Source organism: Scylla paramamosain, chromosome 34, assembly GCF_035594125.1.
Source record: "Scylla paramamosain isolate STU-SP2022 chromosome 34, ASM3559412v1, whole genome shotgun sequence".
NCBI classification, from domain to species: Eukaryota; Metazoa; Arthropoda; class Malacostraca; order Decapoda; family Portunidae; genus Scylla; species Scylla paramamosain.
This window is the reverse complement of record NC_087184.1, coordinates 6,043,128-6,115,216: the sequence shown is the minus strand read 5'-3', so window position 1 is coordinate 6,115,216 and position 72,089 is coordinate 6,043,128. Positions and strand designations below refer to the sequence as shown.

General features: G+C 32.0%; 2 protein-coding genes across 8 annotated transcripts; both read right to left on the bottom strand.

Annotated features, from left to right (window-relative positions):
• Positions 1-23,715: 23,715 nt before the first annotated feature.
• On the bottom strand, positions 23,716-30,743 carry LOC135090069 (uncharacterized). Of its 4 annotated transcripts, none has more exons than XM_063986350.1 (4): positions 30,666-30,743; positions 30,483-30,549; positions 30,273-30,367; positions 23,716-30,051 (listed from the first exon to the last, which is right to left on the bottom strand). In XM_063986350.1, exon 4 carries the CDS (start codon positions 28,539-28,541, stop codon positions 24,699-24,701), a length of 3,843 nt encoding a protein of 1,280 aa, XP_063842420.1. In that variant the 5' UTR covers positions 28,542-30,051; positions 30,273-30,367; positions 30,483-30,549; positions 30,666-30,743; the 3' UTR covers positions 23,716-24,698. The 4 variants fall into 4 exon arrangements, 3 of the variants coding, with proteins under 3 accessions (XP_063842420.1, XP_063842419.1, XP_063842417.1); XM_063986349.1 differs by having other exon boundaries at positions 30,273-30,363; positions 30,666-30,714; XR_010261753.1 differs by lacking the exons at positions 30,483-30,549; positions 30,666-30,743 and having other exon boundaries at positions 23,716-24,066; positions 24,182-30,051; positions 30,273-30,412.
• Positions 30,744-39,992: 9,249 nt separating this feature from the next.
• Positions 39,993-46,826, bottom strand: LOC135090068 (uncharacterized). 4 transcript variants are annotated; one of them, XM_063986346.1, is made up of 4 exons: positions 46,749-46,826; positions 46,566-46,632; positions 46,356-46,450; positions 39,993-46,134 (listed from the first exon to the last, which is right to left on the bottom strand). In XM_063986346.1, the coding sequence occupies exon 4, from the start codon at positions 44,622-44,624 to the stop codon at positions 40,782-40,784; it is 3,843 nt and encodes a 1,280-aa protein (XP_063842416.1). In that variant the 5' UTR covers positions 44,625-46,134; positions 46,356-46,450; positions 46,566-46,632; positions 46,749-46,826; the 3' UTR covers positions 39,993-40,781. The 4 variants fall into 4 exon arrangements, 3 of the variants coding, with proteins under 3 accessions (XP_063842416.1, XP_063842415.1, XP_063842414.1); XM_063986345.1 differs by having other exon boundaries at positions 46,356-46,446; positions 46,749-46,799; XR_010261752.1 differs by lacking the exons at positions 46,566-46,632; positions 46,749-46,826 and having other exon boundaries at positions 39,993-40,149; positions 40,265-46,134; positions 46,356-46,494.
• Between the last annotated feature and the right edge of the window lie 25,263 nt (positions 46,827-72,089).

The following is a 72,089-nucleotide window of genomic DNA, read 5'->3' as shown; positions in this document are numbered from 1 at the left end:
TATCAGTGTGCTAGACACAAAAACGTTAAAAAGCATGAAGAAGCACCCTATATGAGAGAGCAAAAATAACATTACCAAAAAGGTTTCTTTTTAGCTTTTTTAGCTAAGTACGTACGAAAACGCTAAAACGCCTGGAAAGTACACTTTATGCAGAAACATGATGATATTACCCCCAAAATTTTTTTTTATTGTTTTGAGCTTGTTACGTAGAAAACGCAGCAATGCTTGGAAAGTAAACGAAAAAAACTTAACAAGAAACGTATATTATTACTGTTTTTTAGCTTCTTTATTACCAAAATTCTAAAACCCATAACTCTATATGGAGAAACAGATCAACATTACCAAAAACTTGTATTTTGTGTGAATTCCTCAATGATAGATAGCAAACCCTACATGTTGAAGGGAAACGAGATTTCCAGGAACGTGTGTTTTTTTGTGTTTATGAGCGTACTAAGCACCAAAACAATGAAAAGTATGAAAAACACCCTATGTGAGAAAACAAAACATTACCAAAAACGTCTCTTTTCAGAGTTTTTGAACTGTTTACGTACCAAAACTCTAAAACGCATGCAAAACACCTTTTATGAAGAAACAGAAAGACATTACGTAAAAGAAATATTTTGAGTGTTTCGGATCTTCTTAGGTACTTTCCATACATTTTGGCTTAAGAGAACGCCAGAATGTATGGAGAAACGAAAATACACTACGAGAAACATGTATTATGAGTATTTTTGAACTTCTTAGGAATCAAAACGCTAAAACGTATGAATAGATCTCTATATGGAGGAACAGAATATTACCAAAAAAAAAAAAAAAAAAAATTTAAGTGTTTCCACGTTATTAGGTGCAAAAAGGCCAAAATGCATGCAAATCCTACTTTATGGGAAAACGAAGAGACTTTGTAAGAAATTTGTCTTTTGAGTGTTTTTGAGAATCTTAAGCACAAAAAGCTAAAAAGCATTGAATTTACCCTAGAATTTGCCCAAAACAATATTACGAAAAAATTTGTTTTTTTTCACTGTTTTTTAAATTCTTATGTAACAAAACGCTAAATGGCATACAAAACACACTTAATAGAAAAATACAATAACATTATCAAAAACAATTATTTTTAGAGTTTTCACTTATTACGTACAAAATCGCTAAAATGCATGCGAAGTACCCTATATGGGAAAACGAAAAAGACATTACGAGAAACAAGGATTGCTCGTATGAGAGTTTTTGAGCTTCTTAGGTAACAAAACGCTAAAAGACATGAATAGTATGCTATACTGGGAAACAGAACCACATAACACAAAACGTGTATTTTCAGTATATTTAACGTTGTTAGGTATAAAAAATGCAAAATAAATATATGCAAAGCACCCTCTATGTGGAAAGGAAACTAGATTTCAAGAAACTAGTGTTTTGAGTGTTTATGAGCGTGTAAGGCACCAAAACGCTAAATAGCATCTAAAGCACCCTATTTGGAAAAGAAAAAAAAATTGTGATTTTTCAGTGTTTTGAACTACTCACGTACCAAACCGGTAAAGCGCATGCAAAATACTCTATATGGAGTAAGACAATAAACAGGTATTTTGTGTGTTTTTCAGCTTGTTATGTACAAAAAGACATTATAAAAACGTGCATTATGAGTGTTTCTGATCTTCCTAGGTACTAAAACACGAAAACGCATGAGAAGCAGTTTATATATAAGAAAAATAAAAAGGAAGGAAAACAGAACATCACAAGAACCGTGTATTTTAAGAGTATTTCACTATGTGAGATAACAAAATGCCAAAATTTATGCAAAGCATCCTATATTGGGTCAGAAAAAGAGATATAAAAAAAAATGTATCTTTTGAGTGTTAATGAGCGTGTTGGGCACCAAAATGCTGAAAAAACATAGAAAACACTCAATAAATGTAAAGAAATGTCTTTTAATTGTTTTTTTGATAGCATTACATACCAAAATGCTGAATATTATTAATGCATAGAAAGTACACTAGATGGGGCAACAAACACATATAAGAAACGTGTATTAAGAGTGTTTTAGAACTTCTTAGGTATCAAAAATGCTAAAACGCATGAATAACACTCTATAAGAAGAAACAGAACATGAACAAAAACGTGTACTTTGAGTGTTTTTCACATTATTAGATACCAAAATGACAAAATGCATGCAACGCCTACTATATGAGGAAAAAAAACGACATTACCAGATGTGTCTTTTGATTGTTTATGAGCGTGTTAGGCATCTAAAAGCTATAAAACATTAAGTTCACCCTATATGGGAATAGAAAACAAGATTAAAGGATTAACTTTTGAGTGTTTTGAACTTCATACATAACAAAAACACTAAAACGCATGTAAAACACATTTTATATAAAAACATAATAACATTAGTAAAAAGAAATATTTTCGAGTGATTCTGAGATTATTTTAGAAAACTCCAAAATACATAAAAAATTACCCCATAATTACGTTATAATGTATGCAAAGTCCCCTATATGAGGACACAAAAAGACATTTCGAAAGCGTATATTATGAGTGTTCTTGAGCTTTTTGGGTATCATATCACTAAAATGCATGAAAAAGAATTCTATATATAAGAAAACATTACATAAAACGTGTAATTTGAGTGTATTTTACTTTGGTAGTACTTAAACTTGAAAAATAACTCCAAACAGAAAAATAAATAAATAAATAAATAAAAACCCTCTTCCATTAGAAACACAATAACATTATCAAAATCAAGTAATTTGAGTGTCCAAAAACACCAAAATGCATTGAGAGTATATTTCTAAACAAAATTACTTTACAAGAAATATGTAATAGGAGTGTTTTTTGAGCTTCTTAGGAACAAATGCGCTAAAACTTATGAATACCATTTTATACGGAGAAACAGAACAACAATAACAAAAAAGGTGTATTTTTAATGTCTAATACATAGGTACTATAACTTGAAAATGCCTGAAAAGCCTCTAAAAGGGGAAATGAAACGAAATTACCAGAAACGTGTCTTTTATTTATTTGTTTTATTATTTGCCTCTTAGGCACTAAAACGCTAAATAGTCTGGAAATCAATCTTTATGGAAAAAAAATAATAATAATAATGCAAAAAATCATCTGAGTGTTTTAAACTTCTTACGTAGCAAAGCGCTAAAACGTACTCTATGAGGGAAAACGGAAAGACATTACGAGAAACTTGTATTATTTTTTTATTTTATTTATTTTTTTTTTACGTTCTTATTTACCAAAAACAACATAATAAGTGTTAATATCACTGCATGTGGGGAAACAGAACAACATTAACAAAAATGTGCATTTTGAGAGTTCTTACCTAAAACGCTAAAATGCCGGCAAAGCCTTTCATACAAGGAAACGAAACGACATTACAAGAGACATGTTTTTTAAATGTATTAGAACGTGTTAGGCACCAAAGCATTAAGAAGCATGGAAATCATCCTCTATGGGAATACAAAACAGCAAAAACGCGTGCATTGAATGTTTTTGAACTTCTTATGTACCAAAATGCTAAAACGCATGAAAAAAATACGCTATGTAGAAACAGAATAATATTACCAAAAATAAGAATTTATAGTTTTCAGCTTTTTACGTAGAAAATGCAACAATGCATGCAAAGTACCCTTAATGCGGAAAAGAACACACATTACGAGAATCGTGTATTATGAGGGTTTTTGAGCTTTTTATTTTCCAAAACGTTAAAACACATGAATAGCACTCTATATGGAGAAACAAAATAACATTACCAAAAACGTATATTTTAAGATTATTTCACAGTAAGGTACCAAAACGCCAAAATGCATGCTATGCACCCTATATGGGAAAAGGAAACGAAATGCAAAAAAAAAAAAAAAGCATTTAAAATATCTTATCTGGGAATAGAAAAAAGCATTACCAAATATGTCATGATTATTTTCAGCTGCATATGTACGAAAACGCTAAAACGACTGCAAAACGCTCCTTATGGATAAAAAGAATAACATTACCAAAAATAAGTATTTTCAATGTTTTTTTTTTCACCATCTTACGTAGGAAAGCACCAAAAATGCATGCAAGCATGAAGAGAGGAAAGGACACTATGAGAGACTTGTATTGAGTGTTTTCTTTTTTTTTATGTACCTAAACAGTAAAGCGCATGAACAGCACTCTATACAGAAAAACAGAACATTACAAAAAAAAGTATATTTTGAGTGCATTTCTCATTATTAAGTACCAAAATCCCAAAATACATGCAAAACAACCTATATGATGATAAAAAAGACATATCCAGAAACTAGTCTTTACATTTTTTTATGAGCCTGATAGGCAAAAAGCATGAAAAGAATCATATATTAGAAAGAAAATATTACCAAAAACGTGCGTTTTCAGTGATTTTGAGCTACTTACGTACTAAATCGCTAAAACCCATAGAAAACCCATGTGTGTGTGTGTGTGTGTGTGTGTGTGTGTGTGTGTGTGTGTGTGTGTGTGTGTGTTTTAGCGTATGAGGCACCAAAACGATAAAAATCATAAAAAATCATTCTATTTGGGAACAAAAAAAAAAAAAAGCTTCCAAATAACGTGTTTTTTCAGTGTTTTGAACGTATAATGTACCAAAACGCTAAAATGCATGCCTTTTATAAAGAAGCAGAATAACCTCACGAAAAAAAAAGTGTTTTTAATGTTTTTGCTAAGCTTCTTACGAAGAAAAATACAAAATTCAGGAAATCTATCCTATATGGGAAAATTAAATAACATTACAAGAGAAGTGTATTAAGACCTTTTTTTTTTTTTTTTAGTTTCTTAAGTGCCAAAAAAGCTAAAACGCATGAATAGCACTCTGTGTGAAGAAACAAATTAATATTACTAAAAACGTTTATTTTCAGTATATTTCACACGGTTAGATATCAAAACACCAATATGCTTGCAAAGCACCATATATGTCGAAAAGAAACGACATTTCCAGAAACATATCTTTTTAGTGTTTATAAACGTGTTAGGCACAAAACGCACCAAAAGTACCCTACATGGAGAAACAAAGCACTTAATGGAGAGAGATAATACCATTAACAAAAATAAGTTGTATGTTTTTTTTCAGCTTCTTTTTCAAAAGCGGAAAAAAAAAAAATGTATGTATGTGTTTTGAGCTTTTTAGGTAACAAGACGCTATAAGGCATAAATAAAACTATATATGTAGAAAAAAAAAACATTACCAAAAACTTTATTTTGAGTATTTTTCACAATGTTCGATACCAAAACACCAAAATGCATACAAAGCACTTAATATGGAGAAATGAAACTACATTAACAAAAAGTTGTTTTGACCCCCAAAACGCTAAGATAAATAGAAGGCACCCCTATATTGGATACAAAATAATATTACGAAAAATGTTCCTTTTGAGTGTTTTGTATTTTTTAGCTAACGTACCAAAACGCTAAAAATAGCTGCAAAACAAAGAAAACGAGATAATATTACCAGAAAACGTTTATTTTCAATGTTTTGAGCTAATTACGTACAAAAATACCAAAATCCATGGAAAGTAGTGTATTTCAGAAAAAAAAGATATATAAAAAAAAAAAACGTGTTTTATATGTTCATGAGCTTCGTAAGTAGCAAAACACCGAATCGCATTAAAGAGAAAAAGAATAGCTTTTTTTTTTTTTTCTAAGAACTGTTTTCAGTGACTTTTGCATTGCTAAGTACCAAAAAAAGCTAAATGCTTGCAAAGCACTCTATATAGGAAAAAAAAAGAACATTACGAGAAACGTGTTTTTGAGATTCTTTATGTACCAAAACTCTAAAACGAGTGAATAGCACTACATATGAAAAAAGAGAACATTTCATATAATAACGACAAAATGCATGGAAAAACCCTATTTGAGGTAATGAAAGAACATTACTAGGATAAGTATTATGAGTGCTTTGGATCGTCTTAGTTACTAAAGTGATAAAACTCATGAATAATACTCTATCTCAGAAAGACAACAACATTATCAGCTGTTTTTTACATTCTTAAATATCAAAACGTCAAGATGCATGCAAAGCACCCTCAATTATGAATTCAAATTTCATGAACATAAACATGTCTTTTGCGTGTCCTTTAAAGGCACAAGAACACTAAAAGGAATGTAAAAAACTTAATATGGGAAAAAATACGAAAATGTGTGTTTTGAGTGTTTTTTAACTACTTACGTATCGAAACATTAAAACACTTCCAAAACAACTTTTTATATAGAAACTATAACAATATTAAAAAAAAAAAAACGTGCATTTTCTGTGTTTTTCATCTTGTTACAAAACTGCAAATATGTATTGAAAGTATATTTCATCGGAAAACGAAAGAGCATTACGAGAGGCGTATATTTTTAGTGTTTTTGAAGCTTCATAGGTACCAAAAACCTAAAACGCATGAATAACACTCTATATGGAGAAAAAGAATAGCAATACAATAAATGAAACGGGGGGAAATTTGGGAAATGAAAAAACATTACGATCATGTTTTAGGAGTATTTTTTTATTTTCTTAGATACAAAAAAGCAAAAAAGCTTTGAATTGCACTCCATATGAAGAAACAACAATATTACCAAAAATGTGTATTTTGAGAGTTTTTTATACAGTTAAGTATGAAAACGCCAAAATGCATGCATTGTGCCCTAAATGGGGGAAAAAAAAACACCATTTAGAGAAACATATCTTTTGAGTATTTTGTGTATGTTAGACAACAAAGCTTGGAAAGCACTACGAGTATACTGGAAAACAAAACAAGTCTTTAGTCATATTTTGAGCTATATACATGCCAAAATGCAAAAACGCACGCATAACACCCCTTATGGAGACAGAGTAACATTACCAAAAACAAGTTTTTTTTTTTTTCATTTTCTTTGAGCAAGTTACATAAACACAAAAAATGCATGTAAAGAAACCAATATGGGGAGAGAGAGAGAGAGAGAGAGAAAAAAAAAAAAAAAAAAACATTACGTGAAGCGTATATTAAAAATATTTTTGAGCTTCTCAAGTACCGAAACGCTAAAACGCATGAATAATTCTCTATTTGGAAAAAAATAAATAAATAAATAACAGTACCAAAAAATTGTATTTAAAGTGTATTTCACACTGTTAGGTACCAAGAAGCCAAAATGCATGTAAATCACCTTATATGGAGAAAGGAAACATTTTAAGTAACGTGATTGATGAGTGATTATGGACATGTTAGGCACCAAAACGCTAAAACTGAATGTTTTAACAGCACACTGAAACATTATCAAAAAAGAAGCAATTTGAGTGTTTTTTTAGCTTCTTACAAAAAAACGTCATAAAGCATGGAAAATACCTTATATAAGTAAATAAAAAAAAATCCGAGAAATGTGTATTATCAGTGTTTTTAAACATTTTAAGTACAAAAACTTGAAAGCGCTTGACTAGCACTCTATATGGAGAAACAGAACAATATTACCAAAAACGAGTATTTTGAGTGTATTTCACATTGCTGGGTGCCATAACGCCAAAATGTATGAGAGCACACTATATGGAAAAAAGACATATCCACAAACATCTATTTTGAGTCTTTATAAACGTATTATGCAGAAAAAGTAAAAAAATAAATAAATAAAAATAAAAACATTAAACACCTTATATACGAAAAGAAAAAAAAAAGACCAGAAATGTGTCTTGAGTGTGATCTACTTATGCAACAAAACATTAAAACGGATGAAAAACACTGTTTCTGGAAAAAAAAAAACATTAACATTACCAAAAACAAATATTTTAAATGTTTTTGACATTTTACGTACAAAAACGTCAAAAAGCAAAGAAAGTATCTATATGAAGGAAATCTATATGATGAAATAGAACAACATTACCAAAAACATGTATTTCGAGTGTATTTAACATTGTCAAGTTCTAAAATGTCAAAATGTACGTAAAGCTTCCTATATTGGGAAAGAAAAAATGAGATTTAAAAAAATGTGTCTTTTGAATGTTTATCAGTGTGCTAGACACAAAAACGTTAAAAAGCATGAAGAAGCACCCTATATGTGAGAGCAAAAATAACATTACCAAAAAGGTTTTTTTTTAGCTTTTTTAGCTAAGTACGTACGAAAACGCTAAAACGCCTGGAAAGTACACTTTATGCAGAAACATGATGATATTACCCCCAAAATTTTTTTTTATTGTTTTGAGCTTGTTACGTAGAAAACGCAGCAATGCTTGGAAAGTAAACGAAAAAAATTAACAAGAAACGTATATTATTACTGTTTTTTAGCTTCTTTATTACCAAAATTCTAAAACCCATAACTCTATATGGAGAAACAGATCAACATTACCAAAAACTTATATTTTGTGTGAATTCCTCAATGATAGATAACAAACCCTACATGTTGAAGGGAAACGAGATTTCCAGGAACGTGTGTTTTTTTGTTTATGAGCGTACTAAGCACCAAAACAATGAAAAGTATGAAAAACACCCTATGTGAGAAAACAAAACATTACCAAAAACGTCTCTTTTCAGAGTTTTTGAACTGTTTACGTACCAAAACTCTAAAACGCATGCAAAACACCTTTTATGAAGAAACAGAAAGACATTACGTAAAAGAGATATTTTGAGTGTTTCGGATCTTCTTAGGTACTTTCCATACATTTTGGCTTAAGAAAACGCCAGAATGTATGGAGAAACGAAAATACACTACGAGAAACATGTATTATGAGTATTTTTGAACTTCTTAGGAATCAAAACGCTAAAACGTATGAATAGCTCTCTATATGGAGGAACAGAATATTACCAAAAAAAAAAAAAAAGAATTTTAAGTGTTTCCACGTTATTAGGTGCAAAAAGGCCAAAATGCATGCAAATCCTACTTTATGGGAAAAGGAAGAGACTTTGTAAGAAATTTCTCTTTTGAGTGTTTTTGAGAATCTTAAACACAAAAAGCTAAAAAGCATTGAATTTACCCTAGAATTTACCCAAAACAATATTACGAAAAAATTTTTTTTTTCACTGTTTTTTAAATTCTTATGTAACAAAACGCTAAATGGCATACAAAACACACTTAATGGAAAAATACAATAACATTATCAAAAACAATTATTTTTAGAGTTTTCACTTATTACGTACAAAATCGCTAAAATGCATGCGAAGTACCCTATATGGGAAAACGAAAAAGACATTACGAGAAGCAAAGATTACTCGTATGAGAGTTTTTGAGCTTCTTAGGTAACAAAACGCTAAAAGACATGAATAGTATGCTATACTGGGAAACAGAACCACATAACACAAAACGTGTATTTTCAGTATATTTAACGTTGTTAGGTATAAAAAATGCAAAATAAATATATGCAAAGCACCCTCTATGTGGAAAGGAAACTAGATTTCAAGAAACTACTGTTTTGAGTGTTTATGAGCGTGTAAGGCACCAAAACGCTAAATAGCATCTAAAGCACCCTATTTGGAAAAGAAAAAAAAATTGTGATTTTTCAGTGTTTTGAACTACTCACGTACCAAACCATTAAAGCGCATGCAAAATACTCTATATGGAGTAAGACAATAAACAGGTATTTTGTGTGTTTTTCAGCTTGTTATGTACAAAAAGACATTATAAAAACGTGCATTATGAGTGTTTCTGATCTTCCTAGGTACTAAAACACGAAAACGCATGAGAAGCAGTTTATATATAAGAAAAATAAAAAAGGAAGGAAAACAGAACATCACAAGAACCGTGTATTTTAAGAGTATTTCACTATGTGAGATAACAAAATGCCAAAATGCATGCAAACCATCCTATATTGGGTCAGAAAAAGAAATATAAAAAAAATGTATCTTTTGAGTGTTAATGAGCGTGTTGGGCACCAAAATGCTGAAAAACATAGAAAACACTCAATAAATGTAAAGAAATGTCTTTTAATGTTTTTTTTGATCGCATTACATACCAAAATGCTGAATATTATTAATGCATAGAAAGTACACTAGATGGGGCAACGAACACATATAAGAAACGTGTATTAAGAGTGTTTTAGAACTTCTTAGGTATCAAAAATGCTAAAACGCATGAATAACACTCTATAAGAAGAAACAGAACATGAACAAAAACGTGTACTTTGAGTGTTTTTCACATTATTAGATACCAAAATGGCAAAATGCATGCAACGCCTACTATATGAGGAAAAAAAACGACATTACGAGATGTGTCTTTTGATTGTTTATGAGCGTGTTAGGCATCTAAAAGCTATAAAACATTAAGTTCACCCTATATGGGAATAGAAAACAAGATTAAAGGATTAACTTTTTAGTGTTTTGAACTTCATACATAACAAAAACACTAAAACGCATGTAAAACACACTTTATATAAAAACATAATAACATTAGTAAAAAGAAATATTTTCGAGTGATTCTGAGATTGTTTTAGAAAACTCCAAAATACATAAAAAATTACCCCATAATTACGTCATAATGTATGCAAAGTCCCCTATATGAGGACACAAAAAGACATTTCGAAAGCGTATATTATGAGTGTTCTTGAGCTTTTTGGGTATCATATCACTAAAATGCATGAAAAAGAATTCTATATATATGAAAACATTACATAAAACGTGTAATTTGAGTGTATTTTACTTTGGTAGTACTTAAACTTGAAAAATAACTCCAAACAGAAAAATAAATAAACACAATAACATTATCAAAATCAAGTAATTTGAGTGTCCAAAAACACCAAAATGCATTGAGAGTATATTTCTAAACAAAATGACTTTACAAGAAATATGTAATAGGAGTGTTTTTTGAGCTTCTTAGGTACAAATACGCTAAAACTTATGAATAACATTTTATACGGAGAAACAGAACAACATTAACAAAAAAGGTGTATTTTTAATGTCTAATACATAGGTACTATAACTTGAAAATGCCTGAAAAGCCTCTAAAAGGGGAAATGAAACGAAATTACCAGAAACGTGTCTTTTATTTATTTGTTTTATTATTTGCCTCTTAGGCACTAAAACGCTAAATAGTCTGGAAATCAATCTTTATGGAAAAAAATAAAATAATAATGCAAAAAATCATCTGAGTGTTTTAAACTTCTTACGTAGCAAAGCGCTAAAACGTACTCTATGAGGGAAAACGGAAAGACATTACGAGAAACTTGTATTATTTTTTTTTTTTTTTTTTTTTTTTTACGTTCTTATTTACCAAAAACAACATAATAAGTGTTAATATCACTGCATGTGGGGAAACAGAACAACATTAACAAAAATGTGCATTTTGAGAGTTCTTACCTAAAACGCTAAAATGCTGGCAAAGCCTTTCATACAAGGAAACGAAACGACATTACAAGAGACATGTTTTTTAAATGTATTAGAACGTGTTAGGCACCAAAGCATTAAGAAGCATGGAAATCATCCTCTATGGGAATACAAAACAGCAAAAACGCGTGCATTGAATGTTTTTGAACTTCTTATATACCAAAATGTTAAAACGCATGAAAAAAATACGCTATGTAGAAACAGAATAATATTACCAAAAATAAGAATTTATAGTTTTCAGCTTGTTACGTAGAAAATGCAACTATGCATGCAAAGTACCCTTAATGCGGAAAAGAACACACATTACGAGAATCGTGTATTATGAGGGTTTTTGAGCTTTTTATTTTCCAAAACGTTAAAACACATGAATAGCACTCTATATGGAGAAACAAAATAACATTACCAAAAACGTGTATTTTAAGAGTATTTCACAGTAAGGTACCAAAACGCCAAAATGCATGCTATGCACCCTATATGGGAAAAGGAAACGAAATTTCGAGAATCGTGTCTCTTGAGTATTTGTGAACGTGCTCGGCACCAAAATGCAAAAAAAAAAAAAAAGCATTTAAAATATCTTATCTGGGAATAGAAAAAAGCATTACCAAATATGTCATGATTATTTTCAGCTGCATATGTACGAAAACGCTAAAACGACTGCAAAACGCTCCTTATGGATAAAAAGAATAACATTACCAAAAATAAGTATTTTCAATGTTTTTTTTTTCACCATCTTACGTAGGAAAGCACCAAAAATGCATGCAAGCATGAAGAGAGGAAAGGACACTATGAGAGACTTGTATTAAGTGTTTTCTTTTTTTTTATGTACCTAAACAGTAAAGCGCATGAACAGCACTCTATACAGAAAAACAGAACATTACAAAAAAAAGTATATTTTGAGTGCATTTCTCATTATTAAGTACCAAAATCCCAAAATACATGCAAAACAACCTATATGATGATAAAAAAGACATATCCAGAAACTAGTCTTTACATTTTTTTATGAGCCTGATAGGCAAAAAGCATGAAAAGAATCATATATTAGAAAGAAAATATTACCAAAAACGTGCGTTTTCAGTGATTTTGAGCTACTTACGTACTAAATCGCTAAAACCCATAGAAAACCCATGTGTGTGTGTGTGTGTGTGTGTGTGTGTGTGTGTGTGTGTGTGTGTGTGCGTGTGTGTGTTTATGTGTGTGTGTGTGTGTGTGTGTGTGTGTGTGTGTGTGTGTGTGTGTGTGTGTGTTTTAGCGTATGAGGCACCAAAACGATAAAAATCATAAAAAATCATTCTATTTGGGAACAAAAAAAAAGCTTCCAAAAAACGTGTCTTTTCAGTGTTTTGAACGTATAATGTACCAAAACGCTAAAATGCATGCCTTTTATAAAGAAGCAGAATAACCTCACGAAAAAAAAAGTGTTTTTAATGTTTTTGCTAAGCTTCTTACGAAGAAAAATACAAAATTCAGGAAATCTATCCTATATGGGAAAATGAAATAACATTACAAGAGAAGTGTATTAAAACCTTTTTTTTTTTTTTTAGTTTCTTAGGTGCCAAAAAAGCTAAAACGCATGAATAGCACTCTGTGTGAAGAAACAAATTAATATTACTAAAAACGTTTATTTTCAGTATATTTCACACGGTTAGATATCAAAACACCAATATGCTTGCAAAGCACCATACATGTCGAAAAGAAACGACATTTCCAGAAACATGTCTTTTTAGTGTTTATAAACGTGTTAGGCACAAAACGCACCAAAAGTACCCTACATGGAGAAACAAAGCACTTAATGGAGAGAGATAATACCATTAACAAAAATAAGTTGTATGTTTTTTTTCAGCTTCTTTTTCAAAAGCGGAAAAAAAAAATGTATGTATGTGTTTTGAGCTTTTTAGGTAACAAGACGCTATAAGGCATAAATAAAACTATATATGTAGAAAAAAAAACATTACCAAAAAGTTTATTTTGAGTATTTTTCACAATGTTCGATACCAAAACACCAAAATGCATACAAAGCACTTAATATGGAGAAATGGAACTACATTAACAAAAAGTTGTTTTGACCCCCAAAACGCTAAGATAAATAGAAGGCACCCCTATATTGGATACAAAATAATATTACGAAAAATTTTCCTTTTGAGTGTTTTGTATTTTTTAGCTAACGTACCAAAACGCTAAAAATAGCTGCAAAACAAAGTTTATGGAGAAACTAGATAATATTACCAGAAAACGTTTATTTTCAATGTTTTGAGCTAATTACGTACAAAAATACCAAAATCCATGGAAAGTAGTGTATTTCAGAAAAAAAAGATATATAAAAAAAAAAAAAAACGTGTTTTATATGTTCATGAGCTTCGTAAGTAGCAAAACACCGAATCGCATTAAAGAGAAAAAGAATAGCTTTTTTTTTTTTCTAAGAACTGTTTTCAGTGACTTTTGCATTGCTAAGTACCGAAAAAAGCTAAATGCTTGCAAAGCACTCTATATAGGAAAAGGAAAGAACATTACGAGAAACGTGCTTTTGAGATTCTTTATGTACCAAAACTCTAAAACGAGTGAATAGCACTACATATGAAAAAAGAGAACATTTCATATAATAACGACAAAATGCATGGAAAAACCCTATTTGAGGTAATGAAAGAACATTACTAGGATAAGTATTATGAGTGCTTTGGATCGGGTTAGTTACTAAAGCGATAAAACTCATGAATAATACTCTATCTCAGAAAGACAACAACATTATTAGCTGTTTTTTACATTCTTAAATATCAAAACGTCAAGATGCATGCAAAGCACCCTCAATTATGAATTCAAATTTCATTAACATAAACAGGTCTTTTGCGTGTCCTTTAAAGGCACAAGAACACTAAAAGGAATGTAAAAAACTTAATATGGGAAAAAATACGAAAATGTGTGTTTTGAGTGTTTTTTAACTACTTATGTATCGAAACATTAAAACACTTGCAAAACAACTTTTTATATAGAAACTATAACAATATTAAAAAAAAAAAAAACGTGCATTTTCTGTGTTTTTCATCTTGTTACAAAACTGCAAATATGTATTGAAAGTATATTTCATCGGAAAACGAAAGAACATTACGAGAGGCGTATATTTTTAGTGTTTTTGAAGCTTCATAGGTACCAAAAAGCTAAAACGCATGAATAACACTCTATATGGAGAAAAAGAATAGCAATACAATAAATGAAACGGGGGGAAATTTGGGAAATGAAAAGACATTACGATCATGTTTTAGGAGTATTTTTTTTATTTTCTTAGATACAAAAAAGCAAAAAAGCTTTGAATTGCACTCCATATGAAGAAACAACAATATTACCAAAAATGTGTATTTTGAGAGTTTTTTATACAGTTAAGTATGAAAACGCCAAAATGCATGCATTGTGCCCTAAATGGGGGAAAAAAAAACACCATTTAGAGAAACATATCTTTTGAGTATTTTGTGTATGTTAGACAACAAAGCTTGGAAAGCACTATACTGGAAAACAAAACAAGTCTTTAGTCATATTTTGAGCTATATACATGCCAAAATGCAAAAACGCACGCATAACACCCCTTATGGAGACAGAGTAACATTACCAAAAACATTTTTTTTTTTTTCATTTTCTTTGAGCAAGTTACATAAACACAAAAAATGCATGTAAAGAAACCAATATGGGGAGAGAGAGAGAGAGAGAGAAAAAAAAAAAAAAAACATTACGTGAAGCGTATATTAAAAATATTTTTGAGCTTCTCAAGTACCGAAATGCTAAAACGCATGAATAATTCTCTATTTGGAAAAAAAAAAATAAATAAATAACAGTACCAAAAAATTGTATTTAAAGTGTATTTCACACTGTTAGGTACCAAGAAGCCAAAATGCATGTAAATCACCTTATATGGAGAAAGGAAACATTTTAAGTAACGTGATTGATGAGTGATTATGGACATGTTAGGCACCAAAACGCTAAAAAGCATTGAAAGTACCATATGTGGAAAAACAATACATTATTACCAAATTATCTTTCAGTGTTTTTAAGCTACTTATGTACCAAAACGCTAAAACGCAGGCAAAACACCTTTTATGGAGAAAAAGCATAACTTTATCAAAAACGTGTATTTTCAGAGTTTTTCAGCTTGTTACGTACAAAAATTCTAAAATGCACTGAAAGTACTATATATGGGGAAAGAAAATGATATAAAGAGAAATGTGGATTATGAGAGTTATTTTCTTAGGAACCAATACGTTAAAATCCATGAATGTATCCTCTGTATTGCAAAACAAATCTTTATTACCAAAAACGTATTTTTTTTTTTTCCATTATTAGGATCCAAATGCCAAAATGCATGCAAAGCCTCCTATGTGGGGAAAGGAAACGATATTAACAGAAACGTATCTTTTGAGAGTTTTTCAACGTGTTAGGCACAATAAATGTTAAAAGTATAGATGTCACCTCGTTTGGAAAAATAAAACATCAGCAAAAATGTGTCTTTTCACTCTTTTTGAACCACTTATATATCAAAACGCTGAAACGCATGCAAAACACCTTTTATAGAGAAACATAATACCATAACTCAAAACAAGTATTTTGAGTCTTTTTTCACTTTGTTAGGTACCAAGAAGCCAAAAAAGCATACAAAACATCTTATATTGGAAAAAAAAGAAAAAAAACGAGATTTCCAGAAACATTACTTTTGAGTGTTTATGACCGCGCTAAGAACCAAAAATACTAAAAAGCATGAAAAAAAAAACACCTTATAAGTATAGCAAAAACATGTTAAACAAAAAAAATCTCGTTTTAGTGTTTTCACTTACTTATCAAAACACTAAAACGTATGTAAAACGCCCTTTATGGAAAAAGTATATTTCTATTAAAAACGTGTATTTGGGGTGTTTTTGAGTTTGTTAAGTAGAAAAAATACGTGGAAAGTACTGTATATGGGGAAAAGAGAAGCCATTTCGAGGAACTTGTGTTAGATAAGTTTTTGAGCTTCTCATGTACCAAAACGCTAAAACGCATGAGTAGCAATCTTGATGGAGAAACAAAAACATAATAAAAAAGGCATATTTTAAATGTATTTCAACTTGTTAGTTACTAAAACGCCAATATCCATAGAAAGCATCCTAAATGGAGAGAGTTAATGAAATTTCCAGAAACGTGTCTTTCGAGTGTTTTTGAGCTTGCTAGGCACCGAAACGTCAAAAACCATGGAAAAAAAACCCTATATGGGAAAACAAAGGAACATTACCAAAAACACTGCATGTATCTCTGTATGGAAAACAAAATAAATAACAAAAACAAGTATTTTGAGTGTTTTTGATCATGTTACAAAAAGGTCAAAAAGACCAAGAAAAAGGAAACCATACATGAAACTACCGTATACCCTTTTGCAGAGATCTCCATTCTTGGAGACTTCAATGTTCACCACCAGCTTTGGCTTTCCTCTCCCTTCACTGACCATCCTGGTGAACTAGCCTACAACTTTGCTATCCTTCATGACCTAGAGCAATTGGTGCAACACCCTACTCGTATTCCTGACCGTCTTGGAGATACGCCCAACATTCTTGACCTTTTCCTGACCTCTAATCCTTCTGCTTATGCTGTCACCCTTTCTTCTCCGTTGGGCTCCTCCGATCACAATCTCATATCTTTATCTTGTCCTATCACTCCAATCCCTCCTCAGGATCCCCCTAAGCGAAGGTGCCTCTGGCGTTTTGCCTCTGCTAGTTGGGGGGACCTGAGGAGGTATTTTGCTGATTTTCCTTGGAATGACTACTGCTTCCGTGTCAGAGACCCGTCTTTGTGTGCTGAGCGCATAACAGAGGTGATAGTGTCTGGCATGGAGGCGTACATTCCTCACTCTTTTTCTCGTCCTAAACCTTCTAAACCTTGGTTTATCACAGCTTGTTCTCGTGCTATACATGATAGAGAGGTGGCCCACAAAAGGTACTTAAGCCTTCCTTCACCAGAATCTCATGCACTTTATATTTCTGCCCGGAACCATGCCAAGTCTGTTCTCCAACTAGCCAAAAACTCCTTCATTAACAGAAAATGTCAAAACCTTTCAAGATCTAACTCCCCTCGTGATTTCTGGCATCTAGCCAAAAAAATCTCCAATAACTTTGCTTCTTCTTCTTTCCCTCCTCTACTTCAACCAGATGGCACCACTGCTATCACATCTATTTCTAAAGCTGAACTCTTTGCTCAAACCTTTGCTAAAAACGCTACCTTGGACGATTCTGGGCTTGTTCCTCCCTCTCCTCCACCCTCTGACTACTTCATGCCACGTATTAAAATTCTTCGTAATGATGTTTTCCATGCCCTCGCTGGCCTAAACCCTCGGAAGGCTTATGGACCTGATGGGGTCCCTCCTATTGTTCTCCGAAACTGTGCCTCCGTGCTTGCACCTTGCCTAGTCAAACTCTTTCAGCTCTGTCTGTCAACATCTACCTTTCCTTCTTGCTGGAAGTTTGCCTACATTCAACCTGTTCCTAAAAAGGGTGACCGCTCTAATCCCTCAAACTACCGTCCTATTGCTTTAATTTCCTGCTTATCTAAAGTTTTTTAATCCATCCTCAACAGGAAGATTCTTAAACATCTATCACTTCACAACCTTCTATCTGATCGCCAATATGGGTTCCGTCAAGGCCGCTCTACTGGTGATCTTCTGGCTTTCTTTACTGAGTCTTGGTCATCCTCTTTTAAAGACTTTGGTGAAACTTTTGCTGTTGCCTTGGACATATCAAAAGCCTTTGATAGAGTCTGGCACAAAGCTTTGATTTCCAAACTACCCTCCTACGGTTTCTATCCTTCTCTCTGTAACTTCATCTTAAGTTTCCTTTCTGACCGTTCTATTGCTGCTGTGGTAGACGGTCACTGTTCTTCTCCTAAATCTATTAACAGTGGTGTTCCTCAGGGTTCTGTCCTGTCACCCACTCTCTTCTTATTATTCATTAATGATCTTCTAAACCAAACTTCTTGTCCTATCCACTCCTATGCTGATGATACCACCCTGCACTTTTCCACGTCTTTTCATAGACGTCCAACCCTTCAGGAGGTAAACATATCACGCAGGGAAGCCACAGAACGCCTGACTTCTGATCTTTCTAAAATTTCTGATTGGGGCAGAGCAAACTTGGTATTGTTCAATGCCTCAAAAACTCAATTCCTCCATCTATCAACTCGACACAACCTTCCAGACAACTATCCCCTCTTCTTCAATGACACTCAACTGTCCCCCTCTTCTACACTGAACATCCTCGGTCTGTCCTTTACTTATAATCTGAACTGGAAACTTCACATCTCATCTCTAGCTAAAACAGCTTCTATGAAGTTAGGTGTTCTGAGACGTCTCCGCCAGTTTTTCTCACCCCCCCAGCTGCTAACTCTGTACAAGGGCCTTATCCGTCCATGTATGGAGTATGCTTCACATGTCTAGGGGGGTTCCACTCATACTGCTCTTCTAGACAGGGTGGAATCAAAAGCTTTTCGTCTCATCAACTCCTCTCCTCTAACTGACTGTCTTCAGCCCCTCTCTCACCGCCGCAATGTTGCATATCTAGCTGTCTTCTACCGCTATTTTCATGCCAACTGCTCTTCTGATCTTGCTAACTGCATGCCTCCCCTCCTTCCGTGGCCTTGCTGCACAAGACTTTCTTCTTTCTCTCACCCCTATTCTGTCCACCTTTCTAACGCAAGAGTTAACCAGTATTCTCAATCATTCATCCCTTTCTCTGGTAAACTCTGGAACTCCTTGCCTGCTTCTGTATTTCCACCTTCCTATGACTTGAATTCATTCAAGAGGGAGGTTTCAAGACACTTATCCACCAATTTTTGACCACTGCTTTGACCCTTTTAAGGGACTGGCATTTCAGTGGGCATTTTTTTAATTAGATTTTTGTTGCCCTTGGCCAGTATCCTTCCTACATAAAAAAAAAAAAAAATATATGGGACAACGAAAAGACATCAAGAGTGTTTTGGGAGTTCTTAGGTATCAAAATCATAAAACGCATGAATAACACTCTATACGGAGAAAGAGAACATTACCAAAAACGTGCATTTTGAGTACTTTTTATATTGTTAGGTACCAAAACGACAAAATGCATGCAATATCTCCTATATAGGGAAACAAAATGACATTACCAAAACCCTGTCTTTTGAGTGTTTTTGATCTTATTTAACACTAAAACGCTAAATGAAATGGAAATCATCCTATATATGAATACAAAACAACATTACGAAAAACGTCTTTTGAGTGTCTTTGAACTTCATACTCACCAAAACTCTGAAACGTTTGCAAAACACACTTTATGGAGAAACAGATTAACATTACTAATAACAACTATTTTCTAGTGTTTTGAGCTGCTTACGTGGAGAAACGAACAAAATACGAGTTTATCCTATATTAAGAAACGAAATGACAAGAGAAACGTGTATTATGATTGATATTGAGCTTTTTTGGCACCAACCGCGAAAACGCATTAATATCCCTCTATACGAAGAAACAACAACGTTCCCAAACGTGTAAATTGAATGTTTTTCACATTGATAGGTACTCACATTATTAGCCCTTTTCATGGGGAAACTAAATAACATACAAGAAAAGTATATTTTGATTTTTTTTTCTACAGGTTAAACAAAAAAAATGTTTAAAAGCATGGAAAGCACCCTATATATGAAGAGAAAACATTACCAAAAACGTGTGTTTTGAGTGTTTCTCAGCTCCATACATATGAAAAGACTAAAACGCAAGTAAATATACCTTTTATGTATAAATATAATAATATTACTAAAAACAAGGATTTTCAGTGTTTTTGAGCTTTTTACGCACAAAAACGCAAAAAAGTATGCAAAGTATCCTATATGGGGAAACGAAAAGACATTACGAGAAACGTGTATTGTGAGTGTTTTTAAGCTTCTTCGTTATCAAAATTCTAAAACTCATGAATAACACTCTATATGAAAAAAAAAAAAAAAATACATGAATGGCGATCTATATATAGAAACAGAACATTACAAAAAAAAAAAAAAAAAAGTGCATTTTGAGAGATTTTCACATTAGTAAATACCAAAAGGCTGAAATTCATGGAAAGCCACGTATATGGGGAAAATAACGAAATCACCAGAAACGTGTTTTGTGAGTGTTTGTTGATAGTGTCAGGCACAAAACCGTAAAAAAAAAAATCATAGAAATCACCTTATATGGGATTACATTACGAAAAATGTATCTTTTGAGTGTTTTTTTTTTTATTTATTAACTATCAAAGCGCTTGTTAGGTACGAAAGAGGTAAAAAGCATAGAAATCACATTATGGTAATACAAAGCATTACCAAAAACGTGTCACTTCAATGTTTTAGAAATTTTTATATTCCAAAATGCTAAAACGCATGCAAAAATATTTGTTATGGAGAAACTGAATATTATTACCAAAATCAAGAATTTTTCATTTTTCTGCTTGTTACGTAGGAAAATTCCAAAAAGGCATGCAAACTACCCTTAATGCGGAAAAGAATAGACATTACATGAATCGTGTATTAGGATTGTTTTTTTTTTTTATTTTTTTGCTTTTTAGGTACCAAAACGGTAAAATACATGAATAGCACTCTATATAGACAAACGGAATAACATTACCAAAAACGTGTATTTGCAGTGTTTTTTTTTTTCTTACTGTAGGGTACAAAAACGCCAAAATGCATGCTATGAACCTTTTTTGGAAAAAGAAAACGTGTCTCCTAAGTGTTTATGAGCGTCCACGGCACCAAAACGCCAAAAAAAAAAAATAATAATAATAATAATAAATAAATAAATAAATAAATTTTGAAAGCACCTTATATGTGAATAAAAAACAGCTTTACGAAAAACGTTTCTTTTGAGTGTTTTTTTTTCAACTGCTTACTTACCAAAACTCTAAAATGCCTGAAAACACCATTTATGAATAAAAATAACATTACCGAAAAAAAAGTATTTTCAGTATTTTGGAGATTCTTACGTAAAAAAAAAAAAAAAAATCAATATGCATATAAAGTGTCCTATATGAAGAAACGACAGGATATTACGAGGGAATTTTGTCATAAATAATTAATTATCAACTTCATAGGTATCTAAAATCTAAAACGAATGAAGAGCTTTCTATATGGAGAAAGAGAACCACATAACAAAAAACGAATATTTTGAGTGTATTTCATATTAATAGGTACCGAAACGACAAAAAAAAACATGCAAAATACCCTAATGGTGCAAAAAAAAAAAAAATCAATAGATAAATAAGTAAATAAATAAATAAAATATTCAGAAACGAGTCTTTGGAGTGTTTATGAGCGTGTTAGGCAAAAACCATGGAAAAAAAAAACCCTATAAAGGAAAACAAAACAATATTACCAAAAACGTGTCTCGTAGGTGATTTGGAGTTACTTACATACTAAAATGCTGAAACCCATGCTAAAAAAAAAAAAATAAAAATTATTGAGAAACAGTATAACTTTACCGAAAACGTGTATTTAAGAGTTTTGAGCTTGTTACATAGAAAGTGAGAAAATATCTATGCAAATATGACGAAACTAAAAGACATTAGGAGAATAGCGTATTATGAGAGTTTTGAGCTTCTTAGGTACTAAAAGCTAAAAAAGCATGAGTAGCATATCTACATCGAGAAACAGAACAACATTACCAAAAACGTGTATTTTAATTGCTATTTACTTTATTAGGTACCAAAGCGCCAAAATCCATGTAAAGCTCACTATATGAGGAAACGAAATGACATTACCAGGAACATATCGTTTGAGTGTTTTCGAACGAATTATGCACGAAAACGCAAAAAAAAAAAAAAAAAAAAAATGGAAATCACCCTATATGTGTCTTTTCAGTGTTACTGAACTTGTAAAAACCAAAACGCTTAAACACATGCAAACACTTTACGGAAAATATCATTACGAAAAACCAAACTTTTTAATGTTTTTTTTTCTGCTTTTTACATGGAAAAACGGAAAATGAAGGAAATGTACCTTATATTGGGAAAAGAAAGGACATTATCAGAGACGTCTTAGGTACCAAAGCTTTTTAAATACCAAAACACTAAAACGCATGAAAAGCACTCTATATAAAGAAACAGAATAACATTACTAAAAACGTTTTATTTTGCGAATTTACATGGTTAGGTACCAAAATTCCAAAATGCATCCAAAGCGTCTTATACAGCGAATAGAAACGACATTTCCAGAAACGTGTCTTTTGAGTATTAGTCACTAAAATTCATCCAAAGTGTCTTATATGGCGAATAGAAACGAAATTTCCAGAAACGTGTCCTTTGAGCGTTAGGCACCAAAACGCTCTAAAGCATGGAAAACAAAAACAAAAAAAAAAACAAAAAAAAAAAAATGCCAGAAACGGTTTTTGAGTGTTCTTGAGCTACTCCTGTACTCTTTATGGAGAAGAAAAATAACGTACGAAAGAAGCTGAAGCAGTTTTCAGCTATATTCATATATATATATATATATATATATATATATATATATATATATATATATATATATATATATATATATATATATATATATATATATATATATATATATATATATATACCAGAAACGTATATTTTGCGCGTTTTTCAGTGTATTAAGCATCAAAACGCCAATAAGCATGGAAAGCATTCTATAAGGGAACACAAATCAACATTAAAAAAAAAAATTGCCTTTTGTGTTTTTAAGTTTCTTAATCACAAACACACTCAAACACATGCAAAACATTCCTTATGAATAAATAGAATGACTACAAAAATCATGGATTTTCAGTGTTTTTTTAACTTTTTACATAGAATAAGGCCAAAATACATACAAAATACTCTGTATTGGGAAATAACACGATATTACAAGAAACGTGTATAATGAATGCTTCTGACCTTCGGTCCCAAAACCCTAAAACTCATTAAAAAGCAGTCTTTATGGAGAAACAGATAAACATTACGAAAACGTGTGTTTTGAGTTTTTTTTTTTCGCCTTGTTCAGTAAAAACAGAGCGTCAAAATGCCTAGAAAACAACTGATATGAAGAAACAGAACAATGTTACGTGTATTATGTTTGAACTCGTTAGGTACCAAAACGGAAAAATCCACGCAAACCAATGTAGATGGGAAAACTAAAACACTTTAAGAGAAAATTGAAAAATGAGTGTTTCTGAGCTTCTTATGTATCAAAATTTAAAAACGCGTAAAAATACCCTTTATGAAAAAAAAAAAATAAATAAATAAATAAAAATTATATATATATATATATATATATATATATATATATATATATATATATATATATATATATATATATATATATATATATATAATATATATAATATATATATATATATATATATATATATATATATATATATATATATATATATATATATATATATATATATGTTGGGGATTCCAAATGTGTAATAAACCACAAATCGTAACAGGTGTTTATTGCTTGAAGTGTTTCGACCTGCAAACATGGGCAAATCAATACACATCCACATATCATAGTACACCCAGTTCAATCCCTCACAATGGTACCAAGAAAATAACACTTCATGTAGAGATTCTGACATCCGTTACAATCATATCCCAAATATAACAATAAAGCAACAATCAGTATACAAAATCCAACTAAACTTCACTTGTATATCACTCATAATACTCAATAAATTCCCATAATGTACTCACTTCAGTGGCCCACACTGACGCTCTTCGAATCCCCGTAGCACACCTGACATGTCACCCCAATTATCATCCAGTCCAGGGCGTCCTCACAACTCTGTCTGGCAACAATATATCCCTTGTACATTACCCTATCTTACTAATACATCCTCATTTTGTAACCTTCACCAAATTATACTAATCACAGCACATGACGGGTAAATAAACACAACTAACCTGTAGCACGGAGGACCAACACCCCAACCGACATGAGGTCCAGGGCGTCCCTACATTCTCTGTCTGGCAAACAATAATATCACTTGTATTACCTTAGATACTAAACACATCCTTTGCTTGTAATCTTCACCACAGTATACTAATTCACAGCACAAGGTATATAAATAAACACAACTAACCTGTAGCACAGAGGACCACTCAACACAACAACCCACAGTACATTGGTGGGCCGGCTTAGACAACCCGCCAGGCCGACCATGTTCACAGGTAGTGGGTGAAACAAAACACCACAAAGAAGCGTACCTAACTTCTCCTATTCCAATAGAACACAACTTACATTTTCTTTAACACAGATAACAAAAATATATTGTATAAATAAATAATAGATGGTTAACATATCATTTTAATGATACACTCCACCCAGACCAAAGTGAACATACAATATACACAGGTAGTACATAGAATGCTTTGGTACATGTAGATAAATCATATCTATAATGATCCTACACGCTCATCATCACTCTTGTTCTTCCTTAGGTAATAACACTATTAACCTATGCACTGACCTACTCATGACGTCTGTCACCCCATCATATCCTTTACCTTCCTTGACTATCTTATACCTGAAGTCTACATCTCTTACAGCACCATCACGACCTGGATCTGCCTTTATTACTTGAGCTAATTTCCAGGTACCTCTAACTGCATTAGCATCTTGAACTAAAACCACATCACCCACTCTTACATTTCTCCTATTGGTGTGCCATTTTTGTCTTACTACCATCGTTGGAAAGAAATCTCTCTGCCATTTTCTCCAAAATGATTCAACAATTTTCTGAATAAACTCTAATCTTCTTTTATGGTCTCCATCTGAATCATATATTCCCTGTGGACATTTTACACTAGCTCGTCCAAGCAATAGATCATTAGGGCAGAGGTAATTACCAAGTTCTAAATTAAAGTAAGGTTTTACCCCTATGGGTCTTTCATTCATCATACTGGCTACATTAAATAAGGCTGTCTGAAGTTCACCAAAAGTTAATACTGAATCCCCAATTGCAATACAAAGATTTCTTTTCACTGATTTGATAAGGGATTCACTGGCACCATTGTACCACGGTGCATCACTAGGTCTATTATATTTCCAAGTAACTTCTTCATTTTTTCCAATTCTTTCAATATTCTTTCCAGCTGCTATCAGCTGGCTCCCTCTGTCAGAATACAGTATTCTGGGTGCACCCCTGACTGAGATGAATCTTTGATAAGTTGCCATGAAATCACTTGCACTATATCCTTCTGCCAAATCTACATAAACTGCCCTAGTAACTAAGCAGTTGAATATTACCCCATATACCTTACCATGAGTTCTCCTTTTAACAGTGTCCTTAATATTGAATGGTCCAAACAAATCGACAGCAGTATGATAGAATGGTGGAGTTGGCTTCATTCTTTCTTCTAACACCTGACCCATACACTGGTTCTCAGTTTGTTTTGAGAGTTTTCTACATGTGACACATTTATCTTTAATTGACTTTATTAATTTCCTGGCTCCCGGCACCCAAAACTTACTCTGTAACTTGGCCAAGGTGGTTTCAATACCTGCATGATCTCTACTATGTAAGCTGGACACATACAGTCTAGTAACTGGGTGGTTAGCTGGTATCAACATGAAGTGATCTTGATTCCAGTTTTCCTTTAACCATTTTGATATTCTTTGACCCACTAAAATTACTCCATTGTCTGTCATTATGGGGCCTAATCTTCTGTATCTGTCTTGCCAGTTAGTCATGTTACTTTGCATGGTTTTTACCCACAGTACTTCTGCTTCTTCCATTTCCTCAGACGTAGGCTCCTTCAGCACAGCTTTTAAGGATTTATGTTTGAATATAGACATTATCCTACATGTAACTCTCAACAAAGTTTCATATTTGCTAAATCCTTTCACATTAATCATGCTTAAATTTCTCAGGTGTCCTTTAGCAACTGTCATAGTAATGCCTATTCTATCCGGTAAGTGATCTGCACATTGCTGTTTAACTGGCCATTCTGAAATTGGCAATCTCAAAAATTCAGGCCCATGTTGCCAAGTTGAATCCTCCTTAATCTTATCTGAAGTGCATGGTCTAGAAGTTAAATCTGCCACATTCTGAACTGTGTCCACCCACCACCAATCCTTTAGATTTGTTTTCAGTTGTATTTCTGCTATGCGGACAGCCACAAAGGGCCGGAACCCATGCGATTCCTTTTGAATCTGATCTCTGACAATAGATGAATCTACAATATGGAATATGGATTCAAATTCCCAGTTGCATTCTCTCACTATAGTTTCTCTTAATCTAGCTGACAAAAGAGCTCCACAAAGTTCTAGACGAGGAATGGTCAATTGTCTCATAGGTGCTATTTTGTTTTTAGCCATGATCAAATTAGTCTGAAATTTGTTGTCATCAGTCTGCCATCTAACATACGCACATGCTCCATACGCTTGTGTGCTGCCATCAGAGAAGATCACAAGTATGGGTTTACCTGATGCATTGGCTGGTTTCAGAGGTCTCTTAAATGTGCAGTTTTCTACTCCATACAAATCAGTGAAAAAACATTTCCATTCATTTACAATATCGGCATCTAATGGTTCATCCCATTCCACTCTCTTATTTGGATCACATTTTGAGATCATAGATCTCATCAAAATTTTTGCTCTCAACACAACTGGTACAGCTAACCCCAATGGATCATAGAAGGATGCCACTTGACTTAGTATCATTCTGCGAGTGAGCACCTCAGGGAAGTTTGGCTCAATCTCTCTATGATCCCAGTTTGGACCACTCCGGATCTTTTTAACTTTAGGAGAGAAATTTACCTTTACATTAAAAGAGAAATTATCATCCTTGGGATTCCACTTGAGCCCTAGAATTTTCTCATTGTCAGATTCCATGATGTTGATACTATGGTTCTCATGTTGCCCACTTACTATCCAATGCTTCACATGAAAGTTTCCAAGAGATATTACATGTTCTGCTCTTTGTATCAAATCAAAAGCCTTTTCTACCGTATCAATGGAATAGAGAATATCATCAACATATGTGTTGTTTACAATCATGTTATAAACTTCAGGATCTCCTTTACCAAATTTTTCTGTAGTATGCCTTAATGCTAGCACAGCTATGGTCCCACTCGGCCTATCCCCGAAAGTCACTGAGGTCAGGGCATAGTGATCAGGTGGTCTGTTACTGTTTAAATCTCTCCAAAGAAATCGGTGTGTGTGTTGGTCCAGTGTGTTGATTTTCACAGAATTATACATTTTTGATATATCACCAGTTATGGCAACCCTTTCCTGTCTAAATCTTAGCAAGACTCCAATCATGTTGTTAAGAACAACTGGCCCTTTTGCCCAAAAATCATTAAGTTTTTGTCCCATGTATGATGAAGATGAGTTAAATACAATACGCAGAGGTGTTGAAGCAGAATCTGGTTTCAATACTTCATGATGGGAAATGTAGTGAATTGGGCCATTGTATGACTGCATTTCCTCTTCACTTAATTGTCTCGCTACCCCCCTTTTCACCATGTCTTTGATTTCATTGTGATAACTCTGGGCATACTGGATATCCAATTTTTTCAGTCTATTTTCTGTAGTTTTTAATCTAGCCACGGCCACTTTTACATTGTTCTTAAGATGTCTCAGGTCCCTTATCCAAGGATAGCTTGCTGTCCAATACTTCCCTTCTTCATGATATACTAATCCCTCCTCAATCAATTTCAGTTCTCTTTCTTCCTTAATGTTGACACAGTCACTTACAGGGCAACCCTTACACAGGCATTTAAGGCATCTTGTGTCACACTGCACCCCACTCTCCTCTAAAGCAAAGAATTTATCTAATTGTGACTTAAGTTTACCTGTAAGTTCTACCTTGATCTCATTGAGGCTTATTGAGCTTGACACCTTGTGAGTTCTCACAATCACATGGTTCGTCGTGCTCCCTGAGGCTGTTATTTTGCTGTGTCTGCCACGTATACTGAATCCAAATGGATTCTCTAACAATTGAAGACCTTCATTAGTCTGAACAACTTTAGGCAATAATTCACTGTAATTGGCCCCAATCAGCATGTCAATCTCACCACAAGGGCGATTAATATCATGGTTTGATACTCCTACAAATAACTCCTTAACTCCTGACACATCAATTTCATTGATTTTAGCAGATATTTCCTCTATACCAATGGCATTAATTTCCCATACATGCCCAGTCCTATCAATCAGTGGTATGCAATATTCTTTGGTAGAATGATGTTCAATTACATTGCCAACCTTGATCATGGATAAATTCACATCCTTACCCTTCAAACTTAGTTTTTCTGCCATACTGTGTGTCACCAAGGTTATGTCAGAACCTGAATCCCACAGTACTGTTATAGGTTGAGTGTTACTGTACACAGTACTGATATTCAATAAGGTGTTCAGAGTGTTTGCAGATACTGTATTATGACTAGCACCTTCTTCCTGTTCAAAATGCACCAGTGGATGATGATGACGGTTACACACACCTTGACCCCTGATCCTGACATCACACAACTTGTTTGTATTACAATTCCATGCCTGATGATATCCCTTTAAGCATTTAAAACATATTCCATTGCTTCTAACTCAAACCTCTCCTTGTTGCTGAGATTCTTAAATTTATAACAATCAAGAGTATCATGGTTCCTGGAATTGTGAATCCAGCATCCTCCCTCATTATTTCCAGTCTTCAAGTGGGTACCTTTCACCATCTCCGTCAAATTTACAATACATGACTCTAAATCTTTATTCTTTAGTTGTTGCTCTTCCTTCATCTGTTTTATTAGTGTTACCAGATCTGACTCCATGACCTTGTCAGCTGAATTATTTACATGATGTACTGAACTTCTATCACCACCAGTAGATCTGACACTAGAATTCATATACTCCAATACCTTTCTCTCCCTTTGCAAAAATTTCAATAAAGTGGGAAAGAGATCACTAGTAGCAGATACTTTTTCTGCCTTTATTACCCACTCCCTCCTCTGAAGTGTGGGCAACACCTTCTCAATATGACTGACTACATTAGCAGTATTAAGTTCCTCATTCAAGTTTATATTTTTCAAATCTAGCCAACACTGTTCCACCTGATCCACCATCCTTATAAATCCTTTGGTATCACCTTCATTGATCCTTTTCAAAGCCCTAAGGTCACTTATTACCAAGTCCACCACCTTTCTTGCATTTCCAAACTTGTCATCTAACCTTTCAAACATCTCTTCATAATTACCTTCTGCACCTCTGACAGTCTGAAGGGCATCACCACTGAGACACATTTTCAATGCATACGCATCTTCACCATACACACTTTTGACTAGATTTTTAAAGTCCTCCTTAAAACGAGGGTACTCTCTTAAATTCCCTTCAAATTTAGGAGGCTCAAATGCCTTTATCTTTACTTTAGGCTTGACACTGTTCTGTATGTTTTCAATGTTACTAATTTCTGTTAGTCTTTTCTTCATGATTCTTTCACAATCTATCATGTATTCTTCAGCCTCCTTAACTAACTTGTCTTCTAATTTATTATCACACACATATTTTAATATCACATCATTACTGTCTTCTAGGTGTTGAAAGGCCTCAGAAATCTGTTCATAGTTATTCTTCAATACTGATACTGGCTCACCTTCCCGTACACCCTCATCCAGCAGGGTCACCTTTCTTGTGAATTTCCCCTTGGCAATGGCCCTCTTCCTCTTTAACAATTCCATCTCCTCTTGCCAGCCCATTGTGGTTGAAGTCGAAATGTTGGGGATTCCAAATGTGTAATAAACCACAAATCGTAACAGGTGTTTATTGCTTGAAGTGTTTCGACCTGCAAACATGGGCAAATCAATACACATCCACATATCATAGTACACCCAGTTCAATCCCTCACAATGGTACCAAGAAAATAACACTTCATGTAGAGATTCTGACATCCGTTACAATCATATCCCAAATATAAAAATAAAGCAACAATCAGTATACAAAATCCAACTAAACTTCACTTGTATATCACTCATAATACTCAATAAATTCCCATAATGTACTCACTTCAGTGGCCCACACTGACGCTCTTCGAATCCCCGTAGCACACCTGACATGTCACCCCAACTATCATCCAGTCCAGGGCGTCCTCACAACTCTGTCTGGCAACAATATATCCCTTGTACATTACCCTATCTTACTAATACATCCTCATTTTGTAACCTTCACCAAATTATACTAATCACAGCACATGACGGGTAAATAAACACAACTAACCTGTAGCACGGAGGACCAACCAACACCCCAACCGACATGAGGTCCAGGGCGTCCCTACATTCTCTGTCTGGCAAACAATAATATCACTTGTATTACCTTAGATACTAAACACATCCTTTGCTTGTAATCTTCACCACAGTATACTAATTCACAGCACAAGGTATATAAATAAACACAACTAACCTGTAGCACAGAGGACCACCCAACACAACAACCCACAGTACATTGGTGGGCCGGCTTAAACAACCCGCCAGGCCGACCATGTTCACAGGTAGTGGGTGAAACAAAACACCACAAAGAAGCGTACCAAACTTCTCCTATTCCAATAGAACACAACTTACATTTTCTTTAACACAGATAACAAAAATATATTGTATAAATAAATAATAGATGGTTAACATATCATTTTAATGATACAATATATATACTCGTATATATATATATATATATATATATATATATATATATATATATATATATATATATATATATATATATATATATATATATATTATAATAAAACGTGTATTTTGTATGTTTTTCACATTGTTAGGTACCAGAAGAATAAAATGTATGATAAGAAATATATATAGAGAAACGAAGCGACATTACCAAAACGGTAAAAAGCATAGAAAGCATCATATTTTGGAAAAAATAAATAAATAAATTATCCCACCCAAATCTTTTAAGTGTTTTAGTGTTTTTTACGCACCCATTATGGAGAAAAAAATCTCATTTGCAGTGTTTTTTATCTTGTTAGTTAAAGAAACGAGAAAATGCATGTAAAGTAACCTATATGGTGAACAAAAAGATATTTTTAAGTAATGTGTGTTACGAATGTTATTGATTTTCCTAAATGACAAAAAGCTCAATACCACTCTCTATAATTAGAAACATAAAAACATTACCAAAAACTTGTGTTATTCACATTATGTACAAAAAACGCGAAAATTCATAAAAAGTATCCTATATGGAATAACATGGAAGCACATGAATACCACTCTATATGGAAGAGAGAACGTTATAAAAAAAAAAAAAAGTGTATTCTGAGTTCTTATTATCATTATTTTGAGTTTTTCTCATTCTTAGGTACCAAAACGCCAAAATCCATCCAGTGTACCCTCTGTGGTGTAGTGAAACTTCATTTCCAGAAACATGTCTTCTTAATGTCTTTTGGAGCGTGTTCAGCACGAAAGCACTAAAAAGCATTGAAAACACTCTCTAAAAAAAAAAAATAAATGATAATAATAGTAATAATAATAATAAAATACCTACAACGTGCCTTTTGACATGTCTTTTTAAGCTGCTTACGTACCAAAACGCTAAAACGCATGGAAAACACGCTTTAAAGAGAAACGCACTAACGTTTTCAGAGACGTGTATTTTTAGTGTTTATGAGCTTCTTACATGAAAAAATGCCAAAATGTTTTTGTTTCCCACATCGGGAAACAAAAGAACATTAAGCGAGACGTGTATTTTGAGATTTTTTGAGCTTCTTAGGGAAGAAAACGCTAAAACGAATTAATAGTACTCTATATGGAAAAACTGAAGAAAAAAAATACAAAAATGTGTACTTTGAGTGTTTTTTTCACATTCTTAGAAAGCAAAACGCCAAAATACATGTAAAGCACTCTCTGTGTTGAAATTAAACCACATTACAAGAAACGTATCTTATGAGTGTTTTTTTACATGTTAAACAACAAAAGTACTCTATATGGGAAAACAGAACATTACCAAATATTTTTGTTTTCAGTGTTTTGAGGTGCTTACCTACGAAAAAGCTTAAACTATGGAAAATACCCCTAGTTGAGACACAAAGTAACATCACAAAAATTTTGAGTGTTTTTGAACTTATGTACATAAACGCAAAAATGCATGCGTAGTACCCTATATAGGTAAACGAAAGGACATTACTAGAAACGTGTATTAGAGGTATTTTTGAGCTTGTTAGGTACTAAAAACACAAAAACGCGTTGGATAGCACTCCATATGGACAAACTGAATAACATTATCCAAAACGTGTATTTTGGGTGTTTTTTTTTTTTTTTTTTTACATTGTTAAGGTACCAAAACGGTTAAATGCATGCAAAGCACTCTATTTAAGGAAACGAAGCGAAATTACTAGAAACTTGTCCTTTTAGGGTTTTGAGCGTTTTAGGCACTAAAACGCTAAAATGCATGGAAAGCACCCTATTTTCAATACCAAACAACATTACCAAAAAAGTGTCTTGTGTGTTTTCGAGCTTCTTACGTAGCAAAACTCTAAAATTCATGCAAAACACCCATTATTTTGAAACACAGTAACATTACCCAAAAAAAAAGTGTATTGTGAATTTAGTTAGAGAAACGGGAAAATGCATGAAATGTAACCTATACGGTGAAACATAACGAGAAACGGGTATTATGAATGTTATTGACCTCCTTAAGTAACAAAACGCTCAATAACATTCTATATGCCGAAAAATAAGAACACTATCAAAAACGTGTTATGATTGTTTTTCATAGTGTTATGTACGAAAATGCGTAAATTCATGCAAAATATCCTATATTTGATAACGGAAAGATATTACAAGAATAGTGTGTTATGAGTGTAGTGATATTTCCAGATACATATCTTTGGAGTATTTATAAGCATATTATGCACCAAAACGCAAAAATGTATAGAAATCATCCTATATGGGAATACCAAACAACATAAAACAAAACAAAAAACGTATATGTTGTGTTTCAGCACGGAAAACTTTTTTTTCTATATGAAGAAAGAATAATATTACAAAAAAAAGCAAGTATTTAGAGTGTTTCTTTAACTTATTAACCATAAAAACGACAAAATATATGGAGAGTACCCTATACTGGGTTCCAAAACAACATCACTAGGAATGGGTATTATGGGTGCTTATTCATCTTCTTACGTACCAAAACGCTAATACGCATGAATAGCATTTTATATGGAAAAGGGAACAACATTATCAAAAACATGTATTTTGAGTTTTTTTTTTCACTTTCTTAAGTTTAAAAACGCCAAAATTCATGTTAATCACCCTTTATTCGGATTTGAAAATCCATTTCCAGGAATGTCTTTTGAGTGTCTTTTGGTGCTTGTTAGGCACGAAAACACTAAAAGGCATGGAAAACACTTTATAAGAAGAAAAAAAAAACTACCAACAACGAGTCTCTTGAAATTTTTTTTTAGCTTCTTACATATCAAAATTTTTTTTAGCTACTTACATATCAAAATGCTACACGGCATAGAAAAACAATATAGAGAAAAACAATATAAAAAAAGTGTATTTCTAACGTTTTTAAACTTGTTACGTAGAAAACCGCAAATATCTATTGAAAGTATACAACATCGGTAAACAATAGAACATTACAAAAGACGCATATTTTGAATGTTTTTGAGCTTCTTAGTCGCCAAAACGCGAAATGCATGAATGGAAAAACGAAACATTACAAAAAAATGAGTATTTTGTGTGTTTTCACAATGTTAGACATCAAAATGCCAAAATGTACTTAAAGCAACCTCAACGGTGAAATTAATCGAATTTTCAAGAAACGGATCATATGAGTGTCTTTCTCCATGTTTGACAACAAAACGCTAAAAAGCATCGAAAGCACTCTATATATGAAAACGAAACATTACCAAAAAAAAGTTCCCTTTGTGTGTATTTGAAATACCTACCAAAGTGCTTATACTTATGCCAAACCCCCTTTATTCAGACACAGGGTGACATTACTAGAAACAAGTATTATGAGTGTTTTTAAGCTTGTCACATAAATAAACGCCAAAATGCATGCAAAGTCCCATATATGGGAATAAGTAAGGACATTACGAAAAACGTTTATAAGGAGTGTTTATTTTTTTACATTTTAGGTACCAAAAAACGCGAAAAAGCGTTAAATAGCACGTTATGGAGAAGAAAAAAAAATAAAAAATGAGTGTATTGAGGTATTTGAGTGTACTAAAACGGCAAAATGCATACATACAATGCACCCTGTATTGGGAAGCGAGACGATATTACAAGAAACGAGTGCTTCTGATCTTCTTCGGTCCCAAAGCTCTAAAATGCGTTAAAAGCATTCCATACGGAGAAACAGATCAACATTTCGAAAAAAAGTATTTTGAGTGTTTTACACTTGTTAAGTAACAAAACGTCAAAATGCAAACAAATCAAGTGATCCGAAGAAATAGAACAATGTTACGAAATGCGTGTATTGTGTGATGGAACTGGTTAGATACCAAAACGCCAAAATGCATATACATCGGGAATCTAAAAGACGTTATGAGAAAAGTGTATAATGAGTGTTTCTAGACTTCTTTTTGTATCAAAACACAAAAACGGGTGAAAATACTCTATATAGAAAAAAAAAATGAACATTAAAATAAAACGTTTATTTTTTGTTTTTCATATTGTTTGGTACCAAATTGGTAAAATGCATGCGAAGCAATCTATATAAGAAAACGAAGTGACATTACGAGAAACACGTCGTTTTAGACTTTTTGAGTGTTTTATGCCCCAAAACGTTGAAAGACATGGAAAACACTATATTTTCGAATTCAAAACAAATTTACCAAAAAGGAGTCTTTTGTGTGTTTTTTGAGCTTTTTTTAAGTACCAGAATGCTAAAACTCATTCAAAACTCCTTTTATGGAAAAACAAAGCAACATTACCAAAAACAAGTATTTTCAGTGTTTTGTAGCTTGTTAGGCAAAGAAACGGGAAAATGCATGTAAAGTACCCCATATAGTGAAACAAAACGATATTTTCAGGAACGTGTCTTATAAATGTTGTGACCTAAGTAACAAAACACCCAAGAGCACTCTATATGTAGAAATAGAAAAACATTACCAAAAACGTGTGTTAAGAGTATTATTCACATTGTTATATACAAAAAAAACGGGAAAAATCATGCAAAGTATCCTATTTGGAAAAACGAAAAGACGTTACGAGAAAAGTGTATTATGAGTGTTTTTGAGCTTCTGATGCTACAAAAAAAAAAAAAAACGCTTTAATAGCACTATATGTGAAGAAACAGAACATTACCAAAAAGGATTATTTATTCATTTTTTTTTTACATTCTTAGGTACCAAAATGCCAAAATGTATGCAATGCACCTTATATGGGGAAAAGAAACGATATTTCCATAAACGTGTCTTTTGAGTGTTTATGAGCATGTAAAACACCCTCTATGGTAAAACGAAACGACTTTTCATAATCATGTCTTTTCAGTGCTTATGGCTGAAAAACATCGAAAGTAATCTATATGGGAAAATTAAACATTACCAAAAACGTCTCTTTTCATTGCTTTGAAGGAGGTTACGTACCGAGACGCTCAAATGCATGCAAAACACTCTTTATGGAGACACATAATAACTTACCAAAACACAAGTATTTTTTATATTTTTGGGCTTGTTACGTGCAAAAAAACGCCAAAATGCAGAAAAAATACGCTATATGAGAAAACGAAAGGATATTACGAGAAACGTGTATTTGGAATGTTCTTGAGCATCTTAATAGCACTCTATGGAGAAACAAAAAATCAAAAAAAAAAAAATGTGTATTTTGAGTTTTTTTTTTTTTTTTTTTTACTTATTTTCGGTACCAAAACGCCAAAAATCCATGCAAAGTTTCATATATGGTAAAACTAAAAGGCATTACAAGAAACGTAATTTTTTAGTGTTCTCTGCATGTTAGACAACAAAACGAAAAAAAAAAATGCATAAAAAGCGTTTTAGTACTTAAGAAGCTCAAAAAAATAAATAATGCACGTTTTTAATAGTTTCTTTTTATTTTCCCCTATTGTGTTTTCCCATTTAGAATATGGGAAAACAAAAAACGTGTCTTTTGGGTGTTTTTTAGCTACTTACGTACAAAAAACGGAAAAAAAAAACATGCAAAACACTCTTTTTGGAGTAAAAACAGTAACATTACCAAAAAACAAAAAAAAAAAAAACGTATTTGCGATTATGTACAAAAATGTAAAAAAAAAGATGCAAATTCCACAATAAGGGGAAATAAAAAGAAACTATTAAAAACGTGTATTATTTATTTATTTTTTTTTTTTTTTTGAGCTTCTTAAGTACTAAAACGCTAGGAAGCATGAATAGGTCTCTATATAGAAAAACAGATTACCAAAAATATGCATTTTGAGTGTATTTCACATTCTTAGGTGACATAACGTCAAAATTCATGCAAAGCACCCTATATAAGGAAACAAAAATACATTACGAAAAACGAGTATTATAAGTATTTTTGAGCTTCTTGATTATCAAGACCCTGAAACTCGTAAATAGCACTATATCAAGAAACGGAAAAACATTACGAAAAAAAACCTTGTATTTTGAGTGAATTTCACATTGTTAGTTACTATATCGCTAAAATGCATGCAATTTACCCTATATTTGAAAACGAAAAGTGATTAAGAGAATCGTATATACGAGTAATGAGTGTTTTTTTTCAGTTTCTTAGGTACAAAAAAAAAAAAAGTAAAAGGCATAAATATATAGAGAAACAACAATATTAACAAAAACGTGTGTTTTGAATGTGCTTCAAATTGTAAGGTGCCATAACGACAAAATGCATACAAAGCACCCTATATGGGAAAAAGAAACGATATTTCCATAAACGTGTCTTTTGAAATTTTATTAGCGTGCTAGGAACCAAAACTCTAAAAAGCATAGAAAGCACTCTATACGGTAAAAGAAAACATGACGAAAAACGTGACTTTTAAGAGTTTTTTTTTCTAGCAATTTACGTACCAAAGCCCTAAAACACATGCAAAATGCCTTTTATGGAGAAAGATAATAAAAAATGTAAAAGAAATATTTTGAATGTTTTTGAGCTTTTTTACGTACAAAAGCAATGCATGGAAAGTAAACTATACTGGAAAACGAAAGGACATTACGAAAAAGGTATTGAGTGTTTTTTTTTTTTTTTTTATCTTAGCTACCAAAACGATAAAACTCATGAATATCACTCAATATGGAGAAACAGAACATTACCAAAAACGTGTATCTTAAGTGTATTTCACATTGCTTGGTAGCAAAACACAAAAAATTGTAATTGAATTGAAAAAATTGAATCTGTTTCATTTGGGAAAACGAAATGAAATTACTAGAAACGTATCTTTTGATTTTTTTTTTTTAAGTGTTTAGCACTAAAACGTAAAAAAAAAAAACATTAACATCATCCTGTACGGGAACAGAAAACTACCAAAAGCTTTTTTTTTTTTTTTGAGTGATTTTGATCTCTTACCGTACCAAAACCCTAAAAAGCTTGCAAAGCACATTTTATGCAGAAACAGAATAACAATGCCAGAAAAAAAAAAAAAATTGAGTGTTTTGAACTTCTCACGTAATGTATGCAAAGTACCCTACATGAGGACACAAAGAAATATTTCGAAAGCGTATATTATGAGTGTTCTTGAGCTTTTTGTGTATCATATCAATAAAATGCATGAAAAAGAATTCTATATATAGGAAAACATTAACAAAAACGTGTAATTTGAGTGTATTTTATCTTGGTATGTACTTAAACTTGAAAAAGACTCCAAACAGAAAAATAAATAAATAAATAAATAAATAAATAAAAACCCTCTTCCAGGAGAAACACAATAACATGATAAAAAACAAGTATTTAGCGTGTATTTGAGTGTCCAAAAACACCAAAAATGGATTGAGAGTATATTTCCAAACAAAAGGACTTCACGAGAAACGTGTAATATGAGTGTTTTTGAGCTTCTTAGGTACAAATACGCTAAAATTTATGAATAGCATTCTATACGGAGAAACAGAACAACATTAACAAAAAGCGTATATTTCTAATGTCTATTACATAAGTACTATAACTTGAAAATGCCTGTAAAGCCTCTATACGGGCAAATGAAACGAGATTACCAAAAACGTGTCTTTTATTTTATTATTTTTTTTCATTGCCTCTTATGCACTAAAACGTTAAACAGCATGGAAATCAATCTTTATGAGAAAAAAAAATCATCTTACGTAATAGAACGCTAAAACGTATTGAAAACACCATTTATGGAAAAAATTACGATAAAATAAGGTTTTTAAGCGTTTTTGAGCTTGTTACATAGAAAAATGACAAAATGCACACAAAGTACTCTATGAAGAGAAACGCAAAGACATTACGAGAAACTTGTATTTTTATTATTTTTTTTACGTTCTTAGGTACCAAAAACAACATAATAACTGTTAATATCACTGCATGTGGGGAAACAGAACAACATTAACAAAAATGTGCATTTTGAGTGTTTTTACTTAAAACGCTAAATGCCTGAATAGCCTTTGACACAAGGAAACAAAACGACCTTACAAGAAACATGTTTTTTAAATTTGTTAGAACGTGTTAGGCACCAAAGCGTAAAAAAAAAAGCATGGAAATCATCCTCTATGGAAATACAAAAAAGCAAAAACGCGTGCATTGAATGTTTTTGAACTTCTCACATACTAAAATGTTAAAACGCATGCAAAATATACGCTATGTAGAAACAGAATAATATTAACAAAAATAAGAATTTTTTTTCAGCTTGGTACGTAGAAAATACAACAATGCATGCAAAGTACCCTTAATGCGGAAAAGAACACACAATACGATAATCGTGTATTATGAAGGTTTTTGAGCTTCTTATTTTCCAAAACGTTAAAATACATGAATAGCACTCTATAAGGAGAAAAATAATAACATTACCAAAAACGTATATTTTAAGAGTAATTCACAGTAAGGTACCAAAACGCCAAAATGCATGCTATGCACCCTATATGGGAAAAGGAAACGAAATTTTGAAAATCGTGTCTCTTGAGTGTTTGTGAGTGTGCTCGGCATCAAAACACACACACACAAAAAAAAGCATTTAAAACATCTTATCTGGGTATAGAAAACAGCATCACCAAATATGTGTCACGAGTATTTTCAACTGCATATGTACAAAAACGCTAAAACGACTGCAAAACGCTCTTTATGGATAAAAAGAATAACATTACCAAAAATAACTATTTTAGTGTTTTTTTTTCAATATGTTACGTATAAAAGCACCAAAAATGCATGCAAGCATGAACAAAGGAAAGGTCACCATGAGAGACTTGTATTGTTTTTTTTTTATATACCTAAACAGTAAGCCGCATGAACAGCACTCTATATAGAAAACAAGAACATTACAAAAAAAAAAAAAAAAAAGGATATTTTGAGTGTATTTCTAATTATTAAGTACCGAAACACCAAAATACATGTAAAACAACCTATTTGATGATAAAAAGACATATCCAGAAACTAGTCTTTTCATTGTTTATGAGCGTTTTAGGCAAAAAGCATGAAAATAATTATATATTAGAAAGAAAACAATATTACCAAAAACGTTTTCAGTGATTTGGAGCTACTTATGTACTAAATCGCTAAAACCCATGCGAAAACAAAAATATAGACTAACAGTATATTTTTACAAGAAACGTGTATTTTGAATGTTTTTGAGCTTGTAAGGTAGAAATATACAAAATCCAACTAAACTTCACTTGTATATCACTCATAATACTCAATAAATTCCCATAATGTACTCACTTCAGTGGCCCACACTGACGCTCTTCGAATCCCCGTAGCACACCTGACATGTCACCCCAATTATCATCCAGTCCAGGGCGTCCTCACAACTCTGTCTGGCAACAATATATCCCTTGTACATTACCCTATCTTACTAATACATCCTCATTTTGTAACCTTCACCAAATTATACTAATCACAGCACATGACGGGTAAATAAACACAACTAACCTGTAGCACGGAGGACCAACACCCCAACCGACATGAGGTCCAGGGCGTCCCTACATTCTCTGTCTGGCAAACAATAATATCACTTGTATTACCTTAGATACTAAACACATCCTTTGCTTGTAATCTTCACCACAGTATACTAATTCACAGCACAAGGTATATAAATAAACACAACTAACCTGTAGCACAGAGGACCACTCAACACAACAACCCACAGTACATTGGTGGGCCGGCTTAGACAACCCGCCAGGCCGACCATGTTCACAGGTAGTGGGTGAAACAAAACACCACAAAGAAGCGTACCTAACTTCTCCTATTCCAATAGAACACAACTTACATTTTCTTTAACACAGATAACAAAAATATATTGTATAAATAAATAATAGATGGTTAACATATCATTTTAATGATACACTCCACCCAGACCAAAGTGAACATACAATATACACAGGTAGTACATAGAATGCTTTGGTACATGTAGATAAATCATATCTATAATGATCCTACACGCTCATCATCACTCTTGTTCTTCCTTAGGTAATAACACTATTAACCTATGCACTGACCTACTCATGACGTCTGTCACCCCATCATATCCTTTACCTTCCTTGACTATCTTATACCTGAAGTCTACATCTCTTACAGCACCATCACGACCTGGATCTGCCTTTATTACTTGAGCTAATTTCCAGGTACCTCTAACTGCATTAGCATCTTGAACTAAAACCACATCACCCACTCTTACATTTCTCCTATTGGTGTGCCATTTTTGTCTTACTACCATCGTTGGAAAGAAATCTCTCTGCCATTTTCTCCAAAATGATTCAACAATTTTCTGAATAAACTCTAATCTTCTTTTATGGTCTCCATCTGAATCATATATTCCCTGTGGACATTTTACACTAGCTCGTCCAAGCAATAGATCATTAGGGCAGAGGTAATTACCAAGTTCTAAATTAAAGTAAGGTTTTACCCCTATGGGTCTTTCATTCATCATACTGGCTACATTAAATAAGGCTGTCTGAAGTTCACCAAAAGTTAATACTGAATCCCCAATTGCAATACAAAGATTTCTTTTCACTGATTTGATAAGGGATTCACTGGCACCATTGTACCACGGTGCATCACTAGGTCTATTATATTTCCAAGTAACTTCTTCATTTTTTCCAATTCTTTCAATATTCTTTCCAGCTGCTATCAGCTGGCTCCCTCTGTCAGAATACAGTATTCTGGGTGCACCCCTGACTGAGATGAATCTTTGATAAGTTGCCATGAAATCACTTGCACTATATCCTTCTGCCAAATCTACATAAACTGCCCTAGTAACTAAGCAGTTGAATATTACCCCATATACCTTACCATGAGTTCTCCTTTTAACAGTGTCCTTAATATTGAATGGTCCAAACAAATCGACAGCAGTATGATAGAATGGTGGAGTTGGCTTCATTCTTTCTTCTAACACCTGACCCATACACTGGTTCTCAGTTTGTTTTGAGAGTTTTCTACATGTGACACATTTATCTTTAATTGACTTTATTAATTTCCTGGCTCCCGGCACCCAAAACTTACTCTGTAACTTGGCCAAGGTGGTTTCAATACCTGCATGATCTCTACTATGTAAGCTGGACACATACAGTCTAGTAACTGGGTGGTTAGCTGGTATCAACATGAAGTGATCTTGATTCCAGTTTTCCTTTAACCATTTTGATATTCTTTGACCCACTAAAATTACTCCATTGTCTGTCATTATGGGGCCTAATCTTCTGTATCTGTCTTGCCAGTTAGTCATGTTACTTTGCATGGTTTTTACCCACAGTACTTCTGCTTCTTCCATTTCCTCAGACGTAGGCTCCTTCAGCACAGCTTTTAAGGATTTATGTTTGAATATAGACATTATCCTACATGTAACTCTCAACAAAGTTTCATATTTGCTAAATCCTTTCACATTAATCATGCTTAAATTTCTCAGGTGTCCTTTAGCAACTGTCATAGTAATGCCTATTCTATCCGGTAAGTGATCTGCACATTGCTGTTTAACTGGCCATTCTGAAATTGGCAATCTCAAAAATTCAGGCCCATGTTGCCAAGTTGAATCCTCCTTAATCTTATCTGAAGTGCATGGTCTAGAAGTTAAATCTGCCACATTCTGAACTGTGTCCACCCACCACCAATCCTTTAGATTTGTTTTCAGTTGTATTTCTGCTATGCGGACAGCCACAAAGGGCCGGAACCCATGCGATTCCTTTTGAATCTGATCTCTGACAATAGATGAATCTACAATATGGAATATGGATTCAAATTCCCAGTTGCATTCTCTCACTATAGTTTCTCTTAATCTAGCTGACAAAAGAGCTCCACAAAGTTCTAGACGAGGAATGGTCAATTGTCTCATAGGTGCTATTTTGTTTTTAGCCATGATCAAATTAGTCTGAAATTTGTTGTCATCAGTCTGCCATCTAACATACGCACATGCTCCATACGCTTGTGTGCTGCCATCAGAGAAGATCACAAGTATGGGTTTACCTGATGCATTGGCTGGTTTCAGAGGTCTCTTAAATGTGCAGTTTTCTACTCCATACAAATCAGTGAAAAAACATTTCCATTCATTTACAATATCGGCATCTAATGGTTCATCCCATTCCACTCTCTTATTTGGATCACATTTTGAGATCATAGATCTCATCAAAATTTTTGCTCTCAACACAACTGGTACAGCTAACCCCAATGGATCATAGAAGGATGCCACTTGACTTAGTATCATTCTGCGAGTGAGCACCTCAGGGAAGTTTGGCTCAATCTCTCTATGATCCCAGTTTGGACCACTCCGGATCTTTTTAACTTTAGGAGAGAAATTTACCTTTACATTAAAAGAGAAATTATCATCCTTGGGATTCCACTTGAGCCCTAGAATTTTCTCATTGTCAGATTCCATGATGTTGATACTATGGTTCTCATGTTGCCCACTTACTATCCAATGCTTCACATGAAAGTTTCCAAGAGATATTACATGTTCTGCTCTTTGTATCAAATCAAAAGCCTTTTCTACCGTATCAATGGAATAGAGAATATCATCAACATATGTGTTGTTTACAATCATGTTATAAACTTCAGGATCTCCTTTACCAAATTTTTCTGTAGTATGCCTTAATGCTAGCACAGCTATGGTCCCACTCGGCCTATCCCCGAAAGTCACTGAGGTCAGGGCATAGTGATCAGGTGGTCTGTTACTGTTTAAATCTCTCCAAAGAAATCGGTGTGTGTGTTGGTCCAGTGTGTTGATTTTCACAGAATTATACATTTTTGATATATCACCAGTTATGGCAACCCTTTCCTGTCTAAATCTTAGCAAGACTCCAATCATGTTGTTAAGAACAACTGGCCCTTTTGCCCAAAAATCATTAAGTTTTTGTCCCATGTATGATGAAGATGAGTTAAATACAATACGCAGAGGTGTTGAAGCAGAATCTGGTTTCAATACTTCATGATGGGAAATGTAGTGAATTGGGCCATTGTATGACTGCATTTCCTCTTCACTTAATTGTCTCGCTACCCCCCTTTTCACCATGTCTTTGATTTCATTGTGATAACTCTGGGCATACTGGATATCCAATTTTTTCAGTCTATTTTCTGTAGTTTTTAATCTAGCCACGGCCACTTTTACATTGTTCTTAAGATGTCTCAGGTCCCTTATCCAAGGATAGCTTGCTGTCCAATACTTCCCTTCTTCATGATATACTAATCCCTCCTCAATCAATTTCAGTTCTCTTTCTTCCTTAATGTTGACACAGTCACTTACAGGGCAACCCTTACACAGGCATTTAAGGCATCTTGTGTCACACTGCACCCCACTCTCCTCTAAAGCAAAGAATTTATCTAATTGTGACTTAAGTTTACCTGTAAGTTCTACCTTGATCTCATTGAGGCTTATTGAGCTTGACACCTTGTGAGTTCTCACAATCACATGGTTCGTCGTGCTCCCTGAGGCTGTTATTTTGCTGTGTCTGCCACGTATACTGAATCCAAATGGATTCTCTAACAATTGAAGACCTTCATTAGTCTGAACAACTTTAGGCAATAATTCACTGTAATTGGCCCCAATCAGCATGTCAATCTCACCACAAGGGCGATTAATATCATGGTTTGATACTCCTACAAATAACTCCTTAACTCCTGACACATCAATTTCATTGATTTTAGCAGATATTTCCTCTATACCAATGGCATTAATTTCCCATACATGCCCAGTCCTATCAATCAGTGGTATGCAATATTCTTTGGTAGAATGATGTTCAATTACATTGCCAACCTTGATCATGGATAAATTCACATCCTTACCCTTCAAACTTAGTTTTTCTGCCATACTGTGTGTCACCAAGGTTATGTCAGAACCTGAATCCCACAGTACTGTTATAGGTTGAGTGTTACTGTACACAGTACTGATATTCAATAAGGTGTTCAGAGTGTTTGCAGATACTGTATTATGACTAGCACCTTCTTCCTGTTCAAAATGCACCAGTGGATGATGATGACGGTTACACACACCTTGACCCCTGATCCTGACATCACACAACTTGTTTGTATTACAATTCCATGCCTGATGATATCCCTTTAAGCATTTAAAACATATTCCATTGCTTCTAACTCAAACCTCTCCTTGTTGCTGAGATTCTTAAATTTATAACAATCAAGAGTATCATGGTTCCTGGAATTGTGAATCCAGCATCCTCCCTCATTATTTCCAGTCTTCAAGTGGGTACCTTTCACCATCTCCGTCAAATTTACAATACATGACTCTAAATCTTTATTCTTTAGTTGTTGCTCTTCCTTCATCTGTTTTATTAGTGTTACCAGATCTGACTCCATGACCTTGTCAGCTGAATTATTTACATGATGTACTGAACTTCTATCACCACCAGTAGATCTGACACTAGAATTCATATACTCCAATACCTTTCTCTCCCTTTGCAAAAATTTCAATAAAGTGGGAAAGAGATCACTAGTAGCAGATACTTTTTCTGCCTTTATTACCCACTCCCTCCTCTGAAGTGTGGGCAACACCTTCTCAATATGACTGACTACATTAGCAGTATTAAGTTCCTCATTCAAGTTTATATTTTTCAAATCTAGCCAACACTGTTCCACCTGATCCACCATCCTTATAAATCCTTTGGTATCACCTTCATTGATCCTTTTCAAAGCCCTAAGGTCACTTATTACCAAGTCCACCACCTTTCTTGCATTTCCAAACTTGTCATCTAACCTTTCAAACATCTCTTCATAATTACCTTCTGCACCTCTGACAGTCTGAAGGGCATCACCACTGAGACACATTTTCAATGCATACGCATCTTCACCATACACACTTTTGACTAGATTTTTAAAGTCCTCCTTAAAACGAGGGTACTCTCTTAAATTCCCTTCAAATTTAGGAGGCTCAAATGCCTTTATCTTTACTTTAGGCTTGACACTGTTCTGTATGTTTTCAATGTTACTAATTTCTGTTAGTCTTTTCTTCATGATTCTTTCACAATCTATCATGTATTCTTCAGCCTCCTTAACTAACTTGTCTTCTAATTTATTATCACACACATATTTTAATATCACATCATTACTGTCTTCTAGGTGTTGAAAGGCCTCAGAAATCTGTTCATAGTTATTCTTCAATACTGATACTGGCTCACCTTCCCGTACACCCTCATCCAGCAGGGTCACCTTTCTTGTGAATTTCCCCTTGGCAATGGCCCTCTTCCTCTTTAACAATTCCATCTCCTCTTGCCAGCCCATTGTGGTTGAAGTCGAAATGTTGGGGATTCCAAATGTGTAATAAACCACAAATCGTAACAGGTGTTTATTGCTTGAAGTGTTTCGACCTGCAAACATGGGCAAATCAATACACATCCACATATCATAGTACACCCAGTTCAATCCCTCACAATGGTACCAAGAAAATAACACTTCATGTAGAGATTCTGACATCCGTTACAATCATATCCCAAATATAAAAATAAAGCAACAATCAGTATACAAAATCCAACTAAACTTCACTTGTATATCACTCATAATACTCAATAAATTCCCATAATGTACTCACTTCAGTGGCCCACACTGACGCTCTTCGAATCCCCGTAGCACACCTGACATGTCACCCCAACTATCATCCAGTCCAGGGCGTCCTCACAACTCTGTCTGGCAACAATATATCCCTTGTACATTACCCTATCTTACTAATACATCCTCATTTTGTAACCTTCACCAAATTATACTAATCACAGCACATGACGGGTAAATAAACACAACTAACCTGTAGCACGGAGGACCAACCAACACCCCAACCGACATGAGGTCCAGGGCGTCCCTACATTCTCTGTCTGGCAAACAATAATATCACTTGTATTACCTTAGATACTAAACACATCCTTTGCTTGTAATCTTCACCACAGTATACTAATTCACAGCACAAGGTATATAAATAAACACAACTAACCTGTAGCACAGAGGACCACCCAACACAACAACCCACAGTACATTGGTGGGCCGGCTTAAACAACCCGCCAGGCCGACCATGTTCACAGGTAGTGGGTGAAACAAAACACCACAAAGAAGCGTACCAAACTTCTCCTATTCCAATAGAACACAACTTACATTTTCTTTAACACAGATAACAAAAATATATTGTATAAATAAATAATAGATGGTTAACATATCATTTTAATGATACAATATATATACTCGTATATATATATATATATATATATATATATATATATATATATATATATATATATATATATATATATATATATATATATATATATATATATATATATATATATATATTATAATAAAACGTGTATTTTGTATGTTTTTCACATTGTTAGGTACCAGAAGAATAAAATGTATGATAAGAAATATATATAGAGAAACGAAGCGACATTACCAAAACGGTAAAAAGCATAGAAAGCATCATATTTTGGAAAAAATAAATAAATAAATTATCCCACCCAAATCTTTTAAGTGTTTTAGTGTTTTTTACGCACCCATTATGGAGAAAAAAATCTCATTTGCAGTGTTTTTTATCTTGTTAGTTAAAGAAACGAGAAAATGCATGTAAAGTAACCTATATGGTGAACAAAAAGATATTTTTAAGTAATGTGTGTTACGAATGTTATTGATTTTCCTAAATGACAAAAAGCTCAATACCACTCTCTATAATTAGAAACATAAAAACATTACCAAAAACTTGTGTTATTCACATTATGTACAAAAAACGCGAAAATTCATAAAAAGTATCCTATATGGAATAACATGGAAGCACATGAATACCACTCTATATGGAAGAGAGAACGTTATAAAAAAAAAAAAAGTGTATTCTGAGTTCTTATTATCATTATTTTGAGTTTTTCTCATTCTTAGGTACCAAAACGCCAAAATCCATCCAGTGTACCCTCTGTGGTGTAGTGAAACTTCATTTCCAGAAACATGTCTTCTTAATGTCTTTTGGAGCGTGTTCAGCACGAAAGCACTAAAAAGCATTGAAAACACTCTCTAAAAAAAAAAAATAAATGATAATAATAGTAATAATAATAATAAAATACCTACAACGTGCCTTTTGACATGTCTTTTTAAGCTGCTTACGTACCAAAACGCTAAAACGCATGGAAAACACGCTTTAAAGAGAAACGCACTAACGTTTTCAGAGACGTGTATTTTTAGTGTTTATGAGCTTCTTACATGAAAAAATGCCAAAATGTTTTTGTTTCCCACATCGGGAAACAAAAGAACATTAAGCGAGACGTGTATTTTGAGATTTTTTGAGCTTCTTAGGGAAGAAAACGCTAAAACGAATTAATAGTACTCTATATGGAAAAACTGAAGAAAAAAAATACAAAAATGTGTACTTTGAGTGTTTTTTTCACATTCTTAGAAAGCAAAACGCCAAAATACATGTAAAGCACTCTCTGTGTTGAAATTAAACCACATTACAAGAAACGTATCTTATGAGTGTTTTTTTACATGTTAAACAACAAAAGTACTCTATATGGGAAAACAGAACATTACCAAATATTTTTGTTTTCAGTGTTTTGAGGTGCTTACCTACGAAAAAGCTTAAACTATGGAAAATACCCCTAGTTGAGACACAAAGTAACATCACAAAAATTTTGAGTGTTTTTGAACTTATGTACATAAACGCAAAAATGCATGCGTAGTACCCTATATAGGTAAACGAAAGGACATTACTAGAAACGTGTATTAGAGGTATTTTTGAGCTTGTTAGGTACTAAAAACACAAAAACGCGTTGGATAGCACTCCATATGGACAAACTGAATAACATTATCCAAAACGTGTATTTTGGGTGTTTTTTTTTTTTTTTTTTTACATTGTTAAGGTACCAAAACGGTTAAATGCATGCAAAGCACTCTATTTAAGGAAACGAAGCGAAATTACTAGAAACTTGTCCTTTTAGGGTTTTGAGCGTTTTAGGCACTAAAACGCTAAAATGCATGGAAAGCACCCTATTTTCAATACCAAACAACATTACCAAAAAAGTGTCTTGTGTGTTTTCGAGCTTCTTACGTAGCAAAACTCTAAAATTCATGCAAAACACCCATTATTTTGAAACACAGTAACATTACCCAAAAAAAAAGTGTATTGTGAATTTAGTTAGAGAAACGGGAAAATGCATGAAATGTAACCTATACGGTGAAACATAACGAGAAACGGGTATTATGAATGTTATTGACCTCCTTAAGTAACAAAACGCTCAATAACATTCTATATGCCGAAAAATAAGAACACTATCAAAAACGTGTTATGATTGTTTTTCATAGTGTTATGTACGAAAATGCGTAAATTCATGCAAAATATCCTATATTTGATAACGGAAAGATATTACAAGAATAGTGTGTTATGAGTGTAGTGATATTTCCAGATACATATCTTTGGAGTATTTATAAGCATATTATGCACCAAAACGCAAAAATGTATAGAAATCATCCTATATGGGAATACCAAACAACATAAAACAAAACAAAAAACGTATATGTTGTGTTTCAGCACGGAAAACTTTTTTTTCTATATGAAGAAAGAATAATATTACAAAAAAAAGCAAGTATTTAGAGTGTTTCTTTAACTTATTAACCATAAAAACGACAAAATATATGGAGAGTACCCTATACTGGGTTCCAAAACAACATCACTAGGAATGGGTATTATGGGTGCTTATTCATCTTCTTACGTACCAAAACGCTAATACGCATGAATAGCATTTTATATGGAAAAGGGAACAACATTATCAAAAACATGTATTTTGAGTTTTTTTTTTCACTTTCTTAAGTTTAAAAACGCCAAAATTCATGTTAATCACCCTTTATTCGGATTTGAAAATCCATTTCCAGGAATGTCTTTTGAGTGTCTTTTGGTGCTTGTTAGGCACGAAAACACTAAAAGGCATGGAAAACACTTTATAAGAAGAAAAAAAAAACTACCAACAACGAGTCTCTTGAAATTTTTTTTTAGCTTCTTACATATCAAAATTTTTTTTAGCTACTTACATATCAAAATGCTACACGGCATAGAAAAACAATATAGAGAAAAACAATATAAAAAAAGTGTATTTCTAACGTTTTTAAACTTGTTACGTAGAAAACCGCAAATATCTATTGAAAGTATACAACATCGGTAAACAATAGAACATTACAAAAGACGCATATTTTGAATGTTTTTGAGCTTCTTAGTCGCCAAAACGCGAAATGCATGAATGGAAAAACGAAACATTACAAAAAAATGAGTATTTTGTGTGTTTTCACAATGTTAGACATCAAAATGCCAAAATGTACTTAAAGCAACCTCAACGGTGAAATTAATCGAATTTTCAAGAAACGGATCATATGAGTGTCTTTCTCCATGTTTGACAACAAAACGCTAAAAAGCATCGAAAGCACTCTATATATGAAAACGAAACATTACCAAAAAAAAGTTCCCTTTGTGTGTATTTGAAATACCTACCAAAGTGCTTATACTTATGCCAAACCCCCTTTATTCAGACACAGGGTGACATTACTAGAAACAAGTATTATGAGTGTTTTTAAGCTTGTCACATAAATAAACGCCAAAATGCATGCAAAGTCCCATATATGGGAATAAGTAAGGACATTACGAAAAACGTTTATAAGGAGTGTTTATTTTTTTACATTTTAGGTACCAAAAAACGCGAAAAAGCGTTAAATAGCACGTTATGGAGAAGAAAAAAAAATAAAAAATGAGTGTATTGAGGTATTTGAGTGTACTAAAACGGCAAAATGCATACATACAATGCACCCTGTATTGGGAAGCGAGACGATATTACAAGAAACGAGTGCTTCTGATCTTCTTCGGTCCCAAAGCTCTAAAATGCGTTAAAAGCATTCCATACGGAGAAACAGATCAACATTTCGAAAAAAAGTATTTTGAGTGTTTTACACTTGTTAAGTAACAAAACGTCAAAATGCAAACAAATCAAGTGATCCGAAGAAATAGAACAATGTTACGAAATGCGTGTATTGTGTGATGGAACTGGTTAGATACCAAAACGCCAAAATGCATATACATCGGGAATCTAAAAGACGTTATGAGAAAAGTGTATAATGAGTGTTTCTAGACTTCTTTTTGTATCAAAACACAAAAACGGGTGAAAATACTCTATATAGAAAAAAAAAATGAACATTAAAATAAAACGTTTATTTTTTGTTTTTCATATTGTTTGGTACCAAATTGGTAAAATGCATGCGAAGCAATCTATATAAGAAAACGAAGTGACATTACGAGAAACACGTCGTTTTAGACTTTTTGAGTGTTTTATGCCCCAAAACGTTGAAAGACATGGAAAACACTATATTTTCGAATTCAAAACAAATTTACCAAAAAGGAGTCTTTTGTGTGTTTTTTGAGCTTTTTTTAAGTACCAGAATGCTAAAACTCATTCAAAACTCCTTTTATGGAAAAACAAAGCAACATTACCAAAAACAAGTATTTTCAGTGTTTTGTAGCTTGTTAGGCAAAGAAACGGGAAAATGCATGTAAAGTACCCCATATAGTGAAACAAAACGATATTTTCAGGAACGTGTCTTATAAATGTTGTGACCTAAGTAACAAAACACCCAAGAGCACTCTATATGTAGAAATAGAAAAACATTACCAAAAACGTGTGTTAAGAGTATTATTCACATTGTTATATACAAAAAAAACGGGAAAAATCATGCAAAGTATCCTATTTGGAAAAACGAAAAGACGTTACGAGAAAAGTGTATTATGAGTGTTTTTGAGCTTCTGATGCTACAAAAAAAAAAAAAAACGCTTTAATAGCACTATATGTGAAGAAACAGAACATTACCAAAAAGGATTATTTATTCATTTTTTTTTTACATTCTTAGGTACCAAAATGCCAAAATGTATGCAATGCACCTTATATGGGGAAAAGAAACGATATTTCCATAAACGTGTCTTTTGAGTGTTTATGAGCATGTAAAACACCCTCTATGGTAAAACGAAACGACTTTTCATAATCATGTCTTTTCAGTGCTTATGGCTGAAAAACATCGAAAGTAATCTATATGGGAAAATTAAACATTACCAAAAACGTCTCTTTTCATTGCTTTGAAGGAGGTTACGTACCGAGACGCTCAAATGCATGCAAAACACTCTTTATGGAGACACATAATAACTTACCAAAACACAAGTATTTTTTATATTTTTGGGCTTGTTACGTGCAAAAAAACGCCAAAATGCAGAAAAAATACGCTATATGAGAAAACGAAAGGATATTACGAGAAACGTGTATTTGGAATGTTCTTGAGCATCTTAATAGCACTCTATGGAGAAACAAAAAATCATAAAAAAAAAAATGTGTATTTTGAGTTTTTTTTTTTTTTTTTTTTACTTATTTTCGGTACCAAAACGCCAAAAATCCATGCAAAGTTTCATATATGGTAAAACTAAAAGGCATTACAAGAAACGTAATTTTTTAGTGTTCTCTGCATGTTAGACAACAAAACGAAAAAAAAAAATGCATAAAAAGCGTTTTAGTACTTAAGAAGCTCAAAAAAATAAATAATGCACGTTTTTAATAGTTTCTTTTTATTTTCCCCTATTGTGTTTTCCCATTTAGAATATGGGAAAACAAAAAACGTGTCTTTTGGGTGTTTTTTAGCTACTTACGTACAAAAAACGGAAAAAAAAAACATGCAAAACACTCTTTTTGGAGTAAAAACAGTAACATTACCAAAAAACAAAAAAAAAAAAAACGTATTTGCGATTATGTACAAAAATGTAAAAAAAAAGATGCAAATTCCACAATAAGGGGAAATAAAAAGAAACTATTAAAAACGTGTATTATTTATTTATTTATTTTTTTTTTTTGAGCTTCTTAAGTACTAAAACGCTAGGAAGCATGAATAGGTCTCTATATAGAAAAACAGATTACCAAAAATATGCATTTTGAGTGTATTTCACATTCTTAGGTGACATAACGTCAAAATTCATGCAAAGCACCCTATATAAGGAAACAAAAATACATTACGAAAAACGAGTATTATAAGTATTTTTGAGCTTCTTGATTATCAAGACCCTGAAACTCGTAAATAGCACTATATCAAGAAACGGAAAAACATTACGAAAAAAAACCTTGTATTTTGAGTGAATTTCACATTGTTAGTTACTATATCGCTAAAATGCATGCAATTTACCCTATATTTGAAAACGAAAAGTGATTAAGAGAATCGTATATACGAGTAATGAGTGTTTTTTTTCAGTTTCTTAGGTACAAAAAAAAAAAAAAGTAAAAGGCATAAATATATAGAGAAACAACAATATTAACAAAAACGTGTGTTTTGAATGTGCTTCAAATTGTAAGGTGCCATAACGACAAAATGCATACAAAGCACCCTATATGGGAAAAAGAAACGATATTTCCATAAACGTGTCTTTTGAAATTTTATTAGCGTGCTAGGAACCAAAACTCTAAAAAGCATAGAAAGCACTCTATACGGTAAAAGAAAACATGACGAAAAACGTGACTTTTAAGAGTTTTTTTTTCTAGCAATTTACGTACCAAAGCCCTAAAACACATGCAAAATGCCTTTTATGGAGAAAGATAATAAAAAATGTAAAAGAAATATTTTGAATGTTTTTGAGCTTTTTTACGTACAAAAGCAATGCATGGAAAGTAAACTATACTGGAAAACGAAAGGACATTACGAAAAAGGTATTGAGTGTTTTTTTTTTTTTTTTTTATCTTAGCTACCAAAACGATAAAACTCATGAATATCACTCAATATGGAGAAACAGAACATTACCAAAAACGTGTATCTTAAGTGTATTTCACATTGCTTGGTAGCAAAACACAAAAAATTGTAATTGAATTGAAAAAATTGAATCTGTTTCATTTGGGAAAACGAAATGAAATTACTAGAAACGTATCTTTTGATTTTTTTTTTTTTAAGTGTTTAGCACTAAAACGTAAAAAAAAAAAACATTAACATCATCCTGTACGGGAACAGAAAACTACCAAAAGCTTTTTTTTTTTTTTTTGAGTGATTTTGATCTCTTACCGTACCAAAACCCTAAAAAGCTTGCAAAGCACATTTTATGCAGAAACAGAATAACAATGCCAGAAAAAAAAAAAAAAATTGAGTGTTTTGAACTTCTCACGTAATGTATGCAAAGTACCCTACATGAGGACACAAAGAAATATTTCGAAAGCGTATATTATGAGTGTTCTTGAGCTTTTTGTGTATCATATCAATAAAATGCATGAAAAAGAATTCTATATATAGGAAAACATTAACAAAAACGTGTAATTTGAGTGTATTTTATCTTGGTATGTACTTAAACTTGAAAAAGACTCCAAACAGAAAAATAAATAAATAAATAAATAAATAAATAAAAACCCTCTTCCAGGAGAAACACAATAACATGATAAAAAACAAGTATTTAGCGTGTATTTGAGTGTCCAAAAACACCAAAAATGGATTGAGAGTATATTTCCAAACAAAAGGACTTCACGAGAAACGTGTAATATGAGTGTTTTTGAGCTTCTTAGGTACAAATACGCTAAAATTTATGAATAGCATTCTATACGGAGAAACAGAACAACATTAACAAAAAGCGTATATTTCTAATGTCTATTACATAAGTACTATAACTTGAAAATGCCTGTAAAGCCTCTATACGGGCAAATGAAACGAGATTACCAAAAACGTGTCTTTTATTTTATTATTTTTTTTCATTGCCTCTTATGCACTAAAACGTTAAACAGCATGGAAATCAATCTTTATGAGAAAAAAAAATCATCTTACGTAATAGAACGCTAAAACGTATTGAAAACACCATTTATGGAAAAAATTACGATAAAATAAGGTTTTTAAGCGTTTTTGAGCTTGTTACATAGAAAAATGACAAAATGCACACAAAGTACTCTATGAAGAGAAACGCAAAGACATTACGAGAAACTTGTATTTTTATTATTTTTTTTACGTTCTTAGGTACCAAAAACAACATAATAACTGTTAATATCACTGCATGTGGGGAAACAGAACAACATTAACAAAAATGTGCATTTTGAGTGTTTTTACTTAAAACGCTAAATGCCTGAATAGCCTTTGACACAAGGAAACAAAACGACCTTACAAGAAACATGTTTTTTAAATTTGTTAGAACGTGTTAGGCACCAAAGCGTAAAAAAAAAAGCATGGAAATCATCCTCTATGGAAATACAAAAAAGCAAAAACGCGTGCATTGAATGTTTTTGAACTTCTCACATACTAAAATGTTAAAACGCATGCAAAATATACGCTATGTAGAAACAGAATAATATTAACAAAAATAAGAATTTTTTTTCAGCTTGGTACGTAGAAAATACAACAATGCATGCAAAGTACCCTTAATGCGGAAAAGAACACACAATACGATAATCGTGTATTATGAAGGTTTTTGAGCTTCTTATTTTCCAAAACGTTAAAATACATGAATAGCACTCTATAAGGAGAAAAATAATAACATTACCAAAAACGTATATTTTAAGAGTAATTCACAGTAAGGTACCAAAACGCCAAAATGCATGCTATGCACCCTATATGGGAAAAGGAAACGAAATTTTGAAAATCGTGTCTCTTGAGTGTTTGTGAGTGTGCTCGGCATCAAAACACACACACACAAAAAAAAGCATTTAAAACATCTTATCTGGGTATAGAAAACAGCATCACCAAATATGTGTCACGAGTATTTTCAACTGCATATGTACAAAAACGCTAAAACGACTGCAAAACGCTCTTTATGGATAAAAAGAATAACATTACCAAAAATAACTATTTTAGTGTTTTTTTTTCAATATGTTACGTATAAAAGCACCAAAAATGCATGCAAGCATGAACAAAGGAAAGGTCACCATGAGAGACTTGTATTGTTTTTTTTTTATATACCTAAACAGTAAGCCGCATGAACAGCACTCTATATAGAAAACAAGAACATTACAAAAAAAAAAAAAAAAAAGGATATTTTGAGTGTATTTCTAATTATTAAGTACCGAAACACCAAAATACATGTAAAACAACCTATTTGATGATAAAAAGACATATCCAGAAACTAGTCTTTTCATTGTTTATGAGCGTTTTAGGCAAAAAGCATGAAAATAATTATATATTAGAAAGAAAACAATATTACCAAAAACGTTTTCAGTGATTTGGAGCTACTTATGTACTAAATCGCTAAAACCCATGCGAAAACAAAAATATAGACTAACAGTATATTTTTACAAGAAACGTGTATTTTGAATGTTTTTGAGCTTGTAAGGTAGAAAAATGGCAAAATGCATGCAAAGTATTCTATATGGGGAAACGAAAAGACATTATGAAAATAGTGAATTATGAGAGATTTTCAGCTTCGGTACATGCCTTTTTAAAGAAAGAGAATATCCTCACGAAAAACAAGAGTTTTTTTTTATGTGTGTGTGTGTTTTTTTTTTATTCTTACAAAGAAAAACACAAAATTCAGGATATCTATCTTATATGGGAAAATGAAAGGACATTACAAGAGACGTGTATTAAGACTGTTTCTTTAGTTTCTTAGGTGCTAAAACGCTAAAACGCATGAATAGCACTCTGTGTAAAGAAACAAATTAATATTACTAAAAACGTTTATTTTCGGTGCATTTCACACGGTTAGATATCAAAACACCAATATGCTTGCAAAGCACCATATAATTATGTGGAAAAGAAACATTTCCAGAAACATGTCTTTTTAGTGTTTATAAACGTGTTAGACACAAAACTCACGAAAAGTACCCTATATGGGGAAACAAAGAAAAGAAAAACAAGAAAAGAAAAACAAGAAAAGAAAAAAAACCGTTTTTTGAGTGTTTTGGGCTACTTTATACTAAAACGATAAAACACTTGCAAAAAGCACTTAATGGAGAGAGATAATACCATTAACAAAAATAAGTATGTTTTTTTTCAGCTTCTTTTGTACAAAAGCGGAAAAAAAAAAATACATAGAAAGTTCCCTTATATGGGGAAGAAGACATTACGAGAATTGTGCATTTTGAGCTTCTTTTTTGTGTTTTTTTGTGTTCTTTTTGTATGTGTTTTAAGCTTCTTAGGTACCAAGACGCTAAAAGGCATAAATAAAACTACATATGTAGAAAAAAAAAAAAAACATTACCAAAAATTTAATTTTGAGTATTTTTCACAATGTTCGATACCAAAACACCAAAATGCATACAGAGCACTTCATATGGAAAAACGAAACTACATTAACAAAAAAGTGTTTTAGGCCCCAACACACTACGATAAATAGAAGGCACCCTATTTTGGATACAAAATAATATTATAAAGAAATGTTTCTTTTTAGTGTTTTGTGTTTTTGAGCTAACGTACCAAAACGCTAAAAATATCTGCAAAACACAGTTTATGGAGAAACGAAATAATATTGCCAGAGAAAGTTTATTTTTAATGTTTTAAGCTAATTACGTACAAAAATACCAAAATCCATGGAAAGTAGCGTATTTAAAAAAAAAAAAAAAGCGATATTACAAAAAAAAAAACGTGTTTTATGTATTCCTGAGCTTCGTAAGTAGCAAAACACCGAATCGCTTTAAAGAGAGAAAAAAAAAAAACTTTTTCTAAGTGACTTTTGCATTGTTAAGTACCAAAAGTTGCAAAGCACTCTATATAGGAAAAGAAAAGGGCATTACGAGAAACGTGTATTATGAGTCTTTTTGAGATTCTTTATGTACCAAAACTCTAAAACGAGTTAATAGCACTACATATGGAAAAAGAGAACATTACGTATAAAAACGGCAAAATGCATGGAAAAACCCTATTTGAGGTAAAGAAAGAACATTACTAGGAATAAGTATTATGAGTCCAGTGTTTAAAAGTAATTAAAAAGCTAAAACTCATGATTAATACTCTATCTCAGAAAGACAACAACATTATCAACTGTTTTTTACAATCTTGAATATCAAAACGCCAAGATGCATGCAAAGCACCCTCAATTATGGTTCAAATTTCATTTACATAAACATATCTTTTGAGTGTCCATTAAAGGCACAAGAACACTAAAAGAAATGGAAAAAAAAATAATATTGTAAAGAAAAAAAAAATACAAAAATGTGTGTTTTGAGTGTTTTTTAACTACTTACGTACCGAAACAATAAAACACTTGCAAAACATCTTTTTATAGAGAAACTAAAACAACTTTAACAAAAACGTGCATTTTCTGTGTTTTTTATCTTGTTACAAAAGCGCAAATATGTATTGAAAGTACATTTCATCGGGAAACGAAATAACATTACGAGAGGCGTGTGTTTTTAGTGTTTTTGAGCTTCTTAGGTACCAAAACGCTGAAACGCATGAAAAACACTTTATATGGAGGAACAGAATAGCAATACAATAAATGAAACGGGAAAAAATTGGAAAAAAGAAAAAAAACATTACGAACATGTTTTAAGAGTATTTTTGAGTTTCTTAGGTACCAAAAAAGTAAAAAAGCGTTGAATTGCATTCCATATGAAGAAACAACAATATTACCAAAAAAAGTGTATTTTGAGTGTTTTTTTTTTTTACACTGTTAAGGATCAAAACCCCAAAATGAATGCATTGTGCCCTATATGGGGGAAAAAAAAACACCATTTAGAGAAACGTATCTTTTGATTATTTTGTGCATGTTAGACATCAAAACTCTAAAAAGTTTGGAAAGCATCCTATATTGGAAAACAAAACGAGTCCTTAGAAATATTTGGAACTATATACATGCCAAAATGCAAAAACGCACGCAAAATACTCTTTATGGAGACAGAGTAGCATTACCAAATACATTTTTTTTATTGTTTTTGAGCATGTTAATTACATAAACACAAAAATGCATGTAAAGGAACCTATATGGGGAGAGAAAAAGACATTACCTGAAACGTGTATTAAGAATGTTTTTAAGCTTCTCAAGTATCGAAACGCTAAAACGCATGAATAATTCTCTATTTTGAAAAACAAAATAACACTACCAAAAAAAAAAAAAAAATGTATTTAGGGTGTATTTCACATTTTTAGGTACCAAAGAGCCAAAATGTATGCAATCACCTTATATGGAGAAAAGAAACATTTTAACTAACGTGATTGATGAATGATTATGGACATGTTAGGCACCAAAACGCTAAAAAGCATTGAAAGTACAATATGTGGAAAAAAATTACATTACAAAATACTTCTCTTTCAGTGTTTTTAAGCTACAAAACGCTAAAACGCAGTCAAAACACCGTTTATGGAGAAAAGCATAACTTTACCAAACACGTGTATTTTCAGAGTTTTCAGCTTGTTACATACAAAAATTCTAAAATGCATGGAAAGTACTCTATATGGGAAAAGAAAATGATATGAAGAGAAACGTGCATTATGAGTTTTTTTTTTCTTAGGAACTAAAACGTTAAAATCCATGCATAGCACTCTGTATGGCGAAACAAATCTTTATTACCAAAGACGTATTTTTTTTTTTCCCCATTGTTAGGCACCAAACGCCAAAACGCATGGAAAGCCACATATGTGGGGAAAGGAAACGACATTAACAGAAACGTGTCTTTTGAGAGTTTTCAACGTGTTAGGCACAATAAACGTTAGAAAGCATAGATATCACCTCGTTTGGAAAAATAAAACATCAGCAAAAATGTGTCTTTTGACTGCTTTTGAACCACTTATATATCAAAACGCTTAAACGCATGATATACTCCTTTTATAGAGAAACATAATATTTTGAGTGTTTTTTCACTTTGTTAGATACCAAAAAGCCAAAAAGCATACAAAACGTCTTATATTGGAAAAAAAACAAGATTTCCAGAAACATTAATTTTGAGTTTTTATGACCGCACTAGGAACCAAAATATTAAAAAGCATGGAAAACACCTTATAAGAAAAACAAAAGCATGTTAAACAAAAAAAAACGTCTCGTTTTAGTGTTTTGACCTACTTACCAAAACACTAAAACGTATGTAAAACGCCCTTCATGGAAAAAAAAAATATATATATTTCTATTAAAAACGTGTATTTGGGGTGTTTTTGAGTTTGTTAAGTAGAAAAATGCGTGGAAAATTCTGTAAATGGGGAAAAGAGAAGTCATTTCGAGGAACTTGTATTAGATAAGTTTTTGGGCTTCTCATGTACGAAAACGCTAAAACGCATGAGTAGCAATCTTGATGGAGAAACAACAAAAAAAAAGGTATATTTTAAATGTATTTCACATTGTTAGTTGCCAAAATGCCAATATCCATAGAAAGCATCCTAAATTGAGAGACTAAACGAAATTTCCAGAAACGTGTCTTTCGAGTGTTTGCGAGATTTCTAAGCACTAAAACATTAAAAAGCGTAGAAAACACCCTATATGGGAAAACAAAAAAAACATTACCAAAAACGGTAAGTCGCATGTATCTCTGTATGGAAAAAAAAAAAAGATAAATAAATGACAAAAAAAAACAAGTATTTTGAGTGTTTTTGACCATGTTACAAAAAGGCCAAAAAGAAATAGAAAAAGGAAAGGATGCATAAAACTACCGTATATGGGACAACGAAAAGACATCGAGACTGTTTTTGGGATTCTTAGATATCAAAATCATAAAACGCATGAGTATCACTCTATATGGAGAAACAGAACAACATTACCAAAAACGTGCATTTTGGGTACTTTTTATATTGTTAGGTACTAAAACGTCAAAATGCATGTAATATCTCCTATATAGGGAAACAAAACGTCCTGTCTTTTGAGTTTTTTTGATCTTGTTTGACACTAAAACGGTAAATGGAATGGAAATCACCCTATATGTGAATACAAAACAACATTACGAAAAACGTCTTTTGAGTGTCTTTGAACTTCATACTCACCAAAGCTCTGAAACGCTTGCAAAACACATTTTATGAAGAAAAAGAATAATATTACTGATAACAACTAATTTCCAGTGTATTTGAGCTGTTTAGAAAAAAGACCAAAATACATGAGTTTTACCCTATATTAAGAAACGAAATGATATGAGAAACGTGTATTATGATTAATTTCGAGCTTTTTTAGCATCAAACGCGAAGACGCATTAATATCCCTCTTTACGAAAAAACAACAACGTTCCCAAACGTGTAAATTGAGTGTTTTTTTACAGTGATAGGTACTCACATTGTTAGCCCTTTTCATGGGGAAACTAAATGACATACAGGAAAGGTATATTTTGAAGTTTTTTTTTACTGGTTACACACAAAAATGTTAAAAAGCATGGAAAGCACCCTATATACGAAGAGAAAACCACCAAAAACGTGTGTTTTGAGTGTTTTTCACCTCCTTACATACGAAAAGGCTAAAATGCATGTAAAAACACCTTTTATGTAGAAAGAGAATAATATTACTAAAAACAAGTATTTTCAGTGTTTTTGAGCTTATTACGCTCAAAAACGTAAAAAAAACTTGCAAAGTATCCTATATGGGGAAACAAAAAGACATTACGAAAAACGTGTATTGTGAGTGTTTTTAAGCTTCTTCGTTATGAAAACTCTAAAACGCATGAACAACATTTTATATGAAAAAAAAAGAAAATATATGAATGGCTCTCTGTATTCAGAAACAGAACAACATTACTAAAAAAAATAAAAACGTGCATTTTGAGTGATTTTCTCATTAGCCAAAAAGCCGAAATTCATTGAAAGCCACGTATATGGGGAAACGAACAAAAAAAAAAAAAAAAAAACGTGTTTTGTGAGTGTTTGTTGATAGTGTTAGGCACAAAAATCATAGAAATCACCTTATATGGGAATCCATTACGAAAAATTTATCTTTTGAGTGTTTTTTTTTTATTTATTAACTATCAAAACGCTTGTTAGGTACCAAAGGGGTAAAAAGCATGAAAATCACCCTATATGGAAATACAAATCATTACCAAAAATGTGTCTCTCGAATGTTTTACAAATTCTTATCTTCCAAAATGCTAAAACGCATGCAAAAATATTTCTTATGGAGAAACTGAATATTATTACCAAAAACAAGCATTTTTTTTAAAGTTTTCCAGCTTTTTACGTAGTAAAATTCCATAAAGCATGCAAACTACTCTTAATGCGGAAAAGAACAGACATTACATGAATCGTGTATTAGGAGAGTTTTTGTTTTTTTGTGTGTGTGCTTTTAATGTACCAAAACGCTAAAACACATGAATAGCACTCTATATGGACAAACCGAATAACATTACCAAAAACGTGTATTTGCAGGGTTTTATTTTACAGTAGGGTACAAAAACGCCAAAAGGCATGCCATGCACCTTCTCTGGGAAAAGAAAACGTGTCTGCTGGGTGTTTGTGAGCGTCCAAGGCACCAAAACGCTAAAGAAAAAAAAAAGAAAATAAATAAATAAAATAAATAAATAAATATTAAAAGCATCTTATATGTGAATAGAAAACAGCATTACGAAAAACGTTTCTTTTGAGTGTTTTTTTTCAACTGCTTACGTACCAAAACCATTTATGAATAAAATAACATTACCGAAAAAAAAGTATTTTCAGTATTTTCGAGCTTCTTAAGTAAAAAAAAAATGCCAATATGCATATAAAGTGTCCTATATGAGGAAACAAAAGAATATTACGAGGGAATTTTGTTATAAATATTTATCAACTTTATAGGTACCTAAATCCTAAAACAAATGAAGAGCTTTCTATATGGAGAAAGAGAACCACATAACAAAAAATGTATATTTTGAGTGTATTTCATATTAATAGGTACCGAAACGACAAAAAAAAACAACAACATGTAAAATACCCTAATGGTGCCCCCCCAAAAAAAAAAAATTAATAATAATAACAATAACAATAACAAGTAAATAAATAAATAAATAAATAAATAAATAAAATAACCAAAAACGACTCTTTGAAGTGTTTATGAGCGTGTTAGGCAAAAACCATGGAAAAAAACCCTTATATGGGAAAACAAAACAATATTACCAAAAACTTTGAGTGTTTTCCAGCGAATTATGCACGAAATCGCAAAAAAAAGTGGAAATCACCCTATATGTGTTTTCAGTATTATTTAACTTATAAAAAAACAAAACGCTAAAATACATGCAAACACTTTACGAATAAGATAATATCATTACGAAAAACAAAAGTTTTTATGCTTTTTACATGGAAAAACGGATAATGCAGGCAATGTACCTTATATAAGAAATTAAGGGACATTACCATAGACGTCTTAGGTACAAAAGCTTCTTAGATACTAAAACAATAAAACGCATGAATAGAACTCTATATAAAGAAACAGAATAACATTACTTAAAACGTTTATTTTCAGCGTATTTTACATGGTTAGGTATCAAAACGGCAAAATGCATCCAAAGCGTCTTATAGGGCGAATAGAAACGCCATTTCCAGATACGTGTCTTTTGAATATTAGGCACTAAAACGCTCTAAAGCATGGAAAAAAAAAAAACTTTGCAAAAAACGTTTTTCTTGAGCTACTTCTGTACTAAAACGCTAAAACTCTTGCAAAAAACACTCTTTATGGAGAAAGAGAATAACGTACGAAAGAAGCTGAAAACACTCATAATACTTCTTTTTGATAAAACAAGTATTATGAGTGTTTTCAGCTTCTTCGTACAAAAACGCAAAAAAGAAAATGCATGGAAAGTATCCAATATAGGGAAATGAAAAGACATCACGAGAATTATGCATTTTAAGTGTATTTGAAATTATTAGGTACTAAAACTCTAAAGGGTATGAATAGTATTCTATATGTAGAATAAGAACATAACGAAAAATATATATTTCGAGTATTTTCACAATATTAGGTACCAAAACGCCAAAAAAGCATATGGAAAAAAGAAGCTACATTACCAGAAAATTTTTTTTCTTTCAGTATTTCTTTTTTTTTCTTTTTAGGCCTCAAAACGCTGAAATGCATCAAAAGCACCCTATATTTTGACACAAAAGAGCATTATAAGAAACACGTGTTATAAGTATCCCTGAGCTTAACAATCTCAGGAACACAATATACGTTTCTTGTAATATCGTTTCATTTCTTAAATACGGTACATTCCATGCATTTTGGTATTTTAGTACCTAACAAGCTCAAAACATTGAAAATTCCCCTTTTTCGTTAATGTTATTTTGTTTCTCTATAAACGGCGTTTTGTAGGCTTTTTAGCGTTTTGGTGAATAAGAAGCTTAAAAACACAAAACACTCAAAAGGCACATTTTTTCGTAATGTTCTTTTATATCCCAGTATAGGGTGCTTTCTACGTGTTTTACCGTTTTGGGGCTTAAAACATGAAAAAAAAAAATGAAATATATGAATAATAGTGTATATGAAAAAAGACCAACATTCTCAAAACCATCTATTTTGAGTGATTTTTTACATTGTTAATTACCAAAACGCTTAAGTGCATGCGAAGCACCCAACATGGGGAAAGAAAAGCACATTGCGAGAAAATTGTATTTTTAATGTTTTTGAGAATTTTGTTGTTTTGGTACGAAACGCTGTGAAATACACACATTTAGTAATTTTCTTATTTTACATATAGAATGTTATTCATGTCTTTTAGCGTTTTGGTACCTAAGCTCATTTTTTTCTTTATATTGAGAAAGAGAATACCATTACTTATAAACGTTTATTTTGAGTGTTAGGTACCAAAACGAGAAGATAAATACAAATTACTCTAAGTGATAAAAAAATAAAAATAAATAAATAAATAAAAATACATAAAAATGACTAGAAAGGTGCCATTTGATTGTTTTTTTCAACGTCTAAGGCAGCAAAAATGTTAAAAAGCATGGAAATCACCCTACATATGAATAGAATACAAAACAACGTTACCGAAAACGTGTCTTTAAAGTGTTTAGGAGCTTCTTACGTACCAAAACGCTAAAAAGCATGCAAAATTTATCTATTACCAAAAATGTGTATTTTGAGCATTTTATAGCTTCCTAAGGAACAGAAACGTGAAAATGCATGCAAAGTACTTTATATATATATATATATATATATATATATATATATATATATATATATATATATATATATATATATATATATATATATATATATATATATATATATATATATATATATATATATATATATATATATATATATATATATATATATATATATATATATATATATATATATATATATATATATATATATATATATATATATATATATATATATATATATATATATATATATATATATATATATATATTGTAGGAAAAATGTATTATATAAGTGATTTTTAGATTCTTAGGTACCAAAATCATAAAGCGTGTGAACAACATTCAAATATGGGGAAACAGAACATTTCGAAAAACGTGTATTTCACATTGTTAGATAAAAAACGACAAATTACATGGAAAAAACTCTATATGAGGAAACGAAATGTCAATACTAGAAACGTATGTTTTGCGTGTTTTTGAGCGTGTTAAGCACCCAAACACTAATAAGCATGGAAAGCATTGTATGAGGGAATGCAAATCAACAATAAGAAAAACGTGCCTTTTGTGTGTTTTTAAGCTTCTTAATCACAAAGACGCCCAAACACATGCAAAACATTCCTTATGAATAAATAGAATGACATTACAAAAATCGTGAATTTTCTTTTTCTTTTTTTTACTTTTTACGTAGAATAAGGCCAAAATGCATGCAAAATACTCTGAATTGAGAAACAAAACGATATTACAAGAAACGTGTATAATTAATGTTTCTGACCTTCTTCGGTCCGAAAATCCTAAAACTCATTAAAAAGCATTGCCTATATGGAGAAACAGATAAACATTACGAAAACGTGTGTTTTGATTTTTTTTTTTTTTGTTAGGTAAAAATAGAGCGTCAAAATGCATACAAAACAACTTATTTGAAGAAACAGAAGAATTTTACGTGTATTGTAAGTGTTTAAACTCGTTAGGTACCAGAACGGCAAAATCCACGCCAACCACTGTACATGGGGAATCGAAAACACTCTATGAGAAAAATGAAAAATGAGTATATCTGAGCTTCTTATGTATCAAAAAGCAAAAATGCGTAAAAATACTATATATGTAAAAAAAAAAAAAAAAAAAAAAAAAAAAATATATATATATATATATATATATATATATATATATATATATATATATATATATATATATATATATATATATATATATATATATATATATATATATATATATATATATATATATATATATATATAATAAAACATGTATTTGTATGTTTTTCACATTGTTAGGCACTAAAAGGCTAAAATGCATGCGAGGAAATATATATAGAGAAACGAAGCGACATTACCAAAACGGAAAAAAAGCAAGGAAAGCATCATATTTTGGAACAGAAAACAAAATTACCCCCAAAAAAATCTTTTTAGTGTTTTGTGTTTTTTTTACGCACCAAAACACTAGAGCTCATAATTATGACTCATAATTAGAGCTCATAATTTCTCCCATTATGGAGAAAAAAAAAAAAAAAAACATAAAAAAAATCTCATTTTCGGTGTGTTTTAGCTTGTTAGTCAAAGAAAGAGGAAAATGCATGTAAAGTAGCCTATATGGTGAAACAAAACGATATTTTCAGGAACGTGTGTTACGAATGTTACTGATTTTCCTAAATGAAAAAAAAAGCTCAATAGCACACTCTATTTGTAGAAACATAAAAAACATTACCAAAAACTTGTGTTATTCACAATGTTATGTACAAAAAACGCGAAAATTCATGAAAAGTATCGGAATAACGAAAAGACTTTTCGAGATAAGTGTATTATGAATTTTTATTTTTTTTGAGCTCCTGAGGCTACAAAACGCAAAAAACACTTTAATAGCACAATATAACACAACATTAAGAAAAAGAAAATTTTTCATTTTTTTTTTTTTTTTACCTCTGGTACCAAATTGACAAAATGTATGCAACGCACCCTATATGGGGAAAAGAAACGACATTTCCATAAACGTATCTTTTGAGTGTTTATGAGCGTGTTATACAGGAAAACATTAAAATGCACGGATATCACTCTATAAGGGAATACCAAATAACATTACGAAAAACATGTTTTTTTTTAGTGTTTTGAGCTTCTTACGTACCAAAGCTGTAAAACGCATGGAGAGAAAATAACATTACTAAAAACAAGTATTTTGAATATTTTTAAGCATGTTACGTATAAAAATGATAAAATGCATGAAAGGTAACCTATATTGGGTAACGAATCAGTATTACAAGAAGTGCATATTTAGTACTTTTGAGTTTCTTCGGTACGAAATCGCTAAAACGCATAAATACCACTCTATATGATAGAGAGAACATAATAAAAAAAAATAAAAAAAATGTGTATTCTGAGTTATTATTATCATTATTTTGAGTTTTTCACATTCTTAGCTACCAAAAACGCCAAAATGCATCCAATCCTCTGTGGTGATCTGAAACTTCACATCCAGAAATGTTTTTTGGAGTGTGTTCAGCACGAAAGCACAAAAAATCATTGAAAACACTCTCTAAAATAAAAGAAAAAATAAAAAAAACCTACAGTCTTTTGTGACATGTTGTCTTTTTAAGCTGCTTACGTACCAAAACGCTAAAACGCATGGAAAACACGCTTTAAAGAGAAACAAATTAACGTTACCAGATATGTGTGTGTTTTTTTTTTTTTTTTTTTTTAGTGTTTAAGAGCTTCTTACGTAAAAAAAAACACCAAAATGTATTTTAAGTATACCACATCAGGAAACAAAAGAACATTAAGCGAGACGCGTATTTTGAGTCTTTTAGAGCTTCTTACTGAAGAAAACGCTAAAACGAATGAATAGCACTCTATATGGAAAAACAGAGAAAAAAAATACAAAAAAGTGTATTTTGAGTGTTTTTCCACATTCTTAGGAAGCAAAACGCCAAAATACATGTAAAGCACCCTCTTTGTTGAAATGAAACCACATTACAAGAAACGTATCTTATGAGTGTTTTTGTACATGTTAAACAAAATAAAAGTACTCTACATGGGAAAACAAGATATTACGAAAAATTTTCCTTTTCTGTGTTTTGAGGTGCTTATCTAGGAAAAAGCTTAATCTATGGAAAATACCCATAGTTGAGACACAAAGTAGCATCACAAAAATTTTGAGTTTTTTTTAACTTGTTATGTACATAAACGCAAAAATGAGATCGTAGTACCCTATATAGGTAAACAAAAGGACATTGCTAGAAACGTGTATTAGGAGTATTTTTGAGTTTGTTAGGTACTAAAAACGCAAAAACGCGTTGGATAGCACTTAATAAGGACAAACTGAATAACATTATCAAAAACGTGTATTTTGGGAGTGTTTTTTTTTACATTGTTAAGGTACCGGTTAAATGCATGAAAAACACTCTATTTAAGGAAACGAAGCGAAGTTACCAGAAACTTGTCTTTTTAGGGTTTTAAATGTTTTAGGCACCAAAACGCTAAAATACATAGAAAGCACCCTATTTTCAATACCATACAACATTACCAAAAAAGTATCTTTTGCGTGCTTTTGAGCGTGTTAAGCACCAAAACGCTAATAAGCATGGAAAGCATTATATAAGGGAATACAAATCAACAAAAAGAAAAACGTGCCTTTTTGTGTGCTTTTAAGCTTCTTAATCACAAAGACGCCCAAACACATGCAAAACATTCCTTATGAATAAATAGAATGACATTACAAAAATCGTGAATTTTCTTTTTTTCTTTTCTTTACTTTCTACATAGAATAAGGCCAAAATGCAAGCAAAATACTCTGTATTGAGAAATAAAACGATATTACAAGAAACGTGTATAATTAAGGTTTCTGACCTTCTTCGGTCCCAAAATCCTAAAACTCATTAAAAAGCATTGCCTATATGGAGAAACAGATAAACATTACGAAAACGTGTGTTTTGATTTTTATTTATTTTTTGTTAGGTAAAAATAGAGCGTCAAAATGCATACAAAACAACTGATTTGAAGAAACAGAACAATGTTACGTGTATTGTAAGCGTTTAAACTCGTTAGGTACCAGAACGGCAAAATCCACGCAAACCACTGTACATGGGGAATCTAAAACACTCTATGAGAAAAATGAAAAATGAGTGTATCTGAGCTTCTTATGTATCAAAACGCAAAAATGCGTAAAAATACTATATATGGAAAAAAAAATATAATAAAACGAGTATTTGTATGTTTTTCACATTGTTAGGTACTAACAATGCAAATGCATGCGAAGGAATATATATAGAGAAAAGAAGTGACATTACCAAAACGGTAAAAAAGCAAGGAAAGCATCATATTTTGGAACAGAAAACAAAATTACCCCCCCCAAAAAAAATTCTTTTTAGTGTTTTGTGTTTTTCTTTTTTTTACACACCAAACCACTAGAGCTCATTAAAAACACCCATTATGGAGAAATAAAACATTACAAAAAAAAATATCATTTTCAGTGTGTTTTAGCTTGTTAGTCAAAGAAAGAGGAAAATGCATGTAAAGTAGGCTATATGGTGAAACAAAACGATATTTTCAGGAACGTGTGTTACGAATGTTATTGATTTTCCTAAATGAAAAAAGGCTCAATAGCATTCTATTTGTAGAAACATAAAAAAAAAAATCTTGTGTTATTCACGAAGCTATGTACAAAAAACGCGAAAATTCATGAAAAGTATCCTATATAGAATAACGAAAAAAATTTACGAGAAAAGTGTATTATGAATGTTTTTTTTTGAGCTCCTGAGGCTACAAAAAGCAAAAACACTTCAATAGCACAATATAACACAACATTAACAAAAAGGAAATTTTTTATTTTTTTTTTTACATTCTTTGGTACCAAACCGACAAAATGTATGCAAAGCACCCTTTATGGGGAAAAGAAACGACATTTCCATAAACGTATCTTTTCAGTGTTTATGAGCGTGTTATACAGGAAAATGCTAAAATGCACGGATATCACTCTATTAGGGAATACCAAATAACATTACGAAAAACATGTTTTTTGAGTGTTTTGAGCTTCTTACGTACCAAAGCTGTAAAACGCATGGAGAAAAAATAACATTACTAAAAATAAGTATTTTTCGTATTTTTAAACATGTTACGTATAAAAATGATAAAATGAATGAAAGGTAACCTATATTGGGTAACGAATCAATATTACAAGAAGTGCATATTTATTGGTTTTGAGTTTTTAGGTACCAAAACGCTAAAACGCATGAATACCACTCTATATGGAAGAGAGAACATTATAAAAAAAATAAAAAAAATAAAAAAAAGCGTGTATTGTGTTATTATTATCATTATTTTGAATTTTTTTTTTCACATTCTCAGGTACCAAAACGCCAAAATGCATCCAATCCTCTGTGGTGATCTGAAACTTCACATCCAGAAAGATGTCTTCTTAATGTCTTTTGGAGTGTGTTCGGCATGAAAGCACTAAAAAGCATTGAAAACACTCTCTAAAAAAATAAATAAATAAATAAACTACAAAGTGTTTTGTGACATATCTTTTTAAGCTACTTACGTACCAAAACGCTAAAACGCATGGAAAACACGCTTTAAAGAGAAACGAATTAACGTTACCAGAAACGATTTTTTTTTTTTTTTATTGTTTATGAGCTTCTTACGTAAAAAACACCGAAATGTATTTCAAATATAAACAGGAAACAAAAGAACATTAAGCAAGACGTGTATTTTGAGTCTTTTTGAGCTTCTTACGGAAGAAAACGCTAAAACGAATGAATAGCACTCTATATGGAAAAACAAAACAAAAAAATACAAAAAAGTGTATTTTGAGTGTTTTTTCACATTCTTAGAAAGCAAAACGCCAAAATACATGTAAAGCATCCTCTGTGTTGAAATGAAACCACATTACAAGAAAGTTATCTTATGAGTGTATTTTTACATGTTAAACAAAAAAAAAAAAAAAGTACTCTACATGAGAAAACAAGACATTACCAATAATTTTCCTTTTCAGTGTTTTTAGGTGCTTACCTACGAAAAAGCTTAAACTATGGAAAATACCCATAGCTGAGACACAAAGTAACATCACAAAAATTTTGAGTATTTTTTAACTTATGTACATGAACGCAAAAATGAGAGCGTAGTACCCTATATAGGTAAACAAAAGGACATTACTAGAAACGTGTATTAGGAGTGTTTTTGTGCTTGTTAGGTACTAAAAATGCAAAAACGCGTTGGATAGCACTCAATAAGGACAAACTGAATAACATTATCAAAAACGTGAATTTGGGTGTTTTTTTTTTTTATTTTTACATTGTTAAGGTACCAAAACGGTTAAATGCATGCAAAGCACTCTATTCAAGGAAACGAAGCGAAGTTAGCAGAAACTTGTCTTTTAAGTGTTTTGAGCGTTTTAGGCACCAAAACGCTAAAATGCATAGAAAGCACTCTATTTTCAATACCAAGCAACATTCTCCTCCCCCCCCAAAAAAAATCTTTTGTGTGTTTTCGAGTTTCTTACGTACCAAAGCTCTAAAATTCATGCAAAACACCCATTATTTTGAAACACAGTAACATTACAAAATATAAAGTGTATTGTGAGTGTAGGTAGAGAAACGGGAAAATGCATGAAATGTAACCTTTATGGTGAAACATAACGAGAAAAGGGTATTATGAATGTTATTGACCTCCTTAAGTAACAAAACGCTCAATATCATTCTACTGTATATGCAATGAAAGAACACTATCAAAAACGTGTTATGAGTGTTTTTCATATTGTTATGGATGAAAATGCGTAAATCCATTCAAAATATCCTATATTTAATAACGGAAAGATATTACGAGAAAAGTGTGTTATGAGTGTTTTTCAGCTTAGTGTCCAAAATGCAAAAACTCTTTAATTTCATTATATACGGAAAAACATTACCAAAAACGTTTAATTTGAGTTTTTTTTTTTTTATTGTTAGGTACTAAACTACCAAAAAATACATGCAAAACACCGTATATAGGGAAAAGAAATGATATTTCCAGATCTTTGGAGCATTTATGAGCATATTATGCAGTAAAACGCTAATATGTATAGAAATCACCCTATATGGGAATACCAAACAACATTAAAAAAAAAAAGTATATGTTAAGTGTTTCAGCTTCTTACGTACCAAAAAAGCACGGAAAACTCTTTATATATATATATATATATATATATATATATATATATATATATATATATATATATATATATATATATATATATATATATATATATATATATATATATATATGAAAAAAGAATAATTTTACGAAAAACAAGTACTTAGAGTGTTTCTTTAATTTATTACCCATAAAAACGACAAAATATATACAAAGTACCC

Excerpts from the sequence above, each read along its gene's own strand:
- LOC135090069 (XM_063986350.1), bottom strand. The coding sequence starts at position 28,541 with ATGGCAGAAAAACTAAGTTTGAAGGGTAAGGATGTGAATTTATCCATG.
- LOC135090068 (XM_063986346.1), bottom strand. The coding sequence starts at position 44,624 with ATGGCAGAAAAACTAAGTTTGAAGGGTAAGGATGTGAATTTATCCATG.